The following is a 72,089-nucleotide window of genomic DNA, read 5'->3' as shown; positions in this document are numbered from 1 at the left end:
CACAATGACATTCTGGAGGATTGTGTGCTTCCAACTTTGTGGCAACAGTTTGTGGAAAGCCCTTTCCTGTTTCAGCATGACAATGTCCCCAAGCACAAAGCGATGTCTATACAGAAATGGTTTGTCGAGATCGGTGTGGAAAAACTTGACTGGCCTGCACAGAGCCCTGATCTCAACCCCATCGAACACCTTTGGGATGAATTGGAACGCTGACTGCGAGCCAGGCCTAATCGCACAACATCAGTGCCCGACCTCACTAATGCTCTGGTGGCTGAATGGAAGCAAATCCCCGCAGCAATGTTCCTACATCTAGTGGAAAGCCTTCCCAGAAGAGTGAATGCTGTTATAGCAGCAAAGGGGGGACCAACTCCATATTAATGCCCATGATTTTGGAATGAGATGTTCGACGAGCACATACGCGTGTGATGTTCGGGTGTCCACATACTATTGGCTATGTAGTGCATGAATTTAGTATTTATTTATTTATTTCACGGACACGTTTACCGATTTTACGTAAATTTTCACTGAGATTATTTCACAGTTGACTTATATCAATAACAATTTTCAAATGCTAGATATCGATTAAGGTTTTTTTTTTTACGGACGCCTTTACCTTTTTGTTACGTAAATTTTCATTTATGGATGTTCTTTCTTTTTTTCATTTACGGACTTTTTTGTCATGCTAATTTCACAATTTACAGTTATAGAAATTTGCAATTTTCATATGATAGATGTTGATTGACGGGTCGTTTTTTTTAAACATGCATTTACAGTTATTTATGAAATTTTCATTTCGGAATGTTTTTCCTTTTTTAATTTACAGACATTATTGTCATGTTTATTTCACAGTTTACAGATATAAAAATTTAATTTTCAGATGCTAGATATTGATTGAGGGTTTTTATGGCGTAGCCCATATGGCTAAGCTGTCTAGAACAGTGTTTGTCCGTATGTATGTATGTATGTATGTATGTATGCATGCATGTATTACCGATTTTACGTAAATTTTCATACAATGTATGTATGTCCCTTCAAAAGTATACCAATCAGAGCTGAAGATCCCGTCACATGACAGAGTGATGTGATTATGTCTGATGTCATTACAGCGGTGCGGCGGCTGACTCTCCACTAATTTTTATGCCGTTCAGGCCGAACATATTGTTGAACCTGTCATATATCACAATCTCCATGCTCTACCTTTACGTTTCTTATTCAGTGTGAAACACAAACAAACCGATTGTTAAAATGACCATCAAATATCAAAAGCATCGGCGTTACGTCTCTTCCAACAAACAGGCCTTAGTCATTATGCTTCACCTTCGGACCCCTTTGGACAAATTAAGCCCAGGTTTGTTGATACAGTAGTGTGTCGTTTCAGTAGTATCGTTTTCGTAATAATAATAATAATAATGATAATAATATAGTAAATATAACCATAACACTTTAATCCCAATGTCGTGAATGAAAAGTTGATGGATTGAAGTGGTGTATGGTTCATGATCAATGATGAGCGGTGTTCGGCATTAATATTAATAACCGAGGAAGTAGGGAATTAGCCTCGGTTTTTTGATAGTAATATCATTTTCGAAATAATGATAAAGTAACGTCAATATTATAGTAAATCTAATCATAACACTAATCCCTTCGTAGAGACTGCAAACATATTGGAAGTTAAAATATATCATCTTCTACATCTTAAAGTAGCAGCAGTTTTGTGTCCGTTACATCATTACGTCTATGATGTCACTACGACGGCTGACTCTACCGACCAACATTTTAATTTACGAGTACACCGCTCACTACATGAACTGCAGGAAGGGTCATTCCTCTTTGGGGTATATAGATTACAGTCGATCTATGATCGGGTCTCAAGAACATTGGGTGTGCGTTCATTTACCAAGTTTCTTGTGGGGAGGAGATCACCAAGTGGTTTAAGCATTCGAGCAAGCACTCCTTTCAAAACCCTTAAGGAACGGCTGGCTTGGCAAGCGCTAGCTAGCTGCTTGGTAAATGAGCACACCTCCAAACCTTGTGGGGTATATAGATTACAGTAGATCTTCGCTCAGTTCTGTAAGTAAATCTTACCTCACGGATGTCGGGATTCCTCCAAATTTCTTCTGTTTAATCTTATCAACACCATTAGCGACTGTTTAAAAAGCAAATCATACGTGTTTGTGGTTTATCATATTTTACAAGCCCGGCTTCGCCGCTGTTAGACGTTTGGTCTTGTTTTTGGTATGTGTTTACGGTTTTTTTTACGTAAGTTATCATTTACCAACGCTTTCTCACGGTTCTGTGATTTTTCCCAGTGTATCAGCTTCGATGTCCGTCGGCTCGCCAAATTTCAGCTTTCTAAACCCAAAATGTACCGAACATCAGTGAGTGCGTCAGTGCTTCGAAACAGCCTTATATATTAGAAGATGTAAACAAAGGAACAGAACCATGATTTCGATTGACAGACAAAACGAGTGCATTGCTCTGAAGGCATTCTTTCTTTAGCATTTCCCCCAGGAATTTCCTCATCGCATTTTTATTCCCTCGCCCTCCATAAAGGACTTGTCTGCCTTTTTCCTCAAACCATGTGTATTCCTTCACGGATGACTCCACTCTTTGTCACATGATCTTTCATTCAGGGGGTAAATCTGCTGCAAGTTCTCTTCAATCCCATTTTTGTGAAAATGCACAAATGGCCTTCCATATGGAATATCATCTTGAACACAGGCAAGCCCTATGTGCTCACTTTATCTTTCATACAATTCGTTCAATTCATTCATGGCCTTGCTCCTTCCAGAGCGTCGGCATTGCTAAAGTAGACAGAAGACATCAAATTCGCCCGAGTGGTTCGCCATTGTCGATCCCAGCGCTAATTTGGGATATGGAATTTTGCATTTTACAATACATCGACATGTTATTTTGGAAAGGGACCATGGGATCTAGCAGAGTGGTAATGAACAAGACTCCTGTTGTCACATCCCTCAAAGAAACGCCATACTCGTTGAAGCAACTCCCAGCCACAGTGAGTTTACACTCACCCTCAGAATCGAACCCAGACAACATACGTCATATGTGACTACACTCACTACCTCTAGGTTTTGCCTTGAACCCTCTTCTTTCTTCTTTTCCGTGGCTTGTGTGTGCATTAAACCATGAACTGCATTGCTCTCACCTGGTCCTCACCTGGGTGGTTAGTTGACGGAGAGGATTCCAGCCACCATCAAGGAGGTATATGGGGCATTCCTCCACCATGTGGTCCGCAGTCTGCATTTACCGACCTCGGGAGGTTGACGCTGCCCCCGTTCCTTCTGTGGACGCTTGTATCCACCTGGATTGGTGGTGACAGATGGCAGGTGTCATAATCAGCCTGTGGGCTGGTTCCGTCTCCGCTTATTGAGGAGCTAGATTTCATTCCCTGCCCCTCATTGGCCTGGATAAAGCACAGGGCAGCTCTGGTGCAATAGCAGTGAGAGTAGAAAGATGATGAGACAATGGAGGTCGGAGACAGCTTTACTGTGCGTCCAATTAGCTGATGTGCGTACTTCAGCCACAAACAGGTGTGCAGAACTCTGTCGGAGGGTGGACTAGTGCCAGCGTAGATGTTCATAGGGGTGAGGTCTGGTTTATACCAGTTTGAGCCATACCAAGGACTTATTTTTTTATGCTTCTGCTGACGAAGTTGCCAGAATCATGTTTTTGGGTTATCTATCTGTCCGTCCATCCGTCTGTCCATCCGTTTGTCTTTGATAGGTTTTCGTTACCGTGATAACTTAAGAACGGATGAAGGCATCTAAGTGAAACTTCGTACAAGGATATACAATGATGCAATATGCAAAGATGAACTAATTAGATTCTGGGGTCAAGAGGTCAAAGGTCCCGTTAGGTAAAAAAAATAATCTGTTACAGAGATAACTAAAGAACGGCTGAAGGGATCTATGAAAAACTTGGTACGAATATGTATAATGATGTACAGATTAACGAATTGGATGATGGCATCAAGAGGTCAAAGGCCACAGTTCATGTCAGGTAAAAATGTGATACTTGAGAACAGCTGCAGCGATTTAAATCAAACTTGTTACAAGTATGTACAACTGTAAAGAGTATAATATATGAGGGATATATATATATATATATATATATATATATATATATATATATATATATATATATATATATAGATATATATATATATATATATATATATATATATATATATATATATATATATATATATATATATATATATATAGAGTTACGGCCCGGGGTTCGGGATCCACTACGAGGGGGTTAGCTTCCGTTCCCTCCCGAACTTACCGGACCTGAGGCTGCCGCGCACGAACAACTTCGTACTTCGGCAGGTTTGCATACCAGCAACTACAAACGCCAATTGGTCCGTCACGGGATAGCAGGGTCCATCGTCAAACACCGCTTACCTGTACCAATTGACGGTTTCAATCAAAGAACGCATCGTATGTACCCTCCGGCTGTGTACCACTTTCTTTTGTTCCTGGATGGAAATTTAGACGGCCGAGCAACCGTTGGTACCTGCCGGGCTAATGCTAATTTTGTTACGGCCGATCGTTACTCTGGGTGTGAGCAATGGCGGACCAATGGAAGAAAAGACATTCACTGACAGAGAGAAAAGGAAACGTTTAACAATTTGATATATTTACAAGTATTTACAGTGTAATTTTTCAAAAGGAAAGAAAAAAGGATGAGAGGCAGGAACTTAGCTTATCCTATGCCTTATTACGATTACAACAAATAAATACTACATGGGCCCAGCACACATTCACGGGGGAGGGGGAGGGGAAAAGAACAATGGAAACCTGTCATCACAAAGGCCACGCTGTTCGAGGGTGTCCTGGCTCCCGATTTCCCGATTGGTGGAGCCCGTCATTCTGCCCCCACTAGCTCTCTCGAAGGGACTCAGGCCCTGATTGGTGCATATCCCTTATGAGAGGAGGACCTGTCTTTCCCTTCCCCAGTGCACAACATACTAACCCGAAATAAGAGGTAGCGACTAAGATAATGGTTTGCAATGAAATAACTATTCTAAGGGACCTGTATGGTGGTTGCAGTTACCTCTTAGTGATTTTCCCAAACCGCAATATATACCTGTATATATATATATATATATATATATATATATATATATATATATATATAGAGAGCTATTATTCCCCTCCCCCTTTGTTAATTCTTGCTACTTTACCAATTACCAAGTATAACCAATTATATGTTTTGTTTTGACTGATTGCTGTGTTCTTTTACAATACTTAGTCCTTTCTTGTGCATTGAGGATGTGTAATACCCTAATAAGGAGTTCTGTGCTTGTGAGCTCTTGCCCCGTGTTGGCATAATCTCTTGTTCCCCTTTTTGGCCTTGGTTGCAGCTGCTATCTCTCAGCCTCCCACATAACTTTGCCAATATCCTGTAGGCTGACACATTTATGAGTGTCCACTCCCTTTGTACTTCCCCAACCAAGGTCTCTATACAGAAAGTTGTAAACATGTTGCCACATATTGCTGACCATCTCCTTATCTGAGCTAACCCATGAGTGGCCTTGGATGAACTTCCTTTAGCTAAACTGAACAACAGGATGGGACTATGGTGGGAGGACCAATGAGCCCATTCTTTCTCTGTATCTTGTGAGCTAAAGCCACACCCTATATTCTTTATATATAGCAAGTTTAAATCGAATTATTCCAGAGCATCTTGTTGTAGTGTTGGTCATTTTGTGTGAGCCTCCTGCGACATCCTGCTTTCCGCAAGCTTGTGTAACGAGTTCTAATAAATATATCCGTTGCTCCTTTCTCTGAGTCTTCTGAGTCCCAAGTTCTAAGTCCCAATCCGACAAGTGGTGGCAGCGGTGGGATCAGTCTGTGCAGTCCAGGACGCGGTCCCAGGCAAGTGAGTGGTGAGACCAGCTGGCAATTGATCCGGGTCAGGTGAGCTGTGGTTTTCTTTTGTTTTTCCTTTTTAGCCTGGGGGTCAGTCCAAATTGTAACCCACTCTCTTGCTCGGGTGCCGTTTGTTCCGTTCCCTGCTCGAACCTGATCCACGAACCTAAATTTAAATACGGACCGCTTGGGTCCCGGAGCAACTGACTGTTTATGGACTCGTTAGGGTAACGTTACGTAAGGGGAAGTGCCCCACGTTGGGCGCCCGAGGGTAAGGAGTAATAGATCTCTGGGTTGTGAGGGTAAGGATAAGGGCGGTGTCCCGATCCGAGGCCTACCCGGGAGACGTTGGAATTATAAGTAAGGTTAGAAGTATTACACGGGCATAGGACGCCAGGAGAGTACAGTAAGGGTAGGTTAGACGGCTGTGTAGGCGGGCGAGCCTCTCAGGAGAGTAGGTAGACGGCCGTACCTCGCGAGGCGGGCGAACCTCACGGGTACAAGGCTACGAGTCTCTTAAGAGTTAGGTAGACGGCCGTACCTCGCGAGGCGGGCGAACCTCACGGGTACAAGGCTACGTCGGTAAACTAAATTTTCCCAGGATGGGGAACAGGATGGGTAATAAGACTGTAAAGGCAGGTGAACCTCTCAGAAATACCCCAGCATTTTTCATGTTTCGGAGGTATGGCTATGATGCTGCGAGACCAGGGAAGTCATGGGTTGCGCTGACTAAGGATCTAGGTGAACCGTGGCCCGAAGGAGTGTCTTTTGCGCTGGAAAAATTGGACGTGTTGTATGGGGCATTAGAAAAGTTAGAACAGGACACGAAACACTTCCCGCCTGACTATTGGAAAGTCTTTGGTTGGTGGAAGGAAGAAGCGATGAAGCGACACGCAAGGTCGGTACAGGCCAGCTTGGCCGGTGAGGTATCAAAACTCAAGGGTCTGAGGAAACAGGCGAATAAAATGCAGGATGAAGCGATTAAGGAATTAGAGAGGCAGGCCAACGCGTGACTGATGCCGCTCGTTGAAAACCCAGACCCCGCGGTAGGGGAGGTAGTAACCAATCTACCCTCCCCAGCCGCAGACCTAAGCCCTGTCCCGGGGTTTCAGGCACCACCTATCCTTTCTGCGCTCCCGCCACCACCTCCCTGCAACCCCGCTACCATCGCGCCCCAGTTACCCCAGGGGCCGATACCCCACGGCACGAAGGTCGTTACCCCCCAGAACCATCCGAGCCAGGGAAGTCCGTTTGCACAGCAAGGGGCTAACGGGATAGATAACGGGACCGACATCGCAGGGTTCCCGCCACCGATAGGAAAGGATGGGTTATACCCCTCACTGGTAGGCTGTAATGGGAACGAGACCTCACAAACTACCCCATTGGAATGTCAGGAAATAACAGGAAGGAAAACATTGTGCCCCTTACAAGTTATTGGAGTTAATGCTCAAGGTCAGGGGGTTCGAGAAAGGGTACCATGGAAAGAATCCACTTTAACGGTAATGCGGGAAAGGGTTCAACATTTGCTTATCGAGGACCCACGACAGATAGTGCCAACCATGTCGAATTGGGTTTTAGTTGGCGAGTGCGACTATCGAGACATAACTCATATGGGAGTATCCGTGCTCCCACCCAAGGTATGGGATAGGGCTAGACAAAGAGCACAGTGGCCGATGAACGATCCAAGGGCCGCAGGAGCGGGCCAGATAACACCAGCACAATGGGAGGACCTGAAGGTCCAGCTGCTAGATGCCATCGAGCTGGCGCTGTTGCCAGCAGGAGGTCCGGATTGGGGAAAAATTGGGGCCATAAAACAAAAGACAGGAGAATCAATTGGAGATTACCGGGAAAGGTTGGAAAAGGCCATCGCGCGCTGGGGAGGACTGGGTCCGATGCAGCTGGGAGGGCTACCCCAACCATTGGTAAATCAATATCTAATCGAGGGGCTTCGGCCGGCATTAAAGAAACAGGTACAGTCCGTCCTCTTCGGCTGGAAGGGAATGACAACCAACGAGTTATGCGACAAGCTGGAGCAATGCCCGGGCTCCTCCTTAGAGGAGAAGAAGGATATTAAGGAGGAAATATTGCAACTGTTTGTCCAGGAGAAACGGGCTCAATTTAATCAAAATAAAAAAGGGGATCAGAGTCAGAGCCACATACGCGATCAGTGCCAGAAGTGGGGGCCTGTCCGAGGTTATGAGGACCATGGGAGGGGGTGTTTGCCTTTCTATAGGGGCCAATTCCCCAACGGAGAGTGGATCCACCACGAAAGCAATGACTGCGACGGTTGTACTGACCAAGACCTTGGACTAATTAATATGGACGAGATAAAACAACAATGGACAATACCACCCCCTCTTCCTCCTCCTCCTCAAAACCCTCAAACTTGGACCGTACCAGGGCCCCCTCCCCAAATTTGGTACCCACCAAGACCCCTTCTCCAAACCCCTGGACCACCCCCCAATAGTGGGATGCAGAATGGACCAAGGGGGAAATGGGCCCCGCCTCGGGGTCCGCCGCAATGGCATCCAGTAAACCAGTCACAGTGGGGGCCACCAGACCGCCGGCTGGGCGGAAGGGGCGCTGTAGAGGGATGACCTATGCCCTCCGCACCACCGGTTCCGCAGGAACCGTGCTTTTATTGCAAGCAAATGGGACACTGGAGACGTGATTGCCCAAGTGCTCGTAAAGGGTTTCCGCCCCAATACAATAGAGGAGCCTATTGACGGGACGCTGGCGGGTCGCCCAAGGAGTGTCCTCTTTTGACCATGACACCGGCAGAGGAACCGACCTTGACGTTGGACGTGGAGGGACGACAATTAGAATTTCTCGTCGATACGGGCACGACTCGCAGCACAATTAACAAGGGGCAATTGCCATCTTTGCGCCCCACGGCGAGGAACGTTCAAATACTGGGCATTTCGGGCTTACCCCAAGCGCTTCCTATTTCGGAGGAAGTGTGAGTAACATGCGGCCCGCTGGAGGCTAAACATGCTTTCTTGATGACCACTACCGCCCCGACAAATTTGTTGGGATGGGACTTACTGTGCCGATTGGGCTGTCAAATCTCATGTACAGAGGAGGGAGTCTTCGTAGACGTCGCGGAATCTAAACGCGACTTGTTAATGATGGCATTGTCTCGGCCCGGCCCCACCGCGTATTGGTGGCGCTTGGATAAAGGGGCTCTGGCTACTTGGACGCATATCATAGATAATGTGTGTTTGGACAGTCCAGTTCTGCGAGATTGGCTACAACTGCACCAAATTTCGATCATAAACTTAAAGGATAATCCACCCCATTGCACTGCGTATTATGATGCAAAGGGCGAGGACGAGAATTATCGAGAGAAGGTTAAGGAAAAGCTGGGCGAGCGCACGCCTCTACATTTATCACGGATATGGATCGGCCGTGAGGGGATAGGTATCGAGGCAGTCCTAACCTCGAGTCAGCGTGCGTTGACCCAATACCCCGAAGGAGCGGCCGCCCATGTTACCCTTACTACTGCCAAGGGGTGGCCACCGGAAAGTGTAGGTTGGATGGTGGGGCGGTTACGAGAAGTTCCCTTACAAGGTTATCGGTGTAAAAGGGGCCGCTGGACTTTGAAACGGTTCAAAAATGGTGAAGGGTTCTCAATTGACATTAAGACACAACGGAGGGACGGAGTGTTCGAAGAAGCAGAGTTGCCCCCTAAGGGCACCTATGCCATGAGGGCAGTGCTAACGGACCCGGGTGAGTCAGATTACCTCCTAGCGGAGGTGCCAGACAATTTATGGCCTCAGAGCGATGATGAGGTTGGACGGATGCGAGACGCCGAACCTCTAGTGATATCAGTGCAGCCGGGGATGCGCTTGCCAAACGTAAAACAGTATAAGCTACGACCTGAGGCCGACGTAGGCATAGCACCAGTAATTCAATCCCTGGTGGAACAGAAAATTATCGTGGAAACTAACAGCCCGTGTAATACACCAATTTTGCCAGTAAAAAAGCCGACGAAAGACAAATGGAGGTTTGTACAGGATTTAAGGGAGGTGAACAAGGTGATACAGGGCATACACCCACTAGTTCCAAATGGAGAAACCCTTATGATGTCAATCCCGCCGGACGCAACATACTTCACAGTTATCGACCTTTGTTCTGCGTTTTTCTCTGTGCCCATCGCGGCTGAGTAACAATACTTGTTCCCTTTCACCCATAGGGGGCGACAGTATACTTGGACAGTACTACCTCAGGGGTTTTCAGATAGCCCCACTCTGTTTTCCCGGGCGCTGCACCGCGACCTGGCGGATGTGGAATTGACGGGAGGGTCAGTGTTGTTGCAATACGTTGACGATTTGTTGATTTGCTCCCCTTCTAAGGAGGCGTGCGAAATGGATTCCATGGCCCTATTAAAGGCCCTGGCAGCCAAAGGCCACAAAGTAGGCAGACCAAAACTTCAATTTGTGCGAAAAGTTGTAACTTACTTGGGACACGCCATTTCGCACGGAAAACGAGAATTGGATGCTGGACGGGTGACCGCTATCATGGAGTTGCCTTGCCCACGCTCGCAACGGCAAATGCTGCGCTTCCTAGGTATGACGGGATATTGCCGCACTTGGATACTTGATTTTGCGCTGCTGGCTAAACCACTGTACGAGGCGACCAAATCAAATGCCCCGGACGAATTGGTATGGACGGATGAATTGAGGCGGTGTTTCGAAGGGCTGAAAAAGGCGTTGGTCACGGCACCGTCATTAGGACTTCCGGATTATGCGAAACCATTTACCCTTTACACTCACGCCGTGGGAGGTTTCGCCCAGTCAGTTTTGACACAGACCCATGGGGATAAGGAGCGCCCGGTAGCCTACTTTAGTAAAAGGTTAGACCCGGTCGAACGAGGGTTTCCGGTGTGCCTGCAAGCCATGGCAGCAGCCAGGTACGCAGTAGAAAGAACAGCGGACATCGTTATGGGACACCCAGTAACGCTACGGGTACCGCATTGCGTCACTTCGCTGTTGTTACAGCGAAGCACACAGCATTTGTCTAACACTAGATTAATGCAATACGAATCCGCACTGATCACTGCAGCCAACATCACGATCGAACGTTGCACGACACTCAACCCAGCCTCACTGATGCCCACCCCTGAGGAGGGCGAACCCCATGTGTGCGCCGACGTTGTGCAGCTAGTCTCCACGGTGCGATCGGATTTAAAGGACAATCCCCTAGAATACCCCGACTGTACATATTATGTTGATGGATCAGCTAGGCGTGCATGGGACAGGTCCCTGTTGTCTGGGTATGCCGTGTGCTCGGATAGCGAAACGGTAGAAAGCGGCCGTCTTCCACCAACATTTTCCGCACAGCAGGCGGAGCTGTGTGCCTTGACCAGAGCGTGCAGCTTGGCGGAAGGCCTTGCCGTCAACATTTACACTGATTCGGCCTACGCTCACGGCGTAGTCCACGATAAAGGGGCCATCTGGAAGATGAGAGGTTTTCTCACATCTGCCGGTTCAGTGATAAAGAATGACGCGTTGGTAGAAGGGCTCCTCCGAAGCATTTTACTTCCCCGCGCTATCGCGGTAATTAAATGTCGTGGCCACCAAAGGGCGGACACTGACGTTGCCCGGGGCAATGCAAGGGCGGACGAGGCGGCAGGAAAGGCCGCCAACCAACAGATAGATTGCAACATGCCGATGGTGACACGAGCAAAGGCGACATCCGCACAGATTGCTGACATACCGACTGTGGGACCACCTGCCACACCAACTAAGGACGATATCATAAACTTGCAGAACGCTGCACCGACGGCCGAACACGAGGACTGGCTCAAACGAGGGGCGATACGCCTTGGGCCAGGAGAAATATGGACCCTTGACGGGAAACCTATAGCACCCCAGGCCTTACTGCCTTGGCTGGCACGCATGGCCCATCAGAATGGTCATGTGTGCCAGAGGGGGGTGATGGGACAGATAAACTACACTTGGGCAGCGCCAGGACTGTCACGGATTGTATCCGAAGTGTGCCGATCGTGTGTGGTCTGCCAGCAACACAATAGAGGGGCGCCGCCGAAACATGCACATGACGGGGGACGGCCCCCGCCAAGTGGGCCGTTCGCAACTATCGAGTTCGATTTTACAGAATTGGAACCAAGCATGTCGTTTCGCTATGTGTTGGTAATCGTAGATGCGTTCACCAAATGGGTCGAAGCCTACCCATGCGTCAAGTCCGATGCCCCGACAGTAGCGAAGCGCCTCGTGCGGGATTTTATGTGCAGATTTGGCATCCCCCAGATAATTTCGTCAGATCAAGGGGGCCATTTCACGGCGCAGGTGGTTAAGGGCATCCTGAAGGCGTTGGGCGTTAAACAGTCCTTCCATTGCGTTTACCACCCACAGTCATCGGGACTTGTGGAACGAACGAATAAGACTTTAAAGAATAAACTAGCGAAACTTTGCGCAGACACAGGCTTGAGGTGGCCGGAGGCTCTCCCGCTTGCATTAATGAGCATCCGTTCCACCCCGGGTCGCACTATGGGCCTTTCCCCCCACGAAATATTAATGGGACGACCTATGAGCTTGCCCGTTTCAGCACCAACGGACATGTCCACCCTTGCTTTACCGGTGATGGATGACATGCTTTTGAGGTTTTGCATAGGCTTGTCCAATGTGGCACGCAGCATCCATGCTCGAGTACGAGAGGCGCTGCCTGAACCAATAGGCCACGCCATCCACGACTTTCAAGCCGCCGACTGGGTGCTCGTAAAGCACTTCACCCGCAAGGCTGCTTTGGAGCCACGGTGGAAGGGACCATTCCAGGTGCTACTGGTCACACCGACGGCAGTCTGCTGCGAGGGTAAACCTTCGTGGATCCACGCCACCCATTGTAAGTTGTCCATTCCCGCACCACAAGCCACACAAGACACCGCACCTCACACTGCTGCAGACACCACACCTCACACTGCTGAGGACACCGCACCTCACACTGCTGAAGACACCGCACCTCACACTGCTGAAGACAATGCACCGACTAGGACACTACAGTCTCCTAAGGGCGGCGATGACGGTCATGGTGATGGGAATTCTGGGTAGCTGCCTCAAACCCCCTGCCAAAGATAGGCTCTTGAATTTCGAGCTATCGAGAAAGGACCTCCCCAAGTACCCAGGACACGACAACTATTCAGCGTTTCCCCTCTACCCCGTCAAGTATATAACGGCTCGCTGGGGAGACAAAGTAGTGGTGAATTGCTGTAACTTGGAAACACGCTTTAAGTGGTTATCTGTAAGATGGGTGGAAGCTATAGTGGTACACAATAAGACACCACAGGCACGCATGACAAGACCACGCCTAGTCCTGACTAAGGTTAGGAAAGTGGAAAATGGAACATACTCCGGGGACATAAGCAGTCGATATGCCCCAGGATATCGATGGGGCGCGGGCATTGAGAATACTACCCTCTTATTGCATTATACCCCCATTGGCCCGGATACAACAATGATACTTGAATGTGGAATATGGCCCCCTCGCACGATAATCCCAAATGGAACTGCACCCTACTTCCGACCTAGTTGCGCCTCCTACGTCATTAAAACCCCGCCTGCCCAGGAAGTAAGAAGGAAGCCAGAGGAGAACACATACTGGAAGGTCGCACGGCATTTGGCCACAGTACAGAATAGGACACGGTGTTGGATGTGTATGCACCTTCCCCGCACCAGCACAGCAGGAATACCAATGGTAGTGTTACCCCTATCACTCAATGATTTGGGCTCGAAGCCACTAGACACCAAATGTATTAGTACAACCCTGACAAGCCAAGGTCCTGACGGAACCGCGTGTAAACGAGTTTTCCAGTACTCCCCCCCCATCCAGTCCCGACATTTTGAGGAACGTCCGGCGCCGGTTTGGGTCAAGCCGGCGAGGGGGGCCCTCTGCTAGAAGGAAAGGGCCAAATAATGGTAGGCAAATCCGTGTGTAGAGATACCCTCCTCGCGGACCCTAGGGAAGGGAAACACAGGCTGTTAGTGAATGTTACAAGTTCGCCCTTACATAACCTCACACACCTCCAGTTGGCATGGGAAGGGGAAAACGGGACAAACACTATCCCAGATCTTCGCACTTGCATGACCACTCATTTAGTGGCTCCACACGGGACCATGTTTGTATGCGGGAACAAAGCTTACCCGTATTTACCTGATAATTGGGGAGGAATTTGCTATTTAGGATCAGTTTTCCCAGAAATGGAAATGCGACAACACTTGCATAATACCCCTGCACTCATAAGGACACAACGAAGCACCTATTGGCACGACGACGACACCACCACCTTACACGGTGCTGATTGGGAGAAGGCCGTTGGTTTCTTCTTCCCATGGGCTGGGACGGTCATGAGCAGTTACCGCATTGACAAAATTGCGTTAATCTTAGAACAGGTGGCCAACGACACCGCTACAGCACATGACAAAATGTTGGACACGGTTGTCCACCTGCGTACAATGGTTATGCAAAATAGGGTTGCGTTAGATATGCTATTGGCAGAACGAGGAGGGGTATGTGGGATAATTGAGGGTAGATGTTGTACTTTTATTCCTGATCCTTCACAGGGGGTCAGTGCTGCTATTATAAGGTTAAGGGAAAGTGCTCATATACTGACAAAGGATCGAATGGATCGGGAAGCCTCCCACCAGTGGCTTACTGACTGGTTCAAAGGATGGACAGGGACGATAGTAAAGTGGATATTGACCGCCTTGGCAATAGTCCTTGGAATCGTGGTCTGTTGTGTACTAATCAAGGCTTTAGTCCTTGCGTGTGTGAGAAAGTTTACCACAGGATGGACACTGAAGACGACAACAGAAAAGGCCATGGTGTTGATCGATAAGCTGACCGCGGGTCTCGATGACACACCGGCCGTCGACGTGACTGCAGATCGCGGATCCTGGAACGACGACCCGAACGAGGCACTGGGCCGCGACAATGAGATCTCCGCTTCCGAAGATTGTTCTTCCATTGTTGATATTACCGATAATGATTTTGATTATACAGTTGCGGACCTCAGAGCATTTCAGGCTGCCAGGACGCCGATTACTCTGGACCCCAACATGTCGCATGCAGACGCCAACGAGTTCCTAAGGGAGTCCTCTCGTTTTTTCTCGATGTGTAAGGCTATGACTGTTGCTGGCCGCCTACGCTGCAGGCCTACGCCACCTGAGAATAATGTTACTGATGATGATGTGGGCCACTTGCAAGGGTCCCCGACTGATGATTATGTCTCAATGCAGGCTTTGCCTCTGTATGTTTCACGAGCTCACCTTTATGTCTCACAAGCTCACAGTGAGTCAAACGTCACTGACCCAATCCTGGATTTGGACCCGACTGCAAACCCAAGCCTGGATGGTGAGGAACTCAACATTGGAGATACTCTGAGTTCCGAATCTGATTGTTTTGAAGATTCGTCCATGGATGACGGCGGTGGAAGCAGCATCGCCTCGGACGACCTCGACTTTGACCCAAAGGAAATTTCTCTCCCTCCTTTGGACCGTTATGCTTTGTTTTTTGGCCATAGGTTTAAGCCACCTGATACTGATGACATTGTGTCTTCCCCAGATCACCAGCATGTAAGAGACCTCATGAACATGAATATCGATTGAGCGCTGAAGATCTACAAGGATTTCACCTGGGGAAGCTTGGGCGAGCTCCAGTCGGGGGGGGGGGAGTCCTGGCCGCACCTCTGTGTACCAAGGGTGGGTCGGGAGATCCTCCTGGGTGTGGACCCCGGCTGAACCAGAGGTCTTCGTTGTGGATCTGACACGCTATTCGATCTTCATGCCTCTACGGTCTCACATCATACACCCATCCACACCTGACTTACATCATACACCCACATACACCCACATACCCGCGGATCATCCTGCTGAGTGCGATGTGTGGTACTTTGGGTACGGGACATGCTCACCAGGCTGCATTCGCGTGGTATGTTTAGTGAACCTTTTACACTGTCTATTTCACTACTCTCGGAGGATTTTACATGGCATTTGATCACCCGGTCTTTACGGACTTACATTGCATACTCACATACAGACGCGAATCATCCTGCTGGGTGCGATGTGGAGTGCTTTGGGCACTACATGCTCACTGGGCTGCCTTCGCGTGATATGTTGAATGACTTTCCTGATTCGTTTTGTTTCTGCTTTGTTTGAAATAAAGGCCTTTGCTTGGCTCGTAGATAACGTTGTATCTTAGATCCAAAAGGGCGGTATGTGGAGAGCTATTATTCCCCTCCCCCTTTGTTAATTCTTGCTACTTTACCAATTACCAAGTATAACGAATTATATGTTTTGTTTTGACTGATTGCTGTGTTCTTTTACAATACTTAGTCCTTTCTTGTGCATTGAGGATGTGTAATACCCTAATAAGGAGTTCTGTGCTTGTGAGCTCTTGCCCCGTGTTGGCATAATCTCTTGTTCCCCTTTTTGGCCTTGGTTGCAGCTGCTATCTCTCAGCCTCCCACATAACTTTGCCAATATCCTGTAGGCTGACACATTTATGAGTGTCCACTCCCTTTGTACTTCCCCAACCAAGGTCTCTATACAGAAAGTTGTAAACATGTTGCCACATATTGCTGACCATCTCCTTATCTGAGCTAACCCATGAGTGGCCTTGGATGAACTTCCTTTAGCTAAACTGAACAACAGGGTGGGACTATGGTGGGAGGACCAATGAGCCCATTCTTTCTCTGTATCTTGTGAGCTATAGCCACACCCTATATTCTTTATATATAGCAAGTTTAAATCGAATTATTCCAGAGCATCTTGTTGTAGTGTTGGTCATTTTGTGTGAGCCTCCTGCGACATCCTGCTTTCCGCAAGCTTGTGTAACGAGTTCTAATAAATATATCCGTTGCTCCTTTCTCTGAGTCTTCTGAGTCCCAAGTTCTAAGTCCCAATCCGACATATATATATCTATATATATATATATATCTATATATATATATATATATATCTATATATATATATATATATATATATATATATATATATATATATATATATATATATAGATATAGATATATATATATAGTATCTGTAATCTGGTTCTCCAACCTAATGAGCGAACATCATGACGTCATCGCCATGCATGTCCGCATTGCCTGCAAAGCTCCAGAGGAACCATCTAGCAGAGCGTCATTATGGATTATAAATTCAGATACTGTCATATCTAGTATATCTGTCATTCAGATATACTCCTCTGGAGCTTTGCAGGCAATGCGGACATGCATGGCGATGACGTCATGATGTTCGCTCATTAGGTTGGAGAACCAGATTACAGATACCATTATTAGTAACTCCCAACCGCATCCAGGTCGACTCCATATGATGAGTGGATACCAGAGATAACGTTACCATGTGGGAGGCGGTGCTTATCGCTCCCAGCAAGGTGCAGCAGCAGCTGTATGGGACACCTTGCTGGCAGTTCTCCACTGATGATATGAAGGTCGCATAGTGACTGATATATATATATCTGGAGAATAGAACCATGTTCCACACCTTGAGTTCCTGGGATAACAAGATTTAATGATGAACCAATATCACAGCGCTGTGGAGGGTGTAAGAGTCATACCATTCACAATTGAACAGCATGGCCACATACACTCCTAGAAAATTGGCAACCCAGAGTTTCTTTATATACACAAAATTATACAAAAAATCTCCGCTGAAAAATGAGCACGGACAAAGGAAAACTGGCTCGACATCTCCCACCGAGACCCTATCTTCTTTGGCATGAGCAAAGGGAAAGATGCGGGAGAAAGAGCACAAGAGCACCGTGACATTCTCAAAACTTATCTTCCATGCTGGCTTTTGGTCAAGGACAGACAGACGCGTTTTCACGAGGGGGTCTAACAGAGCAAGCAGTTTCACTATCTTTCTACATTCCTTGGCACAGTTGGAAAATATAGCATAGTTAAAAAGCAAGAGGGAACATAGTAAGCTTAATCCTTTTCACAAAGCAACCATTATTAAATGCAAACCACAATTACATAAGGCACAATAAAAGGCATGATCTCGACATATATATTGTTGTGGATATGAAAATTGTTTTTTTTTATTGTTGTAAAAATACCACCCTCCTGCCTCCATTCTGTGTATAAAGGTCAAAGGGCGTCCCTTAGTTAGGTCATATACCATCACGTTAACCAATCATAGATTTCCTCCTTGTTGGTAGTTATTTCCTTATTCTGTGTAGGTTAAGGCTCTGTTCCCACTAGTTGACATTCTCCATTGCACCAAGTGAAATAAGGTAGATCCCCTTTCATTTTCATTCCCAAAGCCTCTATTGCCAACTGCATTCGCCGCCATTGCCCATGTGCTTCAACTCGGAGAAGAAGGGCGTGGCCCGCCCATCGTCATCAAGAGGTGGAGCCAAGAAGCCCCTACGACCAACCAAGAATGTGTGGGTATGGCTCAAGAGGGCGGGGTTATAAAACCCGTGGCATCAGCCCCCAACGAGAGTTGCACCAGAGACGGCAGATGAGTCGAGACGAGCCCTCGGAGAGAGAAGGGAGACGCATCCTGAGGTGAGCCAGAGAAACAGTTTTGGCTCCACCAGCAGTTTTGGCTCCACCAGCAGCTTTGGCTCCACAAGCAGCGTTGACTCCACCAGGCAGCGTGGGCTCCACCAGGCAGCTTCGACCCGTTACCCCATGGGAACCAGGATCGGCGGCATCGGTGACCGTCGAGGTCCAGCCCGACGTCTCGTGCGGGATCAAGCCCGAACCATCTGCCCCAGCTGAACCTTCCCATTCCTCCTTCGAGTCATTCCTGCCTCCATTCCTCAGTCGTGTAAGTGTGATCGTAGTCTGTCTTTTGTCTTGTCCTTGGGTTTCTAAGTAAGACTGTAATAGGTAAGCTAAGTTTCACTGTGTCCTTCTGGTCCGTCCCTCTTTCTGCCTTTATTTTATTATCCTTCCTTCTCCTTGGTTTCTTTTGGTTGTAAATAGTAATAATAAATCATATTCGTATTTCCTACCTCTTGTCTTCTTCTTCTTCACATCCGTCGTCTTTGTCTTTTCCAAATTGAATACCTGTGGCACGATTAGGCCAACGTTCAGAATCGGGTTAGTCTTTGTTAACGGTTCGGGCCGCGGCTGCCATCTGTTCGGCAAATTAACATCTTACCCGCGGTCACTAACGAAGCTGCTCACCGGCCTTTCTGGAGGTCGCGGTGCAGCTTCAGGGACCACGTCGGCCAGTGACAAGCGAGGGGACTAATCCCTCCTCAAAGGGGAACCATAGGCCGACGTTGGGTTCCGTAACAATTGGTGCCAGGAGCGAGATACGGACCTGAAGCGCTTAGCGCGCTCAAATTACGAGTGGGCCGAAATTTTGAGATAAAATTCCAAATTTGAAACTCGTGCCATGGATGGTCAAGGCGGCAGGATGCCGGTGGGGGAATTAGAAGAGGGGTTAGGGGTAACCCAGGACCACAGGGAGGAAATGGAGGAGGAGAACAATGGTGAAGTGGTTGAGGAGGTATCAGGTGCGCAAAATGGCGCCCTCGCGCACGTGGTTGTAGCGGCACCAAATTTAGCCGCGCCCGTGGTCGCAGCAGCTGAGCCCGAGATGCCAATGAATCTGGACCTGTTTATTAAACAGATGATGGCCTTTATGGTAAAAACAGACGATAATTTCAAAGGGATGGAAAACAGATTGGGGGGCCAAATTGAAGCAATAACGAAGGAAATGAGGGCCGATAATGAGGGAATGGTGAGGGACAGAGTCGCATATGAAGTAAGGGAAGCGGAGAGGGACAGAGACCGCAGGTTGGGCGAGCAGGTCCCACGGGTGCACGAGGAGGTAACGCGACTCGAGGAGCACTGGTTGGGCGAAGTGGAGAAAAGCGCGGGTAAAATGACGGGTATAGAGATCGCGACCCGGGGTATGGGGCAGCCGGTGACCGCTGAGGTAGAAGAGGGAATTTTATTAAAGCCAACGGTCGTCGAGGTGAATAAAGAGAAAGCAAAAGTTGAAATTGGAGAGACCGGGGGCTTAGAAAAGCATTCGCGGCAGGGAGAGGTGGATATTGTACAAAGTCTGAATTCGCATCGTGGTGCCGTACTTGCTAATCCTTATAAAGATTTGCAGGTGTTGGTGCAGGGAGGAAGAAGAACCCCGAAGGTGAGACGGGCTGCATGTGGTACCAGGAGATTTTGTAGAAAAGTGTTCAGCGCGAAGAGAATTGTCGCGCGATTGGGGTAAATATGGCACCCGGGCGTTGGTGAAGGGTCCCGTGTGAGTGGAAATGGCGCGCGTGTGAGGAAAAAGTGTGCGTCGGCGAGTGGGTGTGTTATAAAGTGTGGGAGTGAAACCGAGTACAAGCGAGAACGCACGTCGGGGTGTATGGAGTGTGACACGAGGAGTGAGTTGGTGGTGGAGTGGGTGCGAGGATGTACATATGGGTTGAACGGCGAGGGTGTGCGAGAAAGCACACCTGAGTTGGTTGTGGCGTGAGTGCGAGGGAGCACATCGGAGCGCGGTAGTGGGTGGATGCAAGAGTGCCCGCCCATGGTGAGTGGTACGGAGTACGTACTGAGTGAGGAGAGTGCGCAAGACGGTGCGCGGGAGGTGTGTTGTGTAACAGGGAGTGCGTTGGTGGAATGGACGGAGTGTGTGGAATGTACAGACGGCGTTGGAACGCCGGGCTTTGTGAGTGTGAAACGGGTCGCGTGGTGTGAGCATGCAAGTGAAGCATCGACGTTGACCGGGTTAGCAGCTAGGGCGACGGATAGCGGGCGCTCGGTGCGCGGAGCGCTTTGTTGGATGCGAAGCCTCGCGCGGATCGATGCTGCGTCGCCCCGTTTCGGAGCGTCGCGCACGATTCGGGTCTGGCCCCGCCCCGCACGGTCGAGTCCGGGCCTTGTCGGGCGAGGCAACCGGTCCGGTTCAAGGGCGAGTAGGAGGAAGTGGAATGGTGCCCCCTGGTGGGGACGGGGTTCCGACCGGGCGAGCCTCGGTCATCGGGCCCGGGACCGCAAGGTACCGCGCCGAGATGGTGCGTGGAATCTCGGCCCGACCAAACCACCTCCCTTGAACCGAAAGCCGGACGGATTCAACCTGCAGGCGACCAAACCACCCGAATTCATTGCTCGGCTTTGCGAAGCCGAGTTTAATGATGTCATGACGCACCGAGGCTAGGATATAGCGGACTGTGATGATGGTGATAGTGTTTTTGGATTCGAAATTTTGGGATAGGGAATTTGTAATTGTAAATTTTTCATTGGTTGAAATTGGATGAGCAAAATTGATAGTGAGAGATGCCCGATGTGGTGGGGTGGCAACTCTGCCATCCCTCACAGCGGGGGCAAAGGAGCACTAGTTTATGGGGTTGGCAGTGAAAACTAGCCCGGGAGGGTTAGGATATAGTGTGTAGGGATCTAGAGAAGATGACCATAGGTAATGTTAAGGTTAGGTAGCAACAATGATACCTGTAGTGGGGACGCAGGTGGATTAGTTGGATGATAATGACGAGGGAGCGCAATAATGTAAGGGGCGACGGGGAAGCGCGAGTTTTAGCAGGGCACCAGGTAGATTAGATGATGCCGTGTGAGTGTTGGAGGTGTATTCAGAAGTGTATTGTGAAAAGTGTATGAGTGAGTGTTGATATCGAGCAAATGAGGAATTGCGGGGCAATGCTCGGGAGAGATGTGAGTGTGACCGTGGGAGAATTTGGGTGCCTGAGGCAATGGTGTTTGAGGATTGAAAGTGTATTGAGCGTGGAAGTGTATGGAGCAGTGGGTGAGGAACGATTGAGATTGCACAGGTGTGCAACTGAACAGGTGTATGGAGCAGCGTATGAGTGAGTGATGGTGATGTGTGTTGTGTTGACCAAATGGTCCAGGGAGGAAGGAGGGTGCAGGTGGCACCAGGTGAGATTGCACAGGTGTGCAACTGCAGGTGTATGGAGAATGGTTGTATGGAATACATGGAGTGTGGAATATATGGAGTATGGAATGGATGGTCGTGGAGTGAGTATTGTGGAAACTGTGGAGTTGAGTGGATGGTGCAAAGGTGTGGATGGGGGAAAGGAGGATGGACCCCATCACGAATACCCGGGGAGGGTAGTGTAAGAGTTAGGTAGAGGGTATAGGTAAATTGTGGTTGGATATTGGCATCTGTGGTGCGTGTGGAAGAATGGTGCTTGGATGGGTGCATTAGTGTTGTGGAAATGGCTGGGCGTGTAGCCTGTTAGTATGTGTAGTTGATTGGGCACTCCACCACTGTGAGGATGTCGGCTAGGTGAGGCCGCAGGTGGGCTCTGGGAGCCGTTAGAGTTGTGGATGGGGCCCGAGGATCCGGAGGACGGACCCGGGTAGCCCAGTGCCAGAGGGCACCGAGTGGGGAGAGCGCCAGAGGGCCTTCCCCAGTAGATAGGTTAGGGTGAGGAGCTAGGTAAGCTCGGGTGGCAACTACAGTGGTGGAGGTGTGCAGGTGGGTAGACCTGCTGGGAGAGCTACACGTCTCAGCCCAGAAATTGTGCAAGGGCACCGGGAGATGAATCGGGGGAGTGAGACCCCAAATTGAGAAGCACCACAGTTTGGTCAATGGGAATAGGTTTTTAGAACCCATAGTGTAAGTTGGCCAATGGATTGGCAGGGAAAGACCCCGGGTAGTGTAAAGTGTGTTAATGTCATTTAGAAGATAGTTAGGTTTGAAATCTCCTTGCACCATCTATATCCACTCACCTGAGGTAACGATGGTACTCCACACCATGCCATGGTTGTTTTTATTATTTTTGGTGCAAATGTTTTGGATTGTGAGACGCATCATGACGTGGGTGTGACATTGTGCTGTAGTTCCATCTCTCCCTCCTTATGAGGATTGATGATGAGTTGGTGATGGCAAATTTTGGTTGGAGGGATTGTGAAGACGAATTTGGTGCAGGGGAAATGTGGGGAAGACGAGACAGTAGTGACGAATTTGTAATGTGTAGATTTTGTACATATGGGGTAAGGGCAAGGGTAGAGTAGGTAACAGTGGGGGTGACGTATGGTAGGGACGAGCTTTTCTCCACTCCGTCTCCATACGCACCTCGCCTTGCATTGCCTTTATTGATGTGTACCCTTGTGACCTTACCCCTCGCTCACCTGTCTTTACCCCCCACCCCCCCTTGTCTCCCACACGAGGACTGTGCGCCACTGGGCACCGAGGGGAGCGTGCGGCAGTCCGCCAATGTGCGCCCGAAACTCTCGCAACCACAGCTGTCTGCATCGATGCACCACGTATGGACCACGTATGGACCACATGTCTGTGGCTGAGCACCACTTGTGGACCCCATGGGTTGGGGCATGGCCCCTCTGCTGGAACCGGCCATGAAGGCAAAAGATCTTGCTGGCGGACCTGGGTCACAGGGCACCTATGCCCCACAGGTGAACCACCCCTAGTCGGCCCTGTGGGCCATAAATAAAGAACAATGGACATGTTTTGTGCAAGTTTTATATCCAAATAGGCCGCCAGCAAAGAAGATGACAACATCAGGAAGAGAGCCTTAGCCAGCAGAGGGAGCCGAAGAGCAAGACCGGCACCAGGGGTTTGTTTAGTTATTTTTATTGAACTATGATGACTGTGCACCGATTGGTGCTTGCTGGTGTTTTGGTGCATTGTGGGTGCTTTCTGGTGCGTCGATGCAGAGCAGACTGTCTCCCCCCCCCCCCCCCAAAAGAACAATCAGAGGTCCTGGGTTAGTTTTGTAAATAAAATAGAGTAACTGTAAATAATACTCCCCCATCGTAAATGTATAGTTTGAAGACAATCCCGCAATTTGGTTAGCTGTGGGCGTGAGTCTGTTAGGTAGGGTGCAATGGAGCAGCGGGACATATTTATTTATGTTTTAAAACGGTCACACTCAGGGTCAGGTTAAATGTAGAGGGAACTACACCTACTGCCACACTAAAAGTAAAGGTAATAGGCCCGGGACGTGCCTAAGAGGAGGAGGGTGCAGTGTTGTGGATATGAGAATTGTGTTTTTTTATTGTTGTAAAAATACCACCCTCCTGCCTCCATTCTGTGTATAAAGGTCAAAGGGCGTCCCTTAGTTAGGTCATATACCATCACGTTAACCAATCATAGATTTCCTCCTTGTTGGTAGTTATTTCCTTATTCTGTGTAGGTTAAGGCTCTGTTCTCACTAGTTGACATTCTCCATTGCACCAAGTGAAATAAGGTAGATCCCCTTTCATTTTCATTCCCAAAGCCTCTATTGCCAACTGCATTCGCCGCCATTGCCCATGTGCTCCAACTCGGAGAAGAAGGGTGTGGCCCGCCCATCGTCATCAAGCGGTGGAGCCAAGAAGCCCCTACGACCAACCAAGTATGAGTGGGTATGGCTCAAGAGGGCGGGGTTATAAAACCCGTGGCATCAGCCCCCAATGAGAGTTGCGCCAGAGACGGCAGATGAGTCGAGACGAGCCCTCAGAGAGAGAAGGGAGACGCGTCCTGAGGTGAGCCAGAGAAGCAGTTTTGGCTCCACCAGCAGTTTTGGCTCCACCAGCAGTTTTGGCTCCACCAGCAGCTTTGGCTCCACAAGCAGCATTGACTCCACCAGGCAGCGTGGGCTCCACCAGGCAGCTTCGACCCGTTACCCCGCGGGAACCAGGATCGGCGGCATCGGTGACCGTCGAGGTCCAGCCCGACGTCCCGTGCGGGATCAAGACCGAACCATCTGCTCCAGCTGAACCTTCCCATTCATCCTTCCAGTCATTCCTGCCTCCATTCCCCAGTCGTGTAAGTGTGATCGTAGTCTGTCTTTTGTCTTGTCCTTGGGTTTCTAAGTAAGACTGTAATAGGTAAGCTAAGTTTCACTGTGTCCTTCTGGTCCGTCCCTCTTTCTGCCTTTATTTTATTATCCTTCCTACTCCTTGGTTTCTTTTGGTTGTAAATAGTAATAATAAATCATATTCGTATTTCCTACCTCTTGTCTTCTTCTTCTTCACATCCGTCGTCTTTGTCTTTTCCAAATTGAATACCTGTGGCACGATTAGGCCAACGTTCAGAATCGGGTTAGTCTTTGTTAACGGTTCGGGCCGCGGCTGCCATCTGTTCGGCAAATTAACATCTTACCCGCGGTCACGAACGAAGCTGCTCACCGGCCTTTCTGGAGGTCGCGGTGCAGCTTCAGGGACCACGTCGGTCAGTGACAAGCGAGGGGACTAATCCCTCCTCAAAGGGGAACCATAGGCCGACGTTGGGTTCCGTAACAATTGGTGCCAGGAGCGAGATACGGACCTGAAGCGCTTAGCGCGCTCAAATTACGAGTGGGCCGAAATTTTGAGATAAAATTCCAAATTTGAAACTCGTGCCATGGATGGTCAAGGCGGCAGGATGCCGGTGGGGGAATTAGAAGAGGGGTTAGGGGTAACCCAGGACCACAGGGAGGAAATGGAGGAGGAGAACAATGGTGAAGTGGTTGAGGAGGTATCAGGTGCGCAAAATGGCGCCCTCGCGCACGTGGTTGTAGCGGCACCAAATTTAGCCGCGCCCGTGGTCGCAGCAGCTGAGCCCGAGATGCCAATGAATCTGGACCTGTTTATGAAACAGATGATGGCCTTTATGGTAAAAACAGACGATAATTTCAAAGGGATGGAAAACAGATTGGGGGGCCAAATTGAAGCAATAACGAAGGAAATGAGGGCCGATAATGAGGGAATGGTGAGGGACAGAGTCGCATATGAAGTAAGGGAAGCGGAGAGGGACAGAGACCGCAGGTTGGGCGAGCAGGTCCCACGGGTGCACGAGGAGGTAACGCGACTCGAGGAGTACTGGTTGGGCGAAGTGGAGAAAAGCGCGGGTAAAATGACGGGTATAGAGATCGCGACCCGGGGTATGGGGCAGCCGGCGACCGCTGAGGTAGAAGAGGGAATTTTATTAAAGCCAACGGTCGTTGAGCTGAATAAAGAGAAAGCAAAAGTTGAAATTGGAGAGACCGGGGGCTTAGAAAAGCATTCGCGGCAGGGAGAGGTGGATATTGTACAAAGTCTGAATTCGCATCGTGGTGCCGTACTTGCTAATCCTTATAAAGATTTGCAGGTGTTGGTGCAGGGAGGAAGAAGAACCCCGAAGGTGAGACGGGCTGCATGTGGTACCAGGAGATTTTGTAGAAAAGTGTTCAGCGTGAAGAGAATTGTCGCGCGATTGGGGTAAATATGGCACCCAGGCGTTGGTGAAGGGTCCCGTGTGAGTGGAAATGGCGCGCGTGTGAGGAAAAAGTGTGCGTCGGCGAGTGGGTGTGTTATAAAGTGTGGGAGTGAAACCGAGTACGAGCGAGAACGCACGTCGGGGTGTATGGAGTGTGACACGAGGAGTGAGTTGGTGGTGGAGCGGGTGCGAGGATGCACGTATGGGTTGAACGGCGAGGGTGTGCGAGAAAGCACACCTGAGTTGGTTGTGGCGCGAGTGCGAGGGAGCACATCGGAGCGCGGTAGTGGGTGGATGCAAGAGTGCCCGCCCATGGTGAGTGGTACGGAGTACGTACTGAGTGAGGAGAGTGCGCAAGACGGTGCGCGGGAGGTGTGTTGTGTAACAGGGAGTGCGTTGGTGGAATGGACGGAGTGTGTGGAATGTACGGACGGCGTTGGAACGCCGGGCTTTGTGAGTGTGAAACGGGTCGCGTGGTGTGAGCATGCAAGTGAAGCATCGATGTTGACCGGGTTAGCAGCTAGGGCGACGGATAGCGGGCGCTCGGTGCGCGGAGCGCTTTGTTGGATGTGAAGCCTCGCGCGGATCGATGCTGCGTCGCCCCGTTTCGGAGCGTCGTGCACGATTCGGGTCTGGCCCCGCCCCGCACGGTCGAGTCCGGGCGTTGTCGGGCGAGGCAACCGGTCCGGTTCAAGGGCGAGTAGGAGGAAGTGGAATGGTGCCCCCTGGTGGGGACGGGGTTCCGACCGGGCGAGCCTCGGTCATCGGGCCCGGGACCGCAAGGTACCGTGCCGAGATGGTGCGTGGAATCTCGGCCCGACCAAACCACCTCCCTTGAACCGAAAGCCGGACGGATTCAACCTGCAGGCGACCAAACCACCCGAATTCATTGCTCGGCTTTGCGAAGCCGAGTTTAATGATGTCATGACGCACCGAGGCTAGGATATAGCGGACTGTGATGATGGTGATAGTGTTTTTGGATTCGAAATTTTGGGATAGGGAATTTGTAATTGTAAATTTTTCATTGGTTGAAATTGGATGAGCAAAATTGATAGTGAGAGATGCCCGATGTGGTGGGGTGGCAACTCTGCCATCCCTCACAGCGGGGGCAAAGGAGCACTAGTTTATGGGGTTGGCAGTGAAAACTAGCCCGGGAGGGTTAGGATATAGTGTGTAGGGATCTAGAGAAGATGACCATAGGTAATGTTAAGGTTAGGTAGCAACAATGATACCTGTAGTGGGGACGCAGGTGGATTAGTTGGATGATAATGACGAGGGAGCGCAATAATGTAAGGGGCGACGGGGAAGCGCGAGTTTTAGCAGGGCACCAGGTAGATTAGATGATGCCGTGTGAGTGTTGGAGGTGTATTCAGAAGTGTATTGTGAAAAGTGTATGAGTGAGTGTTGATATCGAGCAAATGAGGAATTGCGGGGCAATGCTCGGGAGAGATGTGAGTGTGACCGTGGGAGAATTTGGGTGCCTGAGGCAATGGTGTTTGAGGATTGAAAGTGTATTGAGCGTGGAAGTGTATGGAGCAGTGGGTGAGGAACGATTGAGATTGCACAGGTGTGCAACTGAACAGGTGTATGGAGCAGCGTATGATTGAGTGATGGTGATGTGTGTTGTGTTGACCAAATGGTCCAGGGAGGAAGGAGGGTGCAGGTGGCACCAGGTGAGATTGCACAGGTGTGCAACTGCAGGTGTATGGAGAATGGTTGTATGGAATACATGGAGTGTGGAATATATGGAGTATGGAATGGATGGTCGTGGAGTGAGTATTGTGGAAACTGTGGAGTTGAGTGGATGGTGCAAAGGTGTGGATGGGGGAAAGGAGGATGGACCCCATCACGAATACCCGGGGAGGGTAGTGTAAGAGTTAGGTAGAGGGTATAGGTAAATTGTGGTTGGATATTGGCATCTGTGGTGCGTGTGGAAGAATGGTGCTTGGATGGGTGCATTAGTGTTGTGGAAATGGCTGGGCGTGTAGCCTGTTAGTATGTGTAGTTGATTGGGCACTCCACCACTGTGAGGATGTCGGCTAGGTGAGGCCGCAGGTGGGCTCTGGGAGCCGTTAGAGTTGTGGATGGGGCCCGAGGATCCGGAGGACGGACCCGGGTAGCCCAGTGCCAGAGGGCACCGAGTGGGGAGAGCGCCAGAGGGCCTTCCCCAGTAGATAGGTTAGGGTGAGGAGCTAGGTAAGCTCGGGTGGCAACTACAGTGGTGGAGGTGTGCAGGTGGGTAGACCTGCTGGGAGAGCTACACGTCTCAGCCCAGAAATTGTGCAAGGGCACCGGGAGATGAATCGGGGGAGTGAGACCCCAAATTGAGAAGCACCACAGTTTGGTCAATGGGAATAGGTTTTTAGAACCCATAGTGTAAGTTGGCCAATGGATTGGCAGGGAAAGACCCCGGGTAGTGTAAAGTGTGTTAATGTCATTTAGAAGATAGTTAGGTTTGAAATCTCCTTGCACCATCTATATCCACTCACCTGAGGTAACGATGGTACTCCACACCATGCCATGGTTGTTTTTATTATTTTTGGTGCAAATGTTTTGGATTGTGAGACGCATCATGACGTGGGTGTGACATTGTGCTGTAGTTCCATCTCTCCCTCCTTATGAGGATTGATGATGAGTTGGTGATGGCAAATTTTGGTTGGAGGGATTGTGAAGACGAATTTGGTGCAGGGGAAATGTGGGGAAGACGAGACAGTAGTGACGAATTTGTAATGTGTAGATTTTGTACATATGGGGTAAGGGCAAGGGTAGAGTAGGTAACAGTGGGGGTGACGTACGGTAGGGCCGAGCTTTTCTCCACTCCGTCTCCATACGCACCTCGCCTTGCATTGCCTTTATTGATGTGTACCCTTGTGACCTTACCCCTCGCTCACCTGTCTTTACCCCCCACCCCCCCTTGTCTCCCACACGAGGACTGTGCGCCACTGGGCACCGAGGGGAGCGTGCGGCAGTCCGCCAATGTGCGCCCGAAACTCTCGCAACCACAGCTGTCTGCATCGATGCACCACGTATGGACCACGTATGGACCACATGTCTGTGGCTGAGCACCACTTGTGGACCCCATGGGTTGGGGCATGGCCCCTCTGCTGGAACCGGCCATGAAGGCAAAAGATCTTGCTGGCGGACCTGGGTCACAAGGCACCTATGCCCCACAGGTGAACCACCCCTAGTCGGCCCTGTGGGCCATAAATAAAGAACAATGGACACGTTTTGTGCAAGTTTTATGTCCAAATAGTCCACCAGCAAAGAAGATGACAACATCAGGAAGAGAGCCTTAGCCAGCAGAGGAAGCCGAAGAGCAAGACCGGCACCAGGGGTTTGTTTAGTTATTTTTATTGAACTATGATGACTGTGCACCGATTGGTGCTTGCTGGTGTTTTGGTGCATTGTGGGTGCTTTCTGGTGCGTCGATGCAGAGCAGACTGTCTCCCCCCCCCCCCCAAAAGAACAATCACAGGTCCTGGGTTAGTTTTGTAAATAAAATAGAGTGACTGTAAATAATACTCCCCCATCGTAAATGTATAGTTTGAAGACAATCCCGCAATTTGGTTAGCTGTGGGCGTGAGTCTGTTAGGTAGGGTGCAATGGAGCAGCGGGACATATTTCTTTATGTTTTAAAACTGTCACACTCAGGGTCAGGTTAAATGTAGAGGGAACTACACCTACTGCCACACTAAAAGTAAAGGTAATAGGCCCGGGACGTGCCTAAGAGGAGGAGGGTGCAGTGTTGTGGATATGAGAATTGTGTTTTTTTATTGTTGTAAAAATACCACCCTCCTGCCTCCATTCTGTGTATAAAGGTCAAAGGGCGTCCCTTAGTTAGGTCATATACCATCATGTTAACCAATCATAGATTTCCTCCTTGTTGGTAGTTATTTCCTTATTCTGTGTAGGTTAAGGCTCTGTTCCCACTAGTTGACATTCTCCATTGCACCAAGTGAAATAAGGTAGATCCCCTTTCATTTTCATTCCCAAAGCCTCTATTGCCAACTGCATTCGCCGCCATTGCCCATGTGCTCCAACTCGGAGAAGAAGGGTGTGGCCCGCCCATCGTCATCAAGCGGTGGAGCCAAGAAGCCCCTACGACCAACCAAGTATGAGTGGGTATGGCTCAAGAGGGCGGGGTTATAAAACCCGTGGCATCAGCCCCCAATGAGAGTTGCGCCAGAGACGGCAGATGAGTCGAGATGAGCCCTCGGAGAGAGAAGGGAGACGCGTCCTGAGGTGAGCCAGAGAAGCAGTTTTGGCTCCACCAGCAGTTTTGGCTCCACCAGCAGTTTTGGCTCCACCAGCAGCTTTGGCTCCACAAGCAGCATTGACTCCACCAGGCAGCATGGGCTCCACCAGGCAGCTTCGACCCATTACCCCACGGGAACCAGGATCGGCGGCATCGGTGACCGTCGAGGTCCAGCCCGACGTCCTGTGCGGGATCAAGACCGAACCATCTGCCCCAGCTGAACCTTCCCATTCATCCTTCCAGTCATTCCTGCCTCCATTCCCCAGTCGTGTAAGTGTGATCGTAGTCTGTCTTTTGTCTTGTCCTTGGGTTTCTAAGTAAGACTGTAATAGGTAAGCTAAGTTTCACTGTGTCCTTCTGGTCCGTCCCTCTTTCTGCCTTTATTTTATTATCCTTCCTTCTCCTTGGTTTCTTTTGGTTGTAAATAGTAATAATAAATCATATTCGTATTTCCTACCTCTTGTCTTCTTCTTCTTCACATCCGTCGTCTTTGTCTTTTCCAAATTGAATACCTGTGGCACGATTTGGCCAACATTCAGAATCGGGTTAGTCTTTGTTAACGGTTCGGGCCGCGGCTGCCATCCGCTCGGCAAATTAACATCTTATCCGCGGTCACGAACGAAGCTGCTCACCGGCCTTTCCGGAGGTCGCGGTGCAGCTTCTGGGACCACGTCGGTCAGTGACAAGCGAGGGGACTAATACCCCCTCAAAGGGGAACCATAGGCCGACGTTGGGTTCCGTAACAATATATATAAAACACAGTTTGTGTGTGTGTGTGTGTGTGTGTAATGTTACCGATAGACTCCTAAACGGAGAGGCTCACGTGCTTGATATTTGGCATAGACATGGCCATTGAGCCTGGGAAGAACATGGCCTACCTAAAAATATTTGACGAGATCCATATTTTTTATTCATATTTACCTCAGCGCATTTCAGCGAGGAACATTATACACGGAATCTCAGCCGGTGGCAGAGCAGCGCGCTGATTCGCTCAGAGCGATCACCTGATGTTCCAACCTTGCCGCCATAATCTCACAGTTATGCGTTCGCACGTAATTCAGTTTTTTCACATTTCAGCGAGGAACATTGCCATTCACACCACATAGGTTTTTTTTCTTTCATCTTTAGATCCATATTTTTAGCCATAATGTAGCGAACATAGCATAACGTAGCGTAGCTAACGTAGTGTTAGCATAACGTAGCATAGCGTAGCGATCCTCGCTCAGGATCTTCGTCAGGTTCGCGAGCGAGTTAGCCAAAACGTAAAAGTGAAAATATATCGAATTTTTTATTCATATTTACCTCAGCGCATTTCAGCGATGAACATTATACACGGAATCTCAGCCGGTGGCGGAGCAGCGCGCTGATTCGCTCAGAGCAATCACGTGATGTTCCAACCTTGCCGCCATAATCTCACAGTTATGCGTTCGCACGTAATTCCGTTTTTTCACATTTCAGCGAGGAACATTGCCATTCACACCACATAGGTTTTTTTTTCTTTCATCTTTAGATCCATAATTTTTGCCATAACGGAGCGCATTATGGCTCGCTCGAGCTCGAGTTAGCCAATCACCTGGGGGCATGAGGCCATGTTGGCCACGCCCACGACACGACGCAGAGTTGCAATCTTGCGTTTTCGTCGTTTGTTTGATTGCAGAAGTTGCAATCTTCATTACCACGTGTAAACGTAAAAGTGAAAAAAATTGAATTTGTCTATGAGTGAATGACTGGAAGACTGACTGTGATAAAGGCAATGGCACCGAAGAAAAGAAATTTGTCGCGTTCAACCTCCCGAGCAAGGAAAATCGCTGATCGGAGACTCCATGAAACCGATGAAGGTACTTTTCACCATCGACAAGCCAATCAAGAACGTGTCTCTAGATTCAGACAGCGAGAGACAGAAGATGAGACAGAGGCACGTCTAAACGCCAATCAACAACGTCTGGCGAGGGACAGACAGCGAGAGACAGAAGATGAGACACAGGCACATCTGAACGCTAATCAACAACGTGTGGCGAGGGCCAGACAGCGAGAGACAGAAGATGAGACAGAGGCACGTCTAAACGCCAATCAACAAAGTGTAGCGAGGGCCAGACAGCAGGAGACAGAAGAAGAGCACCAAAAACGACTCAACAACTGGCAACCATCATGCAGACGGCAGCCGGCCATTGCATGGGAGAAGGCTGCATTCAGTTACAATCAGAACACTGACTACTCCTCAAACATTGATATTGGCTCCATGTCGTTCACCTGTCAGTTTTGCCATGGCTTGAAATGGAAGGGAGAAACACCAGGAATGTGTTGCAGGGGAGGCAATGTCCTTTTGCCTTCTCTCCAATCTCCACCGGAACCTTTGAAAGAACTACTTCAATCAACTACCCCTTCCTTTCCCCCCTACCCCTTCCCTTCCCCAGCCCTCTCCCCCTCCCCCTCTTCCCTCCCCCTCCCCCAACCCCTCCCACTACTCTCCCCCTCCCCCTACCCTCCCCTCTCCCCTTCCCCCTCCCTTCCCCCTCCTTTCCCCCTCCACCCTACACTCTCCCCTTCCCCCTCCCCTCCCCCTCCCCCTCCCTTCCCCCTCCCCCTCCCTTCCCCCCTCCCCCTCCCTTCTCCCCCTACCCTCCCCCTCCCCCTACCCTCCCCTCTCCCCTCTCCCCCTACCCTCCCCCTCCCCTACCCTCCCCCTCCCCTTCCCCCTCCCGTCCCCCTGCCTTCCCCCCATTCCCCCCTCCCCCTCCCACTACCCTCTCCCTCCCCCTCCCCCTCCCCCTCCCACTCCCCTCTCCCCCTTCCCTCCCCCTCCCCCTCTCCCCTCCCCCTCTCCCCTCCCCTCCCCCTCCCCCTACCGCTCCCCCTCCCCCTCCCACTACCCTCCCCCTCCCCCTCCCCCTCCCCTACCCTCCCCTCTCCCCTTCCCCTCCCCCTTCCCCCTCCCCCTGCCCCTCCCCCCTCTCCTCCCCTCCCCCCTCTCCTCTCCTCCCCCTCCCCTCCCCCTCCTTCTCCCCCCTCTTCTCCCCTTCCCCCCCTCTCCTCCCCTCCCCCCCGTTCTCCTCCCCTCCCCTTCCCCCTCCCCCTCCCCTCCCCCGTCCGGCAATGCCGGGTACTTCTGCTAGTATATATATTGTTACGGACGTGGTTTAGATGTTATTATGGGCCGAGCGGATGGTCCACCGCGACCGTTACAGGATCCCCCCGATTGGCCCGACTCCCCCAACGTTGACCAGATCGCACCACAGATATCCAATCGGGAAACCTCTAAAGCGACCGAAAGAGAAGGAAGAGAGAAGAAGACAGAGTACGGAGGAATAACAGGATTTATTATACACACAAGCAAAAAGAAGGAGCGATCAAAGTTATTTACAAGCAATGGATGGAAGAAGCAGTCACACAGTGAATCGTTAGCTTATACTAGTCAATTTACTTAACCCCAGGACAACGATTAGGACAGACGACGTTCACACTTACACGGGGGATATTGCAGGCAGGTATGGCTTGAGGATGGATGGTTGTTTTGGGAGGCAATGGAGGGTCCAGCGTCGATTGCTGCCTGGCGCGTCCTTTTCGTGGCCTGCGGCCCCTTAGCTGCCCCCTTAGCTGCAGCGCAGCTGGTCACACGATGGCTCGCACACACCTGCTCATTCAGGCGTCTTCCTTCTCCCCAGCAACAACGAGCGACAGCAAGCAAGAGGACGGAGTCAGAGCAAGAGGACGGGGTCAGAGCTGGAGCGTGGAGTGCGTCCCGCGGCGGCTTATATTGGTCTCCTCACCGAACCTTCGCCCACTTTCTCGGGGGTTCCCGCTCCGCCCTCTCTTAGCCAAACCCCTTGTTCTGGGTTGGATGAGCGGGGCCGACTTACTCCTCCCCCTATGACGAGGGGGGCGACCCGTCTTCTCTAGCCACTCCCCTTGTTCGTAATGGCCGCAAATGGTGAAAAGCGGTCAGCAGCTGCAGGTAATGCGCCGTCACGTTGCACAGCAGTTCAGTACTGCAATAAACGGTTGCTGTGAAAGCTCAAGTGGGGGAATCCCTGGCACTTGAGCTGCCATGGATCATCGGAGGGGCCTACGCTTTATTTCGTTTGATGCAATGCAGAGTCAATCTAGTGGGAAACACATATTTAGCCTACATAGAATAAGGAAATAAACTATTTAAAAAGATATATCGTGGCCTGTGTGTAAGTTTCATGGAATTAACTAGGAGGAAGGCTGCGACCATTATTTACATTACGAGGGTGTTACACACAACAAAACCATACTTTTCACATTCGTTACACTTTCTCCAAACCGTTACACTTCTCAAATTCGTTACACTGCACCCTCCTTTCTTCAGGCCCGTCTCGGGCCTACAAAACTTTAACTTAGTGTGACACGTAGGTGTAATTCCCTCTACAATTAACCTGACCCTGAGTGTGACAATCTTAAAACACAAATAAGTATGTCCCCCTATTGCATTGCACCCTGTCTAACAGACTCAAGCCCACAGCTAACCGAATTACGGAATTGTTCTCAAACTATACATTTACGGTGGGGAGCATTATTTACAGTGACGTTATTTCTTATTTACAATGCAACCCAGGACCTGTTTTTTCTTTTTCTTTTTAGGGAACAAGAAAAAGAAATTCCTGTTGGGAGGGAGGAGACAGCATGCATTGCATCGATGCACCAGTACCAATACCACCAAAGCACCCAAAAGCACCAAAAGCACCACAAAGCACCACTCGGTGCACAGTCACCACGGTTCATAATAAACACAACAAAACAACTGGTGGTGGTCTTCTCTTTCTCTGCTGGGCCGATGTTCTTCCCGACGTCTTCTGGCTTCATGCGGCCTACTTGGAAATAATAAAAAGCACAACTTGTGTTCATTTTTATTTAGGGCCGCAGGGGCCAACTAAGGGTGGTCCACCTGTTTGGCATAGGTGCCGCCTTACCGAGGTCCGCAAGCAAGATTCCCTGGCCACTGTGGCCGGTCTCCAACAGAGGTGCCCTGCCCCAGAACCTGGGGTCCATCCAGTGGTACTTGGCCGCAGAACAGCGGTCCATAAAGTGGTACATCAACGCAATGCATGCTGGTTCTGGGAATCTCGTGCGCACAATGGCCACCTCACGCACGCTCCCCTCGGCGCCCAATGGCGCACAGGTCCTCAAGTGGGAGACAAAAGGGGGGAAGACAAATGAGCGAGGGGTAAGGTCACAAGGGTACACGTCAATAAAGGCAATGCAGGGTGAAGTGCGTACGGAGAGCGAAGTGAGAAAAACTCGTCCCTACCGTACGTCACCCCCCCTGTCACCTACACTACCCTTGCCCTTACCCCATATTTACAAGAATTTACACCTTTACAAATTCGTCACTACGTCTTGTCTTCCCCATCTTTCCCTTCTACACCAAATTCGTCTCCAATCCCTCTACTTCAAAATTTGCCATCACCAATTCATCATCAATCCTCATAAGGAGGGAGAGATGGAATTACGCACAATGTCACACCCACGTCATGATGCGTCTCACAATCCAAAACATTTGCATTAATGAAAAATAATAAAACATGGCATGGTGTGGAGTTACCTCATCTCAGGTGAGTGGATTCAGATGGTGCGAGGAGACTCCAATCCTAACTATCCTCTAAATGACCTTAACACTCTTTACACTACCCGGGGTCTTTCCCTGCCAATCCATTGGCCACTTACACTATGGGTTATAACAACCAATTCCCATTGACCAAACTGTGGTGCTTCTCAATTTGGGGTCTCACTCCCCCGATTCATCTCCCGGTGCCCTTGCACAATTTCTGGGCTGTGACGTGTAGCTCTCCCAGCAAGTCTACCCACCTGCACACCTCCACCACTGCAGTTGCCACCCGAGCTTACCTGCTCCTTACCTAACCTATCTAATTTGGGAAGGCCCCTCCTGGCTCTGTCACCCCACTCGGTGCCCTCTGGCACTGGGCTACCCGGGTCCGTCCTCCGGATCCTCGGGCCCCATCCACAACTACCGGCTCCCAGAGCCCACCTGCGGCCTCACCTGGCCGACATCCTCACAGTGGTGGAGTGCCCAAACCAACTACACACACTAACAGGCTACACGCCCAGCCATTTCCACAACACTAATGCACCCATCCAAACATCATTCTTCCACTCGCACCACAGATGCCAATATCCAACCACAATTTACCTGTACCCTCTACCTAACACTTACACTACCCGCCCCGGGTATTCGTGATGGGGGTCCATCCTTGCCCCATTCACACCTTCGCACCATCCACTCCACTCCACAATTTCCACCATACTCACTCCACGACCATCCATCCCAATACGCCATATATCCCATACCATTTATTCCACACAACCATTCTCCATACCTGTTGTTGCACACCTGTGCACTCACACCTGGTGCCACCTGCACCCTCCTCTCTTCCTGGACCATTTGGTCAACACAACACGCAATCACCACTACTCCCTCATACACTGCTCCATACACCTGTTCAGTTGCACACCTGTTCAATCCTCAAACACACGGCATCATCTCATCTAACTGCTCCCCTCTGAAACTTGCGCTTCCCAGTCACCGCTTTAAACTATTGCGCTCCCACGTCATTATCATCCACACTACTCTACCTGCGTCCCCACTACAGGTGTCATTGTCACTAACTAATCTTAACGTTACCTAATGTCATCTTCTAGGTCCCTACACACAATATCCTAACCCACCCGGGCTAGTTTTCACTGCCATACACCCCATAAGCTAGTGCTCCTTTGCCCCCCTCCGGGAGGGATGGCAGAGTTGCTATCCCATCACGTGGGGCATCCCTTACTACTATTCCCCCAGTCCTCTGACGCTACGAGTCCCCGTCGCAAGAGGTACTGGGTCCTGCCTCGGCCTCTAGAGCCGAGGCGATCCATGAGGGCGCCTGCTCGCCGGCATAAGGTCTTATCCGGTCGGCATGGACGATCCGAGGGAGGGCCCGTGGCCCCATTTTGATCTTAATGACCACGTCACAGATTTGCGACAGGACGACTCCCGGGCCTTGCCAGGGGGAGGTGAGTTTTGGGCACCTGCCCTTCCGTCTCCGGGGATTAAAGAACCAAATCTTCATCCCCGGAGCGTATTGACTCCCCTGGCTCCGGTCGTCATACCTGCGCTTCATCTTGGCCCCCGCCAGATGGAGCTGGCGGCGGGCGAAGGCATGGACCCTCTCCATGCCTTCCTCCAGGTGACGTGCGTAACCCTCCCTCGGCGGTGTATCCATGGTATCTGGCACGGGACCACATAGCAAGTCGGTGGGAGCCCGTAACTCCCGCCCATATATAAGCAACGCTGGACTGCATGCGGTGGCCCCGCGCTGGCTAGTTCGGTAGGCCATCAGCAAGTACGGGAGATGTTCGTCCCAGTCATCCTGACGGGTGGTGGTGAACAATGCTAGTTGTTGTATCAATGTTCTGTTGAACCGTTCCACCATCCCGTCAGATTGTGGCCGCAAGGGCGTGGTCCTGGTTTTCCGAATTGACAGGAGTCTGCACACATCTTTTAGCAATTGGCTCTCAAAATTTCGTCCCTGATCGGTGTGCAGCTCCTGTGGAATCCCGTGCCGACATACAAATCCTTCCACGAAGGCCTGTGCTACCACCCCTGCTTCTTGGTTGGGGAGGGCATAGGCCTCCGGCCACTTGGTGAAATAGTCCATCACATCGAGGATATACTTATTACCTTGGCGGGTGCGGGGTAGTGGTCCTAGAATATCCATAGCCACCCGCTCAAGGGGGGCCCCCACCTGATGTAATTGAAGGGGGGCCCTCATCCTCTGTGCTGGTCCCTTTTTGGCAGAACAGGCGTCGCATCTCCGACACCAGTCCTGTATGTCGCGCCCCATATTCACCCAATAGAACCTCCGGCGGACCCGAGATATTGTCTTTGTCCTGCCCAAATGGCCGCCGGAGCGGGTACCATGCACCTGTTGCAATATGACGTTCTTAAATTTGTCAGGGACTATCACCAGCCAGGAAGTTCTATCAGAGGGAACCTCCACCCACTTGCGATACAAGATGTTGCCTTTCAATTCCAGGGTCTGCCACTGAGCCCAATACGCCTTTGTTTGCGCCCCGAGGGGGGTGACCTCTTCCCCCTTTGGTCTTTGCCCCAATTTGACCCATTGGAACACCGGCCCCAGAACAGGATCCTCCTGCTGGGCCGTGCTCCAAGCTAACTCTCCAAATTCCTCGTCCGCGGTTAGTGGCAAAATTGGCCCTCTCACCCGGGTTGCCCAGACGACGAGAATCGGGGCGGAATCGCCCAATTGCTCCCTCTCCTCGTGTCTCGCACAAAATTTACAGTTTTCCCCCAGACAAGGACGCCGAGAGAGTGCGTCCGCATTACCATGGGCCTTCCCGGCCCTATGGGCCACATCAAAATCGTACTGCTGCAACTTTTCCAACCACCTTGCAATTTGGCCCTCCGGTTCCTTGAACCGAAGGAGCCATTGCAAGGAGGAATGGTCAGTTCTAACCAAAAATTTCCGCCCGTACAGGTACGGGTGGAAATGGTTCATGGCAGCCAGCATAGCCAATAACTCTTTGCGAGTGACACAATAATTTCGCTCGGGCCTACTTAAGGCCCGACTATAGTAACCAATCACTCTCTCCACGCCCTCCTGTGTCTGAGACAAAACTGCGCCCAATCCTTCCTGGCTCGCATCCGTGTCCAGGGTAAATGCCCCGTTGCTAGTGGGGTAAGCTAGAAGGGGTGCGGATGTTAGACACCCCTTCAATTTTTGGAAGGCCTCGTGGCACTCCCGTGTCCAATTAAATCGCGTCCCCTTCTCCGTAAGCCGGTGGAGGGGACGGGCCAACTCCGCAAATTTCGCCACAAAGCGCCGGTAGTAGGAGCAGAGTCCCAAAAATCCCCGCACCTCCTTGATGGTACGTGGTGCGGGCCACTCCTCTACCGCTTTAATTTTGTCTGGGTCCGTTTTTACCCCCTCGCGGCCGATCACGTGACCTAGATAGGCCACCTCTCTTGCAAACAAAGTGCACTTACTCGGGTTCAGCTTCAACCCTGCCTGTCTGAGGCACCCGAACACCTGGTCCAAATTAGCTACCGCCTGGGGGAAGGTCTTGGCATGTACTAGGACGTCATCCAGGTATACTAGGCATGATTGCCATGGCATGCCGCCTAGTACATGTTCCATTAATCGCTCAAAGGTGGCGGGGGCGTTACACAAACCAAACGGCATCACAGTGAACTGATACAGCCCCTTACCTGTGGAAAATGCCGTTTTCTCCTTCCCTGTCCGATCCATCTCCACCTGCCAATACCCACTCTTGAGGTCCAAAGTTGCGAACCAATTTGAGCCCGCAATGGCATCGAGGGTGTCATCAATCCTTGGCAGGGGATATGAGTCCTTGAGTGTCACGTTGTTTAGCTGGCGATAGTCCACGCAGAACCGCGTGGTCCCATCCTTCTTTTTGACCAGCACAACAGGGGACATCCAAGGACTTCCCGAGGGCTCGATCACACCTGCGTCGAGCATTTTTTCAACCTGCTCGTCAGCTTCCGCCCTCTTGCTCCAAGGGAGCCGTCGGGCGGCCTGACGAATAGGCCGGGCCTCACCGGTGTGGATCTGATGTTTCACCAGGCCCGTACGTCCAATATCCTCGGTGGACAGGGAGAAGAGGTTCAAATGGGACCCAACCAGTTTGTGTAAGGCCTCCCTCTGGGTACCTCCCAACTCTACACTACTACGATTTACCATCTCGCAAATGGGATCGGGCCAATTCCTAGAACTTATTGAAGGCTCCCCCTGGGGCCGGCTCGGCTGGACGTTCTCGCCCCTCACTGACGCGACTTCTCTAACTGGGGTGCAGCCAGCTACCTTCGTGCCCCTCACTATAGTGCATGGTTCTGTGCTAATATTAATTACTCGGACGGCCACCACCGGCCCGTCCGTTTTTACAAGGGTACGGCCCACGATTAAACCAGGTATGGATAGCGCTGCCACCAGTTCGACCAGGCCGCAGGATTCCTGCCATGTCGGGCGAGCTGACCATCGGGCCGGCACTACGGCCTCGGCCCCCGGAGGGATGGTCACGGCCTCAGGAGCCTCCAGCTCCACCCTCTCGGCCGTGCTCACCCCCTCCAATGGTAGCTCTTCCACTCCCCATCGCAGGATCCCCCGACTCAAGTCGATTTTACAACCGCTGGCAGTCAACAAATCCAACCCTATTAAGCACGGGTCGCACACCTCCGCCACCCAAACCTCTATCTCTTCCTTTACCGATCCCAACTTGAGGGTCACAAAACCACGCCCTATGATCGGAGCCGTTGCCCCGGTAGCCAACTGCAAACTATGATTTTCCAGACGCTGGATTTTACCCCAGCCGTCTGCACTCGAATTAAGGACCACGGGGCTGATGATCGTGGCGCTGGCTCCCGTGTCCACCACGGCGTCTACCCCCACGCCGGCAATTTTGCACCGAATTGTCAAACTACCCGTCCCAATTCGGCCACAATGAATGACCTGTCGCGTCAACGAGGGCTTCTCCCCATCCCCTACTGCCGAACACCGCCCTGCATGCCCGGCACGTTCTAGTTTCCCGGGCCCTGGCGGGGGGGTGTCTGAGGTCGGCTAGGCCGATCTATACGGGGCGGAGTTGAGGGCATCGGTTGGCGGGAAACGTCCCGGCACGGAGCTCGACACTCCCATGCCCGGTGACCCATCCGAGCACAATTATAGCACCTCACCTGGTAAGGTGCTTGCCTCCGGTATTCCAAATTCCCCCCCCTGTATGTCCGAATTGGGGTAATCTGTCGGGGACTACCGGGTGCCACCGCTGGGGCCGCCTGCCATGGTCCAGGTCCCGCCAGGCGCCGATCCACTAACCTCCGGACCATGCTCTCCAGGTCAGGGCCCCCATCGGGGGCGGGCCCCCTTGGGGGGCCGCCCCCCATCACGGGCCCCATCTGACGCACCGCCACTGCGTGGCGCTCGCCTCCCCGGGCCAGGTGCCTCGCTGCTTCCCAACGGGCTGCAGCGTCGGCCGCCTGACTCATGGTCTGCGGGCGCCACATGGCGAGCTGTTGCCGGAGCTCCAGATCCGGAAGGGCCTGAATAAAGTGATCCAGCGCCAGGCTTTCCTGGGAACTCGCTGCCATGTCCGCGTGTGCAATCCCGACCGCGCGGCGAATATCGTGAGCAAGTTCCCCGATGGTCTCCTGGGGCTTGCGTTTTCGCTGCGCAGGTTGAGCTTTAACAAGCTCGCTTTGCTGTTCTATGCCGAACCGATTAATTAATGCCGCACGGAGAGCTGACAGGGTGAGAGCACCTGGTGGTAAAGCCGTCAGCACCTCCGCCGCCGCACCGCGCAGTGCCCCCACCAGGTGTACTCCACCTTCGTCCGGATTCCAACCGTTGCCTTTACACACGTACTCAAACTGCGCCAGGTACGCCCTCAAATCACTCTTGCTGTCATACGGCGCGAGTGGGACCTTGTGGGCGCCCGAAGGTCGGACCCCGCGCGTCACTCCTTGCGGGATCAACGCGGGACCAAACCGTTCGGGCTCCCACAGTACGCTATTCCCGGGGGGCTTCCGCGCGTCCCCCGTCCCTCCAAACACTACCCCTCCTGGTGTCGATGCCTGGGTCGCCCCTCCGCAACCCGCTACCCACGCCATACCCCCACATCCTTGCTCACCAGCACCCCCCTCACTCCCCATAGCCAAACCTCCTTGCACACCTCCTCTGTCCATACACTCCGGACCAGTCATACATCTTACCATTGGTCCCTCACGAACACCCGGGTCTACACCACCCCCCAAGCCGACTGAATCTCCCCTCACATCATATACATTGCCACTCACCTCCGTACCTCGTCGTCGCACCTCCTCTGCCACCTGCAAACTTTTTATTTGGTTAGTGAGCACCTCATCATGATTTGAACACAGACCTTGTACATATTCCATGACTTCCTCCTTTATCTCCCTCTTAGTTTCCCTCCGTCTCTTCTTAATTTCACTCACCCCCTCTTCCACCTCCTCTAATTTTTCCTTTACCTCCTTCAGCTCCCGGTGCGCCCCCTCTATTTCTTCCTCCATCGCTACTTTAACCGTTTCTATGTGCGTCCTTACCTCCCGGTCCTTCGTCTCCATTACTTCTGTCACCTCTTCCAACCTCTTCGTCAATCCCTCATGTACCATTTGACATTCCTTCTGTGTCGCTATTAATTCATTTTTAATGTCCTTTTGTGTCGCTTTTAAACCCCCGATGATTGCAGTGTTCTTTTCCACTTGGTCCGCTAGTTCCCTTTGTCCCACTGTCAGCTGCTCTACTCCCTTCGTCAGACCCTCTATGCCCCCCTGTAACCTAGCCGTATTATTCCTCACCTCTTTCTCCATACGCTTCTCACCTCGCTTTACCTCCTCGCGTAGCCCCGAAACCTCCTCACTTACACCTCGTCGTATCCCCTCTCTCATCTCCTCCATCTCTTTTGTAGATGCCACCCTCATCTGTCCCAATTCATCCCTCTGTGCATCCAGTTTACTTTCTAACCCGATTTGCACCTCCTCTATCTGGTTCCCCATTCGTTTGATTTCCCTGGCAGATTGTTCCCCTATTTCCCGCAATTTGTCCTCCATCCTATTTTCTAACCCCATTAACCCATTTTTCACCTCTTTTATCCCGTTGTCTAACCCCTCAAATTTGTCGTCTAACTTCCCAAATTTCTTGTCTAATCCCTTAAAATTATTGTCTAACCCCTCACCGGTACCCCTCGCTTCGTTCCTCATTTCCCCCAATTGCTCACTCTGAGCCCTCGCTTCGTCCCTCTTTACTTCCATTTTTGCCATCATTTGAATCATAAAGACTCGCATGTACTCTGGCATCTCTGGCTCGGCTGCCGCGACCATGGGCACGGCTAAATTTGGTGCCGCAACAACCATGTGCGCGAGGACGCCATCTTGTGCGCCCGAAACCTCGTGCGCGAGGACGCCATTTTGTGCGTCTGATACACCCTCAACCACCTCATTGCTCTCCTCCTCCCTTTCTTCCCCTAAGTCCTGGGTTACCCCTAACCCATCTATCTCCCCCACCGACATCCGATCGCCTTGATTGTCCATGGCGCGATCTCAAAATTCGGGTTTTATAAAACAAAATTTCGGCAGCTCGTAATTTTGACCAAAATTTTTTTTCCTATACGTTTTAAAAATTTGGTTCGGGCCTCGTATCCCACTCCTCGACACCAATTGTTACGGACGCGGTTTAGATGTTATTATGGGCCGAGCGGATGGTCCACCGCGACCGTTACAGGATCCCCCATTGGCCCGACTCCCCCAACGTTGACCAGATCGCACCACAGATATCCAATCGGGAAACCTCTAAAGCGACCGAAAGAGAAGGAAGAGAGAAGAAGACAGAGTACGGAGGAATAATAGGATTTATTATACACACAAGCAAAAAGAAGGAGCGATCAAAGTTATTTACAAGCAATGGATGGAAGAAGCAGTCACACAGTGAATCGTTAGCTTATACTAGTCAATTTACTTAACCCCAGGACAACGATTAGGACAGACGACGTTCACACTTACACGGGGGATATTGCAGGCAGGTATGGCTTGAGGATGGATGGTTGTTTTGGGAGGCAATGGAGGGTCCAGCGTCGATTGCTGCCTGGCGCGTCCTTTTCGTGGCCTGCGGCCCCTTAGCTGCCCCCTTAGCTGCAGCGCAGCTGGTCACACGATGGCTCGCACACACCTGCTCGTTCAGGCGTCTTCCTTCTCCCCAGCAACAACGAGCGACAGCAAGCAAGAGGACGGAGTCAGAGCAAGAGGACGGGGTCAGAGCTGGAGCGTGGAGTGCGTCCCGCGGCGGATTATATTGGTCTCCTCACCGAACCTTCGCGCACTTTCTCGGGGGTTCCCGCTCCGCCCTCTCTTAGCCAAACCCCTTGTTCTGGGTTGGATGAGCGGGGCCGACTTACTCCTCCCCCCTATGATGAGGGGGGTGACCCGTCTTCTCTAGCCACTCCCCTTGTTCGTAATGGCCGCAAATAGCGAAAACCGGTCAGCAGCTGCAGGTAATGCGCCGTCACGTTGCACAGCAGTTCAGTACTGCAATAAACGGTTGCTGTGAAAGCTCAAGTGGGGGCATCCCTGGCACTTGAGCTGCCATGGATCATCGGAGGGGCCTACGCTTTATTTCGTTTGATGCAATGCAGAGTCAATCTAGTGGGAAACACATATTTAGCCTACATAGAATAAGGAAATAAACTATTTAAAAAGATATATCGTGGCCTGTGTGTAAGTTTCATGGAATTAACTAGGAGGACGGCTGCGACCATTATTTACATTACGAGGGTGTTACACACAACAAAACCATACTTTTCACATTCGTTACACTTTCTCCAAAATTGTCACACTTCTCAAAACCGTTACACTTCTCAAATTCGTTACAATATATATATATATATATATATATATATATATATATATATATATATATTGTTGCGAATATGGAATTTGGCCTCCATATCCGCTTGTAAATATTCCCCTATTTTCTCCAATACTCCCCAACTTTCCCCAATCCCCCATTCCCTAGTCCCATTGCATGTAAATAACAATCAGTAGAGCCGACCTTCCCCTTATTCCCCCATTAAATGTCGTGCCCAGGTCCACCGCACCACACGTAGACAACTTTCGGACATCTTCCTAGTTATTCTTATTCTATGTCAGTTAAGGCCTCGTCTCCATTAATTATGACTCTTCGTTGCACCAGAATGTGATTATATGGCATCAGTAGTGAGTTTAGGACCTTTCCCATACCTCCTTCCATCTTCTTCCCCAACAATTACAACAACAACAGAGGAGATGGCGGCGGAGCGGGGGAGGATGCGTCCTCACACCGGCTCGATTAGCTCCAGACCATGCGCTCCACGGGGTTACCACGAAGGGGCTCCTTGTCAGCTCCTCGTCAAGGGCGGAGCCTGGTAAACCCCCCGCACGCACCCAATGAGAAGCAACGTGCCGATTCCACGAGGCGGAGCTAACGAGCCGAGGGCGTGTCACTCCCCGCCGGATATACGCGGCCCCGCGCCGGATGTGACGTCAGATGCGCACCCAGCTTGGAGAAGGAAAGCCACCTGCGAGCGCTGAGTGAGATGCGCCCCCAGCTTGAGCAGACAAGACGCCATCCGAGCGCTGCGACCTCCCCGCATCTCTGGACCGGACCGAGTCGATTCTGACCTTTGAGCCCAGGTGCACCTGGAGCCATCGCTACCCGCCTGTCCTTTCCATCAATCCCCGTGTGAGTCAGCTTTGTCCCGTTTATCTGTCGTCTGTTGGGAATAATATAAGATTGTGTCTAAGTGCTTGTCTTTCTATGCTGTCCCTCTTGTAGTTGTAATCTAACCTTCCGCCTTAATATAACCTCCTCCGGAGGTCTTGAGAACTGAACCCCTGGTGTCGTATTGTGTCATTATAACCCAGCCGGGTGTCTTCTTTTTCTTATTGAGCCAGCATCGCGCGACTTCGTCAACGTCGAGTATAGTCGGGTAATTTGTGCGGACACGACGGCCATTCCGCTCGGCCCACTTTAACATCAAAGTCGTGTCTGTAACAATATATATATATATATATATATATATATATATATATATATATATATATATATATATATATATATATATTGTAACGGTTTTGAGAAGTGTAACGAATTTGAGAAGTGTAACGGGTGTAACGTTACAATATATATATATATATATATATTGTTGCGAATATGGAATTTGGCCTCCATATCCGCTTGTAAATATTCCCCTATTTCTCCAATACTCCCCAACTTTCCCCAATCCCCCATTCCCTAGTCCCATTGCATGTAAATAACACTCTGTAGAACCGATCTTCCCCTTATTCCCCCATTAAATGTCGTGCCCAGGTCCACCGCACCACACGTAGACAACTTTCGGACATCTTGCTAGTTATTCTTAGTCTATGTCAGTTAAGGCCTCGTTTCCATTAATTATGACTCTTCGTTGCACCAGAATGTGATTATATGGCACCAGTAGTGAGTTTAGGACCTTTCCCATACCTCCTTCCATCTTCTTCAACAACTATAACTACAACAACAGAGGAGATGGGGGCGTCGCGGCGGCGCGGGGGAGGATGCGTCCTCACACCGGCTCGATTAGCGCCATTGACCACGCGCTCCACGGGGTTACCACGGAGGGGCTGGCTGTCAGCTCCTCCTCAAGGGCGGAGCCTGGTAACCCCCCGCACCCAATCAGAAGGGCGGACCGATTCCATCTGGGGCGGCGCTAGCGAGCCGAGGGCGTGTCACTCCCCGCCGGATATACGTGGCGACTTACCGGAAGTAAGAAGAGATGCGCCCCCAGCTGGAGAAAGAAAGTGCCTGCGATCGCTGAGAGAGAAAGACCCGCCTGAGAAAGAACGTCGCCTCCGAGCGCTGTGACCTCCCCGCATCTTTGGACCGGACTGTACCCTGCTTTGAGCCAAGAGTGCACCTTGAGCCATCGCTATCTGCCTTTCCTTGCCATCAATCCCCGTGTGAGTCAGCCGTTGTCCCGTTTACCTGTCGTCTGTCCGGGGTTAATATAAGAGTGTGTCTAAGTGCCTGTCTTCCTGTGATATACCTCTAGCCCCTGTAATCTAACCTTTTCCGTACGAATATAATTGAGAATCGAAACATTGGTGTCTGTCATTATAACCCAGCCGGGTGTCTTCTTTTTCTTATTGAGCCAGCGTAACGCGACTTCGTCAACGTCGAGTATAATCGGGTAATTTGTGCGGACACGACGGCCATTCCGCTCGGCCCACCTTAACATCAAAGTCGTGTCTGTAACAATTGGTGTCGAGGAGTGAGATTCGGACCCGGGACTAAATTAGTTAGGCCCAAATTTTGGGAGGGAAAATCGATTCGGAGCGCGTACTGCTCTCGACAAAATCGACCCGGAGCGCGGTCCCGCGGTTACTGCGCTCGCCGAAATTATAACGAAAAAAAAAAAAAAATTTGGATTTGTTTTACGAAACTCGAATTTTGCAAGTCGCGCTATGGCGGATCAAGACGGCTGGGGTCCGGTAGGGGAGAGTGAAGCAGGGTCGGTCCAGGACCAAAGTGAGACACGTGAGGAGAGCGAAACAGCGGGGGTAGCAGACGCGCGAAATGGCGCCTCGCTGGTCACCGCGCCGGCGACCGTGACAGCGCCCCTGGTGGATTTGGACTTGTTTTTTTTGCAAATAAAGGCCCTTATGGCCCAGAGTAACGAGCGAATGGAAAAGAATAGTGAGCAATTGGGAGACCAAATTAGAGGTTTGAAAAGCAGTATGGGAGTAATGGGAAACGAAATGGGGGTAATGGGGAACCGGATGGATGCTCAGGGTGAGCGATTGGAGGGCCAAATGGGGGCCAATAGCCAACGGTTAGAACAAAGAATGGGGTCCAATAGCGAGAAATTGAGGGAGGACATGGGGGCGCAGATCGGAGGGTTAGGGAGTAGAATAGAGGGATTAGACAATAGATTAGGGGAAATACAGGAGGGGTTAACGGGGGTAGAAAACAGAATGGCCGCTCAAGAGAATCAGATAGAGGGAGTGAAAAATGGGTTAGAGGGGTTAGAAAACAGGATGGAAGGCAAATTGAGGGACACGAGGGACCAAGCGGAAAGGGAAGTTAACCAAATGGGGCAGCAGATAGAAGGGGTCAGAATGGTGGTAGAAACGAAATTGGATGCTCACAGGGAGGAAATGGAGCAGATGAGGGTGGCATCTGGGCAGGAGATGCAGGTGATGAGTGAGGAGGTCGGAGGAGTGCGCGAGGAGGTGAGGCACTGTGAGGAGCACATGGAAAAGGAGGTGAGAAAGGGGACTGTAAAGTTACAAGGGGGCATAGAGGACCTGACGCAGGAGGTGGAGCAGCTGACGGTGGGACAGACGGAGTTAGTGGAGCAGGTTCAAAGGAACACTGCGGTATTAGGAGGTTTAAAGGCGACACAGAAAGAACTAAAAGATGACTTGGTAGCGACGAAGAGGGAATGTCAGATGGTACGTGAGGGACTGACGGCGAGGTTGGACGAGGTGGTAGAGGTAATGGAGACGAAGGACCGGCAGGTGAGGACGCACCTGGAAACGGTCAAGGTAGCCTTGGAGGACGAGCTTGAGGAGACGTACCGGGGAATAAAAGAGGTGAGGCACAAATTAGAAGAAGTGGAAGAAGGGGTGAGCGAAATTAAGAAGCGACGGAGAGGGGATAACAAAGAGATAAAAGAGGAGATAAAATAATTGGTCCAAAGTCTGTGTTTGGATCGTGATGTGCTCATTAACCGAATGAGGGATTCGCAGGTGATGGAGGAGAAGCGAAGAGGAAGAGGACCCGGTGTAAGTGGTGACCAATATGGTCGTGCGTATGATGCGCCAGGGGATTTAAGGAGCTTGGGGGTCAAGATAGACCCGGGTGTTCGTGAGAGGCCGTTGGTGAAGTGTGCGACAGGTCTGGTGTGCGAAAGAGGAGGGGTGCAAGAAAGTCCGACTCTGGGGTGTGTGAGGAAAAAGTGCGTGCCAAGGAGTGAGTGTGCTGGCGAGAGTGAGTCGGTCGTAGCGTGTGTGCGAGGGAGCACGTGGAAGCGCGGTGTGGTGAGTGTTGCAGAGGGTGTGACGGGAGAGTGTGCGCAGGAGTGTGCGCGAGAAAGGTGTGTGACGGACAGGTGCATGGGGAAAGAGTGTGCTGTCAAGAGTAAGGGTGAGTGCGTTGTCAAGAATGGAGGTGAGAGTAGTGAGAGTGACAAGGAGAGTGAGTTGGTTGTGACAGGTGAGCGAGGATGTACACCTGGGATGGAAGGATGCACACCTGGAATGGTAGAGCGTGAGTGGGAATGCACGCTGGAATTGGTAGTGAGGCACGTGGTTGGGTGTGCGAATGAGGGCACACCTGTGATTGTCACAGAGGAGGTGACCGAGAAAGGGGCGCGAAGAGGTGTATTGGTGAGGTGTGCGAGCAACGAATGTGTGCCAAAGTGTTCGGTGGTCAGGTGTGTGACCAAGGCTGTGAGTGGAATGGGTGTACCTGGGTGTGTAAGGAAGGGTACGAGGAGCATGGGCACAGCTGGATGTGTGAGCAAGGAACGGGCTGCGGGGTGTAAGCGTCCAGGTGAAGCATCGACGTTACACGGGTTAGAGGTTAGAGCGACTTTTAGCCGAAGCAGGCCCTCGGTGCGTGCCGGGCCTCGCTTTGAACGGCCGCGTCCAGGCTCCACTAGGCGGAGCTGGCAGCCCGATAGGAAGGGTCGTTATGGCGACCACGTTTTGTTGAGACGTGCCGGCAGGTCGAGATCGGGACATTGGATGGCTCCACGCCGAGATGGTGCGTGGGATCTCGGCCCGGGTAAACCTCCTTCCCTGCACCGAGTGCTGGACGCATCCAGCCGCTGGCACAGAACAACCCGCATTCATGGCTTGGCTTTACGAAGCCGGGCTTTGGACAGGGATTGGCGCACCGAGAGGTATTAGTGAGTAGACTGGGTGATGAGGTTAGTGTTTTGGACCCAAAATTAGAGAAAAACAAAATTTGAGGGATTGGCAGTAGTGATTGGCAGATGATGGGCAGTGATTGGCAAATTTTTAATTTGTTGAAATTTGACGTGCCAAATTGGTAGCGAGAGACCCCCAATGTGGTGGGATGGCAAATCCATCATCCCTCGCATGGGGGCAAAGGAGCACTAGATTATGGGGTGTATGGCAGTGAAAACTAGCCCGGGTGGGTTAGGTTATATTGTAGGGATCTAGAAGAGATTGACATTAGGTAACGTTAAGTTTAGTTAGTGACTGATACCTGTAGTGGGGACGCAGGTAGTTTAGTGTGGATGATAATGACGTGGGAGCGCAATAGTTTAAAGGGACGACTGGGAAGCGCAAGTTTCAGAGGGGAGTAGTTAGCTGAGATGATGCCGTGTTTGTGAGAATTGAACAGGTGTGATTGCACAGGTGTGCAACTGGACAGGTGTGTGGAGCAGTGTATGAGTAGTGAGTGTGTGGATCAGCGCGAATGCGCTTGGGGAGAGAAGGGTGCAGGTGGCACCAGGTGTGAGAGCACAGGTGTGCAAGTACAGGTGTGTGGAGAGAGTTGGAGTAAGTGGTACGGAGTGGTGTGCATGGTGCGAAGGAGTGGATGGGGGAAGAGTGGACCCCTTTCACGAGTACCCGGGGCGGGTAGTGTAAGTGTTAGGTAGAGGGTATAGGTAAATTGTGGTTGGATATTGGCATTTGTGGTGCGGTTGCAGAATGGTGTTGTGAATGGGTGCATTAGTGTTGTGGAAATGGCTGGGCGTGTAGCCTGTTAGTGTGTGTAGTTGGTTGGGCACTCCACCACTGTGAGGATGTCGGCCAGGTGAGGCCGCAGGTGGGCTCTGGGAGCCGGTAGAGTTGTGGATGGGGCCCGAGGATCCGGAGGATGGACCCGGGTAGCCCAGTGCCAGAGAGGGCACCGAGTGGGGAGAGTGCCAGAGGGCCTTCCCCTGGTAGTTAGGTTAGGGTAAGGAGCAGGTAAGCTCGGAGGCAACTGCAGTGGTGGAGGTGTGCAGGTGGGTAGACCCACTGGGAGAGGTACACGTCGCAGCCCAGAAATTGTACGAGGGCACCGGGAGATGAATCGGGGGAGTGAGACCCCAAATTGAAGCGCACCACAGTTTGGCCAATGGGAATTGGTTTTTAGAACCCATAGTGTAAGAGGGCCAATGGTTTGGCCGGAGAAAGACCCCGGGTAGTGTAAAGTTGTTAAAGTCATTTAGGAAATAGTTAGGATTGATGAACCTGTCGCACCATACGCAGCCACTTACCTGTGGTGATGATGATGACTCCACACCTGTGTTTTCTTTGTTTTGTTGCAGGAAATGAGATTGCTGTGGATTTGTGAGACGCATCACGACGTGGATGAGACATTGGGGTGATTCCATCTCTCCCTCCCTAGGAGGGACTGATGATGAATTGGTAATGGCAAATTTTGATGTTCAGTTGGAGATGGCAAATTTTGATGAGAGTTGAAAATGGCAAATTTGATTGGTTAGGAGGGAGAGAAGACGAATTTGGTTTATGGGAGGAACGGGGAAGACAGTAGGGATGTTTGTTGATTTGTAAAGTAGATGTTTATGGGTAGTGTTGTGTTGTGTGGATACAGTAAGGGGTAAGGGAGGGGCCATGTAGGTTACCTGGTGGGGGGGGGGGCGTACGATAGGAACGTACCTGTCTCACCTGGTTCCCATGTGCCCCCAGGGTGCATTACCTTATATTGCGTGCACTTTTGCGCCCTTACCACCTTACTCACTTGTTTCTTCTTTTGTCTCCCACCTCCGAGGATCTGGCTTTGGGGTAGAGAGAGAGGAGAGAGAGGTGCTGGCTACGCAGTTGTGGGCCTGCACTTTCGCTGTTCGCTGCCTGGATCGGTACACCATATGGACCGCAATGTTTGTGGCCACCCACAATGGACCGCAGTTCGTTTGCGGCCAAGCACCACCCGTTGATGGACCTATGGGTCAACGTGGCACCTATGCCATAAAGGTGAACCACTGTTAATTAACACCACTGAAGGCCACACGAAGAGCAAGAGACACCTGCAGGGTTAGGGGTTGTCGAATTTATTTTTATTCCAATGAACAATGGTGACTGCACCGATTGGTGGTGGGGTGGTGCTTTTGATGCTGGGACGGGGTGCTCTGCACGTTATTAAAGGCCGTCGGCCACAGAGCACTCGTGGGTTGGTGTATCGATGCTGGCAAGCGCGCTCTCTCTATGCATAACATCTGCATGTGTTCCTCCAAAGACAGGTCCTGGATCGTAGTGTAGATATCAGCGTAATCTTGTAAATAATGCTCCCTACCGGCTGTATGTGTAGTTTGAGAATTCTTTCCGCAATTCGGTTATCCTGTGGGTGTGTTTCTGTGAGGAGAAGGGTGCAACGTCGCAGGGGGACATATTTACTCATTTGTGAACATCTGTAAAACTGTCGCACTCAGGGTAGAGTTAATAGTAGAGGGACTACATCTGAGTGCCACACTAAACTAGGTAAAAATTTATCGGGTCGGGACGCCCCGAGGGTAGAGAAGGGTGCAATGTTGCGAATATGGAATTTGGCCTCCATATCCGCTTGTAAATATTCCCCTATTTCTCCAATACTCCCCAACTTTCCCCAATCCCCCATTCCCTAGTCCCATTGCATGTAAATAACACTCTGTAGAACCGACCTTCCCCTTATTCCCCCATTAAATGTCGTGCCCAGGTCCACCGCACCACACGTAGACAACTTTCGGACATCTTGCTAGTTATTCTTAGTCTATGTCAGTTAAGGCCTCGTTTCCATTAATTATGACTCTTCGTTGCACCAGAATGTGATTATATGGCACCAGTAGTGAGTTTAGGACCTTTCCCATACCTCCTTCCATCTTCTTCAACAACTATAACTACAACAACAGAGGAGATGGGGGCGTCGCGGCGGCGCGGGGGAGGATGCGTCCTCACACCGGCTCGATTAGCGCCATTGACCACGCGCTCCACGGGGTTACCACGGAGGGGCTGGCTGTCAGCTCCTCCTCAAGGGCGGAGCCTGGTAACCCCCCGCACCCAATCAGAAGGGCGGACCGATTCCATCTGGGGCGGCGCTAGTGAGCCGAGGGCGTGTCACTCCCCGCCGGATATACGTGGCGACTTACCGGAAGTAAGAAGAGATGCGCCCCCAGCTGGAGAAAGAAAGTGCCTGCGATCGCTGAGAGAGAAAGACCCGCCTGAGAAAGAACGTCGCCTCCGAGCGCTGTGACCTCCCCGCATCTTTGGACCGGACTGTACCCTGCTTTGAGCCAAGAGTGCACCTTGAGCCATCGCTATCTGCCTTTCCTTGCCATCAATCCCCGTGTGAGTCAGCCGTTGTCCCGTTTACCTGTCGTCTGTCCGGGGTTAATATAAGAGTGTGTCTAAGTGCCTGTCTTCCTGTGATATACCTCTAGCCCCTGTAATCTAACCTTTTCCGTACGAATATAATTGAGAATCGAAACATTGGTGTCTGTCATTATAACCCAGCCGGGTGTCTTCTTTTTCTTATTGAGCCAGCGTAACGCGACTTCGTCAACGTCGAGTATAATCGGGTAATTTGTGCGGACACGACGGCCATTCCGCTCGGCCCACCTTAACATCAAAGTCGTGTCTGTAACAATATATATATTGTAACGGTTTTGAGAAGTGTAACGAATTTGAGAAGTGTAACGGGTTTTGTAAAGTGTAACAATTTTGGAGGAAGTGTAACGAATGTGAAAAGTATGGTTTTGTTGTGTGTAACACCCTCGTAATGTAAATAATGGTCGCAGCCGTCCTCCTAGTTAATTCCATGAAACTTACACACAGGCCACGATATATCTTTTTAAATAGTTTATTTCCTTATTCTATGTAGGCTAAATATGTGTTTCCCACTAGACTCTGCATTGTACCAAACGAAATAAGCGTAGGCCCTTTCAATTTCCCCAATCATCTCCGCTCTCCCAAAGTTCCTTTCAAAAGCGGTGCGAGTGGTGTTCAATCCCGCAAGCCGCCATTGCCCATGTGCTCATCTCGGAGAAGAGGGGGGGTAGGAGCCGCCAACTCACAGGCGTGGCACGTCGTCATGATCGAAGGAGGAATCGGACAGCCCTAACAGCCAACCAGCACCGCGGTTAGCGACCCAGTAGGCGTGCCCTCGCAGCCGGCGGCTTGATTCCGCCCCGAGTGATAAAAGCGACTGGAAGGGACTGCTTCGGCAGATGAGATGAGCGAAGAGGTGACATACGAGAGGAGCGGTGAGCGGTGAGATGCGAGACGCTCCAAGCCAAAGAGGAGAGGTACTCGGAGAGGAAACCAGCTTTGGAGAGATGCGCTGAAAGGAGGGAGACGGCTCCACCAGGAGGAGAGGAGCAGGTGTGACCGAGCAGCGCGTGACGTCTACAGCATCGGCAGCGGATACGCGACGGAGGGTTTTCCCGCCAAAAACGCGAGGAATTGAGAGCTGCTGCCTCCGACCCTGCCTCCCTCTCCAGCAATCCACCTCAAGCCATACCTGCCTGCAATATCCCCCGTGTAAGTGTGAACGTCGTCTGTCCTAATCGTTGTCCTGGGGTTAAGTAAATTGAATAGTATAAGCTAACGATGCACTGTGTGACTGCTTCTTCCATCCATTGCTGTAAATAATTTTGGTCGCTCTTTCTTTTTGCTTGTGTGTGTATAATAAATCTGTTCTTCCTCCGTACTCTGTCTTCTTCTCTTTTTCCTTCTCTTTCGGTCGCTTTAGAGGTTTCCCGATTGAATATCTGTGGTGCGATCTGGTCAACGTCGGGTGGAATCGGGCCAATTGGGGATCCTGTAACGGTCGCGGTTGGACCATCCGCTCGGCCCATCATAACATCTAAACTGCGATCCGTAACAATTGGTGTCAGGAGTGGGATTCGAGGCCCGAACCAAATTTTTAAAACGTCTAGAAAAAATTTGGTCAAAATTACGAGCTGCCGAAATTTTGTTGTTTTATAAAACCCGAATTTTGAGATCGCGCCATGGACAATCAAGGCGATCGGATGTCGGTGGGGGAGATAGACGGGTTAGGGGTAACCCAGGACTTCGGGGAAGAAAGGGAAGAGGAGAGCAATGAGGTGGTTGAGGGTGTATCAGGTGCACAAAATGGCGGCCTCGCGCACATGGTTATTGTGGCGCCAAATTTAGCCACGCCCGTGACCGTAGCAGCGCCGCCGATGGATTGGGGCCTTTTTATGATCCAAATGAAGGCCCTTATGGATGCTCAGAGTGAGCAAATGGGGAATCGGATGGATGCTCAGGGTGAGCAATTGTGGGTAATGAGGGACGAAGTGAGGGGTACCGGTAAGGCGTTAGACAATGGGATAAAGGAGGTAAAGAATGGGTTAATGGGGGTAGAAAACAGAATGGCCGCTCAAGAGAATCAAATGGAAGGGATGAAAAAGGGGTTAGAGGGGTTAGAAAACAGGATGGAAGGCAAATTGCGGGAGATAGGGAAGCAATCCGCCCGAGAAATTAAACAAATGGGAGAGCAGATAGAGGAGGTAAAAATCGGGGTAGAAACCAAATTGGATGCTCAGAGGGATGAATTGGGACAGATGAGGGTGGCATCTACAAAACAGATGGAGGAGATGAAAGAGGAGATACGACGAGGTGTGAGTGAGGAAGTCTCGGGGCTACGCGAGGAGGTAAAGCGAGGTGAGAAGCGTATGGAGAAAGAGGTGAGAAATGGGACGGCAAAGTTACAAGGGGGAATAGAAGATCTGACGGAGGAGGTGGAACAGCTGACAGAGGGACAGACGGAGTTAGTGGAGCAGGTTCAAAAGAACACGGCAATAATCGGAGGGTTAAAGGCGACACAAAAAGAAATTAAAAACGAATTAATAGGGACACAGAGGCAATGTCAGATGGTACGTGAGGGACTGACAATGAGGGTGGACGAGGTGACAGAGATAATGGAGACAAAGGACCGGCAGGTGAGGATGCACGTAGAGACGGTCAAGGTAGCCTTAGAGGACGAACTGGAGGAGACGCACCGGGAAATAAAAGAAGTGAAGCAAAAATTAGAGGAAGTGGAAGAAGAGGTGAGTGAAATTAAGAAGGGACGGACAGAAACTAAAAGAGAAATCCAGGAGGAGGTGATGGAATATGTGCAAGGTCGGTGCTCAACTCATGATGTGATGCTCACTAACCAAATAAAGAGTTTGCAGGTGGCAAAGGAGGTGCGACGACGAGGTACGGAGGTGAGTGGCAATGTATATGATGTGAGGAAAGCTTCAGTCGGCTTGGGGGTTGATTTAGACCCGGGTGTTCGTGAGAGGCCGTTGGTGAAGTGTGTGACAGGTCAGGTGTGCGAAAAAAGAGGTGTGCAAGAATGTCCGACCATGGGGTTTGTGAGGAAAAAGTGCACGCCAAGGAGTGAGTGTGCTGTCGAGAGTGAGTCGGTCGTAGCACATGTGCGAGGGGGTACATGGAAGCGTGGTGTGGTAAGTGTTACGGAGGAAGTAACGAAAGAGTGTGCGCAAGAGGATGCGCGAGAAAGGTGTGTAACGGACAGGTGCACGGGGAAAGAGTGCGCTGTCAAGAGTAAGGGGGAATGCACGCCTGTGGTGAGTGTTACAGAGGGTGTGACGGGAGAGTGTGCGCAAGAGTGTGCGCGAGAAAGGTGTGTAACGGACGGGTGCATGAGGAAAGAGTGTGCTGTCGAGAGTAAGGGTGAGTGCGCTGTCAAGAATGGAGGTGAGAGTAGTGAGAGTGACACGGAGCGTGAGTTGGTTGTGACAGGTGAGCGAGGATGTACACCTGGAATGGAAGGATGCACACCTGGAATGGTAGAGCGTGTGTGGGAATGCACACTTGAGTTGGTCGTGAGGCACGTGGTTGGGTGTGCGGGTGAGAGCACACCTGTGGTTGTCACAGAGGAGGTGACCGAGGAGGGGGCGCGAAGAGGTGTGTTGGTGAGGTGTGCGAGCGACGAATGTGTGCCAAGGTGTTCGGTGGTCAGGTGTGTGACCAAGTCGGTGAGCGGGATGAGTGTACCGAGGTGTGTAAGGAAAGGTACGAGGAGCATGGGAACAGCTGGAGGTATGAGCAAGAAAGGGGTAGCGTATGCATGTAAGCATGCAGGTGAAGCATCGACGGTAACCGGGTTAGAGGTTATAACGACTTATAGCCGAATCGGGCCCTCGCTGCGCGTCGGGCAGCTTCGCGTGCCGCGAGGACCAGCGGGGATCCGAACCACGGCGGTTTCGAAAGAACCGCCGTACGCCATCCACGCTGTGCCTCGCTTGGAACGGCCGCGTCCGGGCTCCACTAGGCGGAGCGGGCAGCCCGATAGGAAGGGTCGTCATGGCGACCACTTTCTATTGAGACGTGCCGGCAGGTCGAGATCGGGACATTGGATGGCTCCACGCCGAGGTGGTGCGTGGGATCTCGGCCCGGGTAAGCCCCCGTCCCTGCACCGAGTGCCGGACGCATCCAGCCGCCGGCACAAAAGAACCCGCGTTCATGGCTCGGCTGTACGAAGCCGAGCTTTAGAAGGAAATTGGCACACCGAGAGGATGTAATAAGTAGACGGGTGATGAGGATAGTGTTTTGGCCCCGAAATTAGAAAAAAGCTAAATTTGATGATGGTATGGTGATTAGCAGTAAATGGCAAATTGTTGATTTGTTGGATTTGGACGAGCGAAATTGATAGTAGGACCTCCCCATGTGGTGGGATGGCAACTCTGTCATCCCTCACAGCTAGGGGGGGCAAAGGAGCACTAGGTTTATGGGGTTGATGGCAGTGAAAACTAGCCCGGGTGGGTTAGGATATGGTGTGTAGGGCCCTAGAAGATGACATTAGGTAACGTTAAGATTAGTTAGTGACAATGACACCTGTAGTGGGGACGCAGGTAGGTTAGAGTGGATTATAATGACGTGGTATGTGCTTAGTTTAAAGGGAAGACGGGGAGCACTAGGTTAGCAGGGCAACAGGTAGATGAGATGATGCCGTGTGTTTGAGGAATGAACAGGTGTGATTGAACAGGTGTGATTGCACAGGGGTGCAACTGAACAGGTGTGTGGAGCAGTGTATGAGGGAGTAGTGGTGATTGCGTGTTGTGTTGACCAAATGGTCCAGGAAGAGGAGGAGGGTGCAGGTGGCACCAGGTGATTGCACAGGTGTGCGACAACAGGTGTATGTGGCTGTGTGGAATAAATGGTAGTGTGGAATAACTGGAGTATTGGAATGGATGGTCATGGAGTGAGTATGGTGGAAATTGTGGAGTGGAGTGGATGGTGCGGAGGTGTGAATGGGGGAAGAGTGGACCCCCATCACGGATACCCGGGGCGGGTAGTGTAAGTGTTAGGTAGAGGGTACAGGTAAATTGTGGTTGGATATTGGCATCTGTGGTGCGGGTGAAAGAATGGTCTTTGGATGGGTGCATTAGTGTTGTGGAAATGGCTGGGCGTGTAGCCTGTTAGTGTGTGTAGTTGGTTTGGGCACTCCACCACTGTGAGGATGTCGGCCAGGTGAGGCCGCAGGTGGGCTCTGGGAGCCGGTAGTTGTGGATGGGGCTCGAGGATCCGGAGGACGGACCCGGGTAGCCCAGTGCCAGAGGGCACCGAGTGGGGTGACAGAGCCAGGAGGGGCTGTCCCCAGTTAGTTAGGTTAGGGTGAGGAGCTAGGTAAGCTCGGGTGGCAACTACAGTGGTGGAGGTGTGCAGGTGGGTAGACCTGCTGGGAGAGCTACACGTCGCAGCCCAGAAATTGTGCGAGGGCACCGGGAGATGAATCGGGGGAGTGAGACCCCAAATTGAGAAGCACCACAGTTTGGTCAATGGGAATTGGTTTTTAGAACCCATAGTGTAAGTTGGCCAATGGATTGGCAGGGAGAGACCCCGGGTAGTGTAAAGTGTGTTAAAGTCATTTAGAGGATAGTTAGGATTGAAGTCTCCTCACACCATCTGCATCCACTCACCTGAGGTGACAGGTACTCCACACCATGCCATGTTTTGATTATTTTTTATGATGCAAATGTTTGGATTGTGAGACGCATCATGACGTGGGTGTGACATTGTGCGTAATTCCATCTCTCCCTCCTTATGAGGATTGATGATGAATTGGTGATGGCAAATTTTGAAGTAGAGGGATTGGAGACGAATTTGGTGTAGAAGGGAAAGATGGGGAAGACAAGACGTAGTGACGAATTTGTAAAGGTGTAAATTCTTGTAAATATGGGGTAAGGGCAAGGGTAGTGTAGGTGACAGGGGGGGGGGGGGGGGGGAATGAGGTACGGTAGGGACGAGTTTTTCTCACTTCGCTCTCCGTACGCACTTCACCCTGCATTGCCTTTATTGACGTGTACCCTTGTGACCTTACCCCTCGCTCAATTGTCTTCCCCCCTTTTGTCTCCCACTTGAGGACCTGTGTGCCATTGGGTGCCGAGGGGAGCGTGCGTGAGGTGGCCATTGTGCGCACGAGATTCCCAGAACCAGCATGCATTGCGTTGATGTACCACTTTATGGACCGCTGTTCTGCGGCCAAGTACCACTTGATGGACCCCAGGTTCTGGGGCAGGGCACCTCTGTTGGAGACCGGCCATAGTGGCCAGGGAATCTTGCTTGCGGACCTCGGTAAGGTGGCACCTATGCCAAACAGGTGGACCACCCTTAGTTGGCCCCTGAGGCCCTAAATAAAAAAATGAACACAAGTTGTGCTTTTTTTATTATTTCCAAGTAGGCCGCATGAAGCCAGAAGACGTCGGGAAGAACATCGGCCCAGCAGAGAAAGAGAAGACCACCACCAGTTGTTTCATTGTGTTTATTATAAACCGTGGTGACTGTGCACCGAGTGGTGCTTTTGGTGCGTTGTGGTGCTTTTGGTGCTTTGTGGTGCTTTTGGTGCTTTTGGGTGCTTTGGTGGTATTGGTACTGGTGCAACGATGCAATGCGTGCTGTCTCCTCCCTCCCAACAGGAATTTCTTTTTCTTGTTCCCTAAAAAGAAAAGAAAAAAAACACAGGTCCTGGGTTGCGTTGTAAATAAGAAATCACGTCACTGTAAATAATGCTCCCCACCGTAAATGTATAGTTGAAAACAATTCCGTAATTCGGTTAGCTGTGGGCTTGAGTCTGTTAGACAGGGTGCAATGCAGCAGGGGGACATATTTATTTGTGTTTTAAGATTGTCACACTCAGGGTCAGGTTAATTGTAGAGGGAATTACACGTGTCACACTAAGTTAAAGTTTTGTAGGCCCGAGAACGGCCTGAAGAAAGGAGGGTGCAGTGTAACGGTTTTGAGAAGTGTAACGAATTTGAGAAGTGTAACGGGTTTTGAGAAGTGTAACAATTTTGGAGGAAGTGTAACGAATGTGAAAAGTATGGTTTTGTTGTGTGTAACACCCTCGTAATGTAAATAATGGTCGCAGCCGTCCTCCTAGTTAATTCCTTGAAACTTACACACAGGCCACGATATATCTGTTTTAATAGTTTATTTCCTTATTCTATGTAGGCTAAATATGTGTTTCCCACTAGACTCTGCATTGTACCAAACGAAATAAGCGTAGGCCCTTTCAATTTCCCCAATCATCTCCGCTCTCCCAAAGTTCCTTTCAAAAGCGGTGCGAGTGGTGTTCAATCCCGCAAGCCGCCATTGCCCATGTGCTCATCTCGGAGAAGAGGGGGGGTAGGAGCCGCCAACTCACAGGCGTGGCACGTCGTCATGATCGAAGGAGGAATCGGACAGCCCTAACAGCCAACCAGCACCGCGGTTAGCGACCCGGTAGGCGTGCCCTCGCAGCCGGCGGCTTGATTCCGCCCCGAGTGATAAAAGCGACTGGAAGGGACTGCTTCGGCAGATGAGATGAGCGAAGAGGTGACATACGAGAGGAGCGGTGAGCGGTGAGATGCGAGACGCTCCAAGCCAAAGAGGAGAGGTACTCGGAGAGGAAACCAGCTTTGGAGAGATGCGCTGAAAGGAGGGAGACGGCTCCACCAGGAGGAGAGGAGCAGGTGTGACCAAGCAGCGCGTGACGTCTACAGCATCGGCAGCGGATACGCGACGGAGGGTTTTCCCGCCAAAAACGCGAGGAATTGAGAGCTGCTGCCTCCGACCCTGCCTCCCTCTCCAGCAATCCACCTCAAGCCATACCTGCCTGCAATATCCCCCGTGTAAGTGTGAACGTCGTCTGTCCTAATCGTTGTCCTGGGGTTAAGTAAATTGAATAGTATAAGCTAACGATGCACTGTGTGACTGCTTCTTCCATCCATTGCTGTAAATAATTTTGGTCGCTCTTTCTTTTTGCTTGTGTGTGTATAATAAATCTGTTCTTCCTCCGTACTCTGTCTTCTTCTCTTTTTCCTTCTCTTTCGGTCGCTTTAGAGGTTTCCCGATTGAATATCTGTGGTGCGATCTGGTCAACGTCGGGTGGAATCGGGCCAATTGGGGATCCTGTAACGGTCGCGGTTGGACCATCCGCTCGGCCCATCATAACATCTAAACCGCGATCCATAACAATATATATATATATATATATATATATATATATATATATATATATATATATATATATATATATTGCTACGGTTTTGAGATGTGTACTGTGAGCTCAATAAAGGTTAAAGGTTGTCCTCCATAGATAGTCACACAAGCAACATGTAGCCTCATTTGTGGTAAAGTTATGTCTTAGTATATGTGAGAGTAGGCCCCTTACAGTGTTAATCCTGCGTTGTGTAAAGACAGGAGAATAGTTCCTACTTCAGCAAACTATTCCACATCTGTGGGTGCAATCCAGTTTGTTAAGCATTGGTTGTTCATTAGTCGAGCCTAAAAAGGTGGGGCCAGAGTTGAGGTCGGGAGCGGCAGAGGCGATGACGGTAAGCATGAGCCACCAATCAGAGCTCAGAGGTGGTGGCGTCAAGGGCGTGGTGAGAAGAGTCTGGCGAGTTCCAGAAGGCTCGCGGGGCAGGGCTATATAACCCGATGCGGAAAGCCCTCAACAGGACTGCAGCGTTGTAGAGGTCTTGCAGATGGAAGGACTTGCAGAGGACTCACGTGCACATGGCAGTTGCAGAGTACTTGCAGAGAGGGAAGGACTCACATGCACATGGCAGTTGAATAGGACTGCAGTGTTGTGAAGGACTCGCGTGCACACGGCAGTTGCAGAGGACTTGCAGAGAGGGAAGGACTTGCATGCACATGGCAGTTGCAGAGGACTTGTAGAGAGGGAAGGACTCGCGTGCACACGGCAGTCGCAGAGGACTCGCAGAGGGGGACGTGCGGCAAAGAGGACTTGAAGAGGAACTGCATCACTCGCACCGTATGAATTTGACGATCGCTGGAGATACGTGGGCGCAGCCAGGGCGTTTATAACCACCTTGCGCGGTTCAGCCAAGCGAGTGAACGAAGCTGCATAACCGCCCTTTGCCATAAAAGCCGTCCCTGCCGTTCGCCCCGAAATATCACCCTTGCTTGAGAGACACGCGGCGTGGCCTTGTCTTTGACTACCTCCATCATTGCGGGACGTGCTGTGACCGAGGAGAGCCGGACGGGGCCATTCCTGGACGACCAAGCCGGCGCGTTTTGCCTGAACATCATCCTGCCAATCTGCAATCTCCGTGTGAGTGTGTCAGACGGGCCCGTTGTCTTTGGGTATTAAGAATAAGACTGTATAAGGATTTCCCTGTGTCTCTTCCTCCTGAACTGTAAATACGTGCAATACTCATTAAATCTATTTGTTCTTCCTTTTCTTCTGAATTTGATCATTCCCGTGATTTCTCCAATTGACTAGGCGTGGCACGAATAAGATCGCTCCAATTGGGTTCGATTAGTTATAACAGCGGGGATCACGTGTACGCAAACCGCTCGGCGTATTACCATCACACGTGGTTCATGCGAGGCTTGTTTCCTCACTTCCAGGGCAGCGCGAGTACTTAGGTATGAGTGAGAATTTGTTCCCGAAACCCTATTTTGCGCTGTCCGGAAAGGTCGTAATAGGTCTCGGGTCGCGCCAGGTCAGTAAAGACAAGGGGATCAATCCCCCCTTGATAAGGGGAGAAGGCCGGCGACAGATCCGCAACATTTGGTGTCAGGTTTCGGATAGGACCCGAAGTGCGCTTAATGCACTCAAATTATGAGCGACCGAAATTTAGTTTTAAAATCCCAAAATTAGATTAGTGCCATGGCTAGCCAAAGCGACCGAATGCCCGTGGGTGTAGAAGAGGAGATAGATGAGGAGAGAGAATCGATAACCCAAGACCCCCGGAAAATTGGGAGAAGAGGAGAACATCGATGAGGGGCCGGCCGTAAAGGAAGAAAATGGCGGTGCCTCGCACATTGCGGCGAGAGCCGAGCCCGTGATGCCAGAGTACATGCGAGTATTTATGGTGCAGATAATGGCGAAGTTGGACACCCAGAGGGACGAAGTAAGGTGTGACATGGAGTGGTTGGAAAACAAAATGGGCGATCAAATGAAAGTAGAGGGGGACAATTCAAGGGCAGAAATTGGAGAATTGGGGGACAAATCCACCCGGGACATAAAAAAAATGGGTGATCAATTGGAAGAGGTGAAAAAGGGACTGAATGCAAAAATTTACACCCGAGGGGAGTTAATAAAAGAAATGGGGAGGACATGAGGTGCAGGTCGAGCGGGAAGGTCGCGGTGGTACGCGACGAGGTAACGCGGTGCGAGGAACACGTGGAGAGCGAGGTAGAGCAGAGCGCGGCTAAAGTGACCGAGGGTGTAGAAATCGTGACTCGGGGTGTGGAAAAGCCGACGGCCGCCGAATTAGAAGAGAAAATTTTAAGCGCACCGGCGGTCGTCGAGCTAGATAAAGAAAAATAAATTATAGTTGAAATTGGGGCCGAAGAGACGGCAGAGTTAGAAAATGTATCGCGGGAGGAAGAAATGGGATTTGCACAAAGTCTGCATTTGCATTGTGATGTCGTGCTTCCTAACAAAAATAAAGGTTTGCAGGTGCGGTTGCCGGAGAAGAAGGTCCCAAAGGTGAGTAGGAGTGTGTATGGTGGGAAAAGATTTTTGGCGCGCTTGGGATTGAGACGCAACCCGGGCGCTCATGGAAGGTCCTTTGTGAGGTGTACGAGAGTGAATGGCGCGTGTGTGCGAGAGAAGTGTGTGCCGGAGCACGTGTGTATGTGGGAAAAGTGTGTCGGAGATGAGTGTGAAACAAAGTGTGCGATGGCTGAGGAGAGTGAGAGAGGATGAACACCAGAGTGTGTTGAAGAGAGTGTGCAGGAGTGCACACCAGAGCGCGTGATTGGGTGTGCACCGGGAGAGTGCACACCCATGGACGTTACGGAGTACGTAACGGAGGGGTGTACGCGAGGGTGTGCGATGGCCGATGGTGTTACAGAGTATGTAATGGACTGTGCGAATGGTGTGAGTGCACCTGGGTGGTGTGCACCTGAGTGTGTAAGGGAAGAGAATGCACGGGAGAGTGCAGTAACAGAATGCAGGGAGTGTATGGGAGGCGCTGGAGCACCGCGTTGTGCGAGTGAGGAATGGGTCGTGTGGGGTGAGAACGCGGCCCGAGCATCGACGCAGACCGGGTAGCGTTTAGCATGACATATAGCCGATGCGAGCCCTCAGTGTGTGGTGTGCTTTGTGTGCTGCGGGGACCGGCGGGGATCGTTGCCGCGGCGGTCTCGCAAGGAGCGCCGTGCACAATTCGTGCTGGGCCCCGCCCTGTATGGTCGGTGCCGCGCCTTGGCGGGAAAGGCGATCGGCACGGTTCGAGGGGAGGAAGGAGAGGTCGGAGCTGCGCCCCCTGGCGGCTGTGGTGCTCCGACCGTGGGTGATTGGGCCATCGTGCATGGGACTGCAAGGCTCCACGGAGGGATGGAGCCCTGAACCTTGGCCCAACAAAGCCTCCTCCCCTGAATCGACAATGCCGGAAGGACCCAACCAACAGGAGACCAACCACCCACATGCATTGCTCGGCTTTTCAAAGCCAAGCTGTGACGAAAATGTATTTCTGCACCGAGAGGCTCAAGGGGAGTGGACGGATAGCGATAGTGTTGGCGAATGATACCCGGCGTGGGGAAGTGGTGGTTTCGCCATTCCTCACATGTTTGGACCCATGAGCACTCGATTATGGGGTGGCAGTGTAAACTAGCCGAGGGCATGTGTTACATATTTATGTGAATGTATGTGAATTACTATTCAGGTCTTTGCTTATCAATGTGGACTCGATTAAAGGTTGTTGTGATTAAAGGGTCAGGAGCCCTTCTGGGAAAAAGGAGACCGGAAACGGAAGAAGAAAAGACACGAGGTCCTGGAGAAGCGACGATTCTTCTTCTTCCTCGCCGAGCTCGGACGCGAGCGGTATCGCTATTGAGCAACGTAACAGAATCGGCGTTAAAAGCCCGTCTGGCGAGAGGAGTTACCGGGACGTGTAACTACCCTTTGACACGTCAAGTCGGCGTGGGTTCGTGCACGGAACCAAGCAGCTGGCACAGTTCACCTCACCGTCTACAAGGCCGCGTACGGGTCGCACCTTGGGCCGCGCGCGCTGGGCAAGCCGCGTGTTGCTTTGCCTGCTTTGCTGTACCCGCTTTGCTTGGCCAGGAGGTGCGCGCTGCAGCCGTTGTTCCCGGTACGGGACGTGCCCGGTGAAAGCACGTCAGGAAGGGTCCACCGCCCACGTGCGGAGATCGAACTACCGGAGTACGGAGACATTGAGAGAGACATTGACCATGGAGGGAGTCGGGAGTGGGGCTCACGTGAGGAATGTATAAGATGGCCATCTTAGAGTTATTATAGATGAGTTTACATCTTTGTACTATTGATTGCTGATTGTGGATGGTTGTTGATTGCTCGGGGAATATATCATTGATTATTCCGGATCCTTGGTGTGGGGTTTCTTATTGATTGGAATTCAGATTTATGCGTTACGAAAGAGCATAAATAATAGATCTTTCTGGCGGAGTTCCTCTCACGGTCCGGGGTCACCGAGACCAGGTAGTCACCGGGAGGACCACGTAACAGAATTGGGGGCTCGTCCAAATTACGATTTGTGGATTCGCAATTGGGTCTACGTCCGGGATCTAAAATTGTATAAAATAATAAAATAATATTTTTATTAATTAAAATTTATAAATTAAGTATTAATTGGTCAATTTTTGGGGAAATTGGGGGTAAAGTCTTGGGTGAAGGTTAACAGGTGTTAACGATAGGCACCATGGCGTTTGTGGCACAGAACTTTGCGGTAACACCGAGTGAGGCACAGTTCCGAGCGTTACTAAAGTCGGACCTCTTGAAATTGGCCAAACATTTTAACTTGGAGGTCCGAACTAATTTGAGGAAGGCAGAGTTGCAGACCACGGTGATACAGTCTATGGTGGGATTAGGAACATGGGACGAGTTAGCCTGGCAGTGGCTACCCGAAGAACCAGAAGACGTTGAGCTCCGGAAACTGGAGTTGCAATTACGGAGCCAGGAACGGATCAAAGAAGAAGAAAGGAAAGCAGAAAAGGAAAGAGCAGAAGAAGAAAGGAAAGCAGAAAAGGAAAGAGCAGAAGAAGAAAGGAAAGCAGAAGAGAGGAGAGAAGAGAAACAAGCAGAGGAAAGGAGAGTGGAACGAGAACTCCAGGAAAGGTTAGAAGGGAGAAAAGCAGAGGAGAGGAGAGCTGCCAGGGAACTCGAAGCAGAGGAGAGAAAAGCTGAAAGGGAGTTGAAGGAACGTGATCTGGCGCTTCAGCAAGAGATTAAATTCAAGGAGCTGGATTTAATGAGAGAACGGGGAGAGGTACCACCCTTGCTGACGGGGTCGACACCTAGCCAGAACACCTGGGATGTGGGCAGACATGTGAGGCTGGTTCCACCCTTCAGTGAAAAGGAGGTCGCTAAATTTTTTCCACACTTTGAGAAAGTGGCTCGACAGTTAAACTGGCCGGAGGAGGCCTGGACCATACTAGTGCAAAGTGTGCTGGTGGGAAAAGCTCAAGAGATTTATTCGGCGCTACCAATGGACCAATGTGCAGATTATGAGGTATTGAAGAAGCACATCCTCAAAGCCTATGAGTTGGTTCCGGAAGCTTACCGGCAAAAATTCAGGAATGCCAGGAAGAGGGAGAGTGAGACCCATGTGGAGTTTGCCAGAGTGAAAGAAAATATGTTTGATCGGTGGTGTGAGTCAAAAGGAGTCGGGAACGACTTCGAAGCATTGCGTGACCTGATGCTGGTGGAGGAATTTCAACAGTGTGTCCACGAGGACATCAAAGTGTACCTGCAGGAAAAGAAAGTACCGAAGTTGTGGGACGCAGCCACCCTGGCAGATGATTATGCCTTAACACACTGGATAGGGGTCCACGAACCTAACTCCTCACCTAGATCTCCGCAGGGGAGGTGGGGAACAGCAGGTGCGGAGAACGACAATACATGGCGGCGGCCTCGAGAGGATTATGGGGACAACGCGGATACCCCACCTGTTCGAAATCAGAGGGCTGCGGGCCCAAGACAAACTTCTTTTTCGGGGGGCCCGAGGCAGACCACGAGTTTTTCCTCCGGGCCTACTTGCGCTTTTTGCAAGAAACCTGGACACTTGATGTCCAGTTGTTACCTCATGAAAAGGGAAGACCCAGAGCAGAGTCCGACTAGTACAACTCCGAATGCGATGGTAAACGTAAGAAATCGCCCACAGAAGAGTTACCAACCATTTATTTATGAGGGGTTGGTCTCACTCAAGGGAGACTTGACTAACCCAAGACCGGTTAGGGTTTTGAGGGACACAGGAGCCCATCAATCCTTAATGCTTGAAGGCATTTTGCCATTGTCAAAGAGTACCGCAACTGGTGATAGTGTTCGGTTACAAGGGATCGGTGGCTGTGTTAGTGCCCCACTTCAAGTCATCCATTTGGAATCCGATTTGGTGTCAGGACCGGTCACCGTCGGTTTACAAGCCACGCTTCCTGTAGAGGGAGTATCTGTGATTATCGGAAATGATTTGGCCGGGGGGCAAATTTATGGTAACCCGAGGGTAGGTAAAGAGCACAGCAGGGAAAATAACACCCCACCAGCTCGGGATGGCGACAAACGGTCCAAGTTATTTGTAGGGGGACTGAACTTCAACACAGAGGAAGAAGTTCTGACCTCTGTCTTCAACAGATATGGGCCGCTGGTGGAAGTGCGGGTGGTAAAAGACAGGGAAACGCAACGGTCAAGAGGGTTCAGCTTTGTCACATTTGCAAGCACAAGAGACGCCAGAGAAGCAGAGAAGAATTGGAATGGTAAGGATTTGGAGGGTCGGACCATAACAGTAGGGAAGGCATTTCGTAGGCGTCGAGAGGTCTACAGAAGAGGACCACTTGGCAGGAGTTTTGGGGTTGGCAGCAGCCGATATTACTATGGAGGCTCCCAGAGTTACGGCACCTCCCGAAAGAATGAATGTCAGAGCACTGGCCGAGAAGGAGACCGCCAGTCAGGTAACGGCTGGGACAAGGGGTCCCACCGTAACTGTTAGGAGTCTGGAGAAGTTGAAGCACTATATACGGGGGAGCCGCCGAGCCGAGGCTCCTACATGGACTAACCGTGAACGCCACGTTCTTAAAGGCGTCCAGGTAGTGAACTTTCCTGCACGGACTAACCGTGAACTCCACGTTCTTAAAGGCGTCCATGTAATGAACTTTCCTCCCCGGACTAACCGTGAACTCCACATTCCTTAAGGCGTCCATGTAGGAATACTCCGCTGGGCCTCCAGAAAAAGTGCTATAGAGAGGTTTAAATTTGGGGGCTTTGGGTCACCACCTCTTAACCGTCATTCAAGAGAAACTAGAAGTGGTTGACGCTTGGTCCAGAGGGAATTAATCTAGGGGATTGTGTGAAATTTTGTTGCTTTATTTTTAAGTGATGACTGTGCCCGGGGGGAACTGATGAGTTGGGGGGGGGGGGGGGTGAGTTATCTGGTTTGTTTATCCAAGTTGGCCGGCAAAGAAGTTTTCGCTGGGTTCAAACTTTCTTTCTTGAAGGGGGGGAGTGTTACATATTTATGTGAATGTATGTGAATTACTATTCAGGTCTTTGCTTATCAATGTGGACTCGATTAAAGGTTGTTGTGATTAAAGGGTCAGGAGCCCTTCTGGGAAAAAGGAGACCGGAAACGGAAGAAGAAAAGACACGAGGTCCTGGAGAAGCGACGATTCTTCTTCTTCCTCGCCGAGCTCGGACGCGAGCGGTATCGCTATTGAGCAACGTAACAGAATCGGCGTTAAAAGCCCGTCTGGCGAGACGAGTTACCGGGACGTGTAACTACCCTTTGACACGTCAAGTCGCCGTGGGTTCGTGCACGGAACCAAGCAGCTGGCACAGTTCGCCTCACCGTCTACAAGGCCGCGTACGGGTCGCACCTTGGGCCGCGCGTGCTGGGCAAGCCGCGTGTTGCTTTGCCTGCTTTGCTGTACCCGCTTTGCTTGGCCAGGAGGTGCGCGCTGCAGCCGTTGTTCCCGGTACGGGACGTGCCCGGTGAAAGCACGTCAGGAAGGGTCCGTTCAACCGCCCACGTGCGGAGATCGAACTACCGGAGTACGGAGACATTGAGAGAGACATTGACCATGGAGGGAGTCGGGAGTGGGGCTCACGTGAGGAATGTATAAGATGGCCATCTTAGAGTTATTATAGATGAGTTTACATATTTGTACTATTGATTGCTGATTGTGGATGGTTGTTGATTGCTCGGGGAATATATCATTGATTATTCCGGATCCTTGGTGTGGGGTTTCTTATTGATTGGAATTCAGATTTATGCGTTACGAAAGAGCATAAATAATAGATCTTTCTGGCGGAGTTCCTCTCACGGTCCGGGGGTCACCGAGACCAGGTAGTCACCGGGAGGACCACGTAACACATGCTAGGATATTGATAGGGATTTAGAGATGACAGTAGGGACAAGATTTAAGTAGTGACCTTTGTACAGGTAGAGGGGACGTAGTTAGATTAGATGGATGTTAACGATGAGGGAAGTGCCTAGTGTAAGGGAAGACGGGGAAGCATGAGTTTTAGGGGAAGCAGTCAGTTAGATGATGCTGTGTGTGTGAGGATGGTATTGAGCTTGAGCAAATGAGGAATTGAATGAGAATCACTGTGTGTATTGAGCTTGAGCAAATGAGGAATTGAATGGGAATCACTGTGTGTATTGAGCTTGAGCAAATGAGGAGTTGGTTGGGGATAACCAGAGGTGGTGTATTGAGGACGAATGGAGTGTGTTGAAGTGAATTGACTTGCATGGTGTGCAAGTGGGGAACAGGTGTGTGAGCACAAGAGGTGTGCAAGAGAACTTGGTGTGTGTGAGAATATTTGGAGTGGAATTCTTGAAGCGGGATAGAAGGTGTGGAATGCATGGTGCGAAGGAGTGAATGGGGGGAGATGGACCCCTTCACGAATACCCGGGATGGGTAGTGTAAAGTCAGGTAGAGAGTATGGTAAATTGTTTGGATATTGCCACCTGTGGTGCGGGAAGTAGCAGGAAGTGCTTGGTTGGGTGCATGAGTCTGTGGAATGGCTGGGCGTGTGGGCTTTGTTGGTGCGTATGGTTATTGAAGCACTCCGCCACTGGTAGTTTGTCGGCCAGGTGAGGCTGCAGGTAGGCTCTGAGAGCCAGTTAGGGTCATGTGTAGTGTTCAGTGGGGCCCGAGGATCCCAGGAGAGGACCTGGGTAGCCCAATGCCGAGGAGGGCATCAGGGGGTGAGAGAGCCAGGAGGGGCCTTCCCCAATTTAGGTAGTCGCAAGGAGCAAGGTAAGCTCGGGTGGCGACTTCAGTGGCGGAGGTGCGCAGGTAGGAAAACCTGCTAGTGGAGCCACACGAACCAGCCCCGAAATTGTGCAAAGGCACAGTGTGAAAAATTGGGGAGTGAGACCCAAATTTGTAGGGCGCCGCAGAGTGGTCAATGGGAATTGGTTTTTAGAACCACATAGTTTAAAGATGCCAATTGGCAGGGCAAGACCCCGGGTAGTGTAACTGAGTTAATGTCATTAGGGTAGATAGGATGAGGAATTCCCTTCGCGCCATCCACATTCATTCACCAAGGTGACAAAGCTCCGCACCAGCACCGAGTGACTGATTTGAGTAAGTGAGACGCATCTCGACGTGATTTGACAATGTGTTGGTTCCATCTCTTCCTTCCTGGGAGGGATTGGAAGACGAATTTGGTTTAGAGGGGGACATGGGAGACAGGACGTAGAGACGGATTTGTAATTTGTAAATACAGGGAAGGGCAATGGTAGGGTAAGCTGACGTTGGGGGGCATGAACAGTTAGGGACGAGCTTGCTCTGCTCACTCTCCCGCGCCCCTCATGCTGCATTGCCTTGATTGATGTGTACCTTTGCGCCCTTTCTGCTTTGCTGACTGTGCTTTGCCTCTCCTCCCCACCCATGGACCCACTTTGGAGGAGGGGTTGTGCGGCAACATCAAACTGTGCAGCTGCCCCTTGCTACACCTGTGCAGATGAACTGCATGGCACTTTGCTGCCGTACTCTTTATTATAACTTTGCTGCACATGTACGGCAGTTTTCTGCACCACATTACACATGGACCACACGTTTTGTGGCCTTCCACTTCGCTGAGCAGTACTTTGCTGCAAACTTACCTTGCATCTTCGGACCACGTATTTTGAGTGGCATCAATGTCACGCAGACGGACCACATAAGGTTGGCCCTGCCTGGCCAGAAATTAATAAAAACGAACACGGGTTCTTGTACATTTTATTATTTGTGTGCCAGGAAAGAAGAACTTTAAGTTTTTATTGCACACAGAAGATGAAGCAAGAAGAAGATGCGGCCCAGCAGCAAATGGTGAACTGTGAACTTTTTGAACTGTGTTATGTGTATTGGTGCATTGCTGTGCTTTTTATCCCCTCCAATCTTCTTTCCACAAAGAACAGGTCCTGGGTTATAGGGATGTAAATAATTAGGTTTTGTGGTTGTAAATAAGATGCTACCCACCGGCTTTATGTTTAGTTTGAGAATTAATTCCGCAATTCGGTTAATTGTGAGTGCGAGTCTGATAGTTAGTTACACAACGCAGTAGGTGGGACATATCTAGTGTTGTAAAACTGTCGCATACACGGGTTAGAGTAAATGTTAGGGGGACCCACACCTAAGTGTCACATGTCATTAAAAGCTAGTCCCAAGTCTTTCTCAAAACCAGTCGTTCCTACTTGGGTAGGTTCGACTCGGGGACGAGTCTAACGAGGGAGGGGGGCAGTGCTATGGTTTTGAGATGTGTACAGTGAGCTCAATAAAGGTTAAAGGTTGTCCCCCAT

The sequence above is a fragment of the Myxine glutinosa genome, chromosome 2 (genome assembly GCF_964187855.1).
Source record: "Myxine glutinosa chromosome 2, kmMyxGlut1.1, whole genome shotgun sequence".
Classification (NCBI taxonomy): domain Eukaryota; kingdom Metazoa; phylum Chordata; class Myxini; order Myxiniformes; family Myxinidae; genus Myxine; species Myxine glutinosa.
Note: the sequence above shows the minus strand (reverse complement) of the source record.